The sequence below is a fragment of the Physcomitrium patens genome, chromosome 4, assembly GCF_059467195.1.
Source record: "Physcomitrium patens ecotype Gransden chromosome 4, ASM5946719v1, whole genome shotgun sequence".
Lineage (NCBI taxonomy): Eukaryota > Viridiplantae > Streptophyta > Bryopsida > Funariales > Funariaceae > Physcomitrium > Physcomitrium patens.
This window is the reverse complement of record NC_143413.1, coordinates 19457416-19528395: the sequence shown is the minus strand read 5'-3', so window position 1 is coordinate 19528395 and position 70980 is coordinate 19457416. Positions and strand designations below refer to the sequence as shown.

The 70980-nt window shown below is 35.8% G+C and overlaps 7 protein-coding genes across 26 annotated transcripts in view; 4 read left to right on the top strand and 3 right to left on the bottom strand.

Annotated features, from left to right (window-relative positions):
* The first annotated feature begins 15854 nt into the window (after positions 1 to 15854).
* Positions 15855 to 20667, top strand: LOC112281630 (uncharacterized). 15 transcript variants are annotated; one of them, XM_024518357.3, is made up of 10 exons: positions 16297 to 16437; positions 16849 to 16970; positions 17580 to 17624; positions 17765 to 17875; positions 18133 to 18606; positions 19176 to 19316; positions 19487 to 19603; positions 19754 to 19895; positions 20204 to 20335; positions 20528 to 20667. In XM_024518357.3, the coding sequence occupies exons 5-9, from the start codon at positions 18163 to 18165 to the stop codon at positions 20242 to 20244; spliced, it is 885 nt and encodes a 294-aa protein (XP_024374125.1). In that variant the 5' UTR covers positions 16297 to 16437; positions 16849 to 16970; positions 17580 to 17624; positions 17765 to 17875; positions 18133 to 18162; the 3' UTR covers positions 20245 to 20335; positions 20528 to 20667. The 15 variants fall into 15 exon arrangements, with proteins under 15 accessions (XP_024374122.1, XP_090106207.1, XP_090106204.1 ...); XM_024518354.3 differs by lacking the exon at positions 17580 to 17624 and having other exon boundaries at positions 15855 to 16437; positions 16814 to 16970; XM_024518358.3 differs by lacking the exon at positions 17580 to 17624.
* A 607-nt stretch (positions 20668 to 21274) lies between these two features.
* Positions 21275 to 24860, top strand: LOC112281629 (mediator of RNA polymerase II transcription subunit 15a-like). 2 transcript variants are annotated; one of them, XR_002969653.3, is made up of 8 exons: positions 21275 to 21416; positions 21566 to 21789; positions 22067 to 22162; positions 22379 to 22711; positions 22870 to 23202; positions 23379 to 23626; positions 23803 to 23894; positions 24151 to 24860. XR_002969653.3 is itself a non-coding variant. In XM_024518352.2 (8 exons), the coding sequence occupies exons 2-8, from the start codon at positions 21676 to 21678 to the stop codon at positions 24419 to 24421; spliced, it is 1431 nt and encodes a 476-aa protein (XP_024374120.1). In that variant the 5' UTR covers positions 21275 to 21416; positions 21566 to 21675; the 3' UTR covers positions 24422 to 24860. The 2 variants fall into 2 exon arrangements, 1 of the variants encoding a protein (XP_024374120.1); XM_024518352.2 differs by having other exon boundaries at positions 23379 to 23570.
* A 289-nt stretch (positions 24861 to 25149) lies between these two features.
* LOC112281628 (stromal 70 kDa heat shock-related protein, chloroplastic) lies at positions 25150 to 32006 on the bottom strand. Of its 3 annotated transcripts, none has more exons than XM_024518350.3 (15): positions 31878 to 32006; positions 30323 to 30702; positions 30002 to 30058; positions 29571 to 29753; positions 29220 to 29349; positions 28710 to 28832; positions 28378 to 28457; positions 28060 to 28202; positions 27614 to 27712; positions 27205 to 27394; positions 26909 to 27046; positions 26596 to 26696; positions 26091 to 26250; positions 25830 to 25910; positions 25150 to 25642 (listed from the first exon to the last, which is right to left on the bottom strand). In XM_024518350.3, the coding sequence occupies exons 2-15, from the start codon at positions 30653 to 30655 to the stop codon at positions 25337 to 25339; spliced, it is 2124 nt and encodes a 707-aa protein (XP_024374118.1). In that variant the 5' UTR covers positions 30656 to 30702; positions 31878 to 32006; the 3' UTR covers positions 25150 to 25336. The 3 variants fall into 3 exon arrangements, with proteins under 3 accessions (XP_024374118.1, XP_024374119.1, XP_073389368.1); XM_024518351.3 differs by having other exon boundaries at positions 31798 to 31959; XM_073533267.2 differs by lacking the exon at positions 31878 to 32006 and adding an exon at positions 31369 to 31619.
* Positions 32007 to 33795: 1789 nt separating this feature from the next.
* Positions 33796 to 35312, top strand: LOC149989432 (uncharacterized). The gene is made up of 2 exons (XM_090250086.1): positions 33796 to 33923; positions 34194 to 35312. The coding sequence occupies exon 2, from the start codon at positions 34292 to 34294 to the stop codon at positions 34607 to 34609; it is 318 nt and encodes a 105-aa protein (XP_090106212.1). The 5' UTR covers positions 33796 to 33923; positions 34194 to 34291; the 3' UTR covers positions 34610 to 35312.
* A 4199-nt stretch (positions 35313 to 39511) lies between these two features.
* LOC112281608 (uncharacterized) lies at positions 39512 to 43337 on the top strand. The gene is made up of 3 exons (XM_024518261.3): positions 39512 to 42334; positions 42496 to 42639; positions 42783 to 43337. Exons 1-3 carry the CDS (start codon positions 39512 to 39514, stop codon positions 42789 to 42791), a joined length of 2976 nt encoding a protein of 991 aa, XP_024374029.1. The 3' UTR covers positions 42792 to 43337.
* A 21773-nt stretch (positions 43338 to 65110) lies between these two features.
* On the bottom strand, positions 65111 to 68674 carry LOC112281757 (uncharacterized). Its single transcript, XM_024518631.3, has one exon. It carries the CDS (start codon positions 66686 to 66688, stop codon positions 65528 to 65530), a length of 1161 nt encoding a protein of 386 aa, XP_024374399.1. The 5' UTR covers positions 66689 to 68674; the 3' UTR covers positions 65111 to 65527.
* Positions 68675 to 69507: 833 nt separating this feature from the next.
* LOC112281869 (acid phosphatase 1) overlaps positions 69508 to 70980 on the bottom strand; it is a 3707-nt gene continuing 2234 nt past the window's right edge. For all 3 annotated transcript variants that reach the window (XM_090250075.1, XM_024518833.3, XM_024518835.3), the window contains 3 exons: positions 70846 to 70980; positions 70441 to 70650; positions 69508 to 70141 (listed from right to left, as the gene is read on the bottom strand). The exon at positions 70846 to 70980 is cut by the window's right edge and continues 304 nt beyond it. In XM_090250075.1, coding sequence (XP_090106201.1) covers positions 69964 to 70141; positions 70441 to 70650; positions 70846 to 70980 — 523 coding nt within the window. In that variant the 3' untranslated portion in view covers positions 69508 to 69963. The remainder of the gene's footprint in view (positions 70142 to 70440; positions 70651 to 70845) is intronic.

Sequence of the window (70980 nt, the reverse complement as noted above, 5' to 3'; positions counted from 1 at the left end):
TTCTACTAAATTCACCATCCATTTATAATGTATTGCTAAAAGATATGTTGGATGTAATCTATTTTAATACCAAATATTAAAATAAATTTAGAGGAATTTCATATAATCCTATAAATTTAGCTAAATTTTAATATACATCTTTCTATTAATATTTTTATTTAATTTTATAAAAATTCTTCTAATTTTTCTATACTTAATCCATCAATTTTCATGAAAATTTTTAATAATTTTTTATTATTATTATCCATTATAATACTTCTATCATTATTTTGATTTTTTTATAAAAATCTATTGCATAAAAAATATCTATATTGCTTTAATATAGTTAGATACTTTCCAACATCTTACTATTCACCTTCACATAAGTTTCTTAAAAATAATTCCAGTGGTGTATTTAAAGACATACATTCTATTTTTGGTATTTTATTATAATAATAATTTTCATCCATATCATCTTTCAAATCAATTATATCTCTTACATCATATTTTGTTAGTAATAATATTTTTGTAACTAAATTATCTTTCTTTATAATGTGTTCAAATTCTAAATAAATAGATTTGATATATAATAGCTACCTTTAGATAATAATATCTAAAGTATAGTAATTTGTATCTATGTCCAATAAAAGTATACAATCTATTTTTATAACTACCTATACATTAATCAAGTACCCTTTTTTATTATTCATAATAATTATTACATCCTATAATTTTTTTGATATGTGCATATGTACTTTTTTAGAATTCAAAACCTTTCTTCTAAATCTTAGTACATATATGTTCTTATATTCATAATATTATTTAACTTTCTAACTTGTTTAAATTAAACTAACATCAATTATTAGAATTACAAGCCTTTTACATTTATAATTCACTTTTTTCAAAGTCAGAGGTAAAAAAAGAAGCTTCTATAATTTTTTTCATAACTTTTCTTTGTTCTTTTTTTTTTATGGATATGTTTAGTTTTTCTCTAAAACTTATGTAATCGATCTAACACATGTGCAAAATTTATTATCCATATATGAGAAAAAATACATTCTTTTAAAAAAAAATAGCTTTTTTTATATTTTTATATTTTTATTATATTTTTAATAATATCAATCTTTTCAATACTTGGCTTAGGTCCATATGATCTATATATGTTTTTTTACAAGAAGAACCTTTTTTATTTTAAATATAGACTTTGCATTTAACAAAGTCAAATGTATCTCTTTCAATCTTTATAAAGTCTTTTCACAATCAATAGTATGATTTACAAAAAATCTATAATACCATCTTTAATCTAATGTCTTGTTTTTTTTCTTTTTCAAATAATTTAATTATAAAATTATTTAAGAATGACATAATATTTTTTATTATAAAATCTCTCAAGAATTTTTTATGCTATTTATCATGTCAACGACTAAATTAATAGTCTTTAAAAAAATATACACATTCTTATTAAATTTAATAAAATATTTATAATAATTATATTTCTACTTTATAATACCAATTGAAATTGATGATATTATAAGTAAATTTTATTTATTAAATAGATTTATTTTTTAGCACAAATCTCTAGAATTAAACTTGAATTTATATTTTTAATAGTTAATTTGTTTTTAAATTGTATGTCTTAAATAAATATTGATTTCTATTCTTTTTTTGTACTAAAAATTATCAATTAAATTAAGATATAATAGATGGTTTTAAAATCTCTATTTTAATCTTTTTATTAAATAAATCTACTAATTTAGATAGATGTGCTCTTAGCAATAGAATTAGTTACAAATTCTATGGATTATGGGCATTAAGATTTATTCAAGATATGCAATGTGCAAGCAAAATAACTATTTGGAACATGGAATCAAGTCCTATAGTAAATAAAGTAGTTGAGCAATTTATAGGTCATGCCATCTATTCTATTTGAGACTTATATTCTAGACATGACCAATTTCAATTGTCTAAAGAGAGTAGAGATTTAACTACCATGAAGGCTCCTTTGAGTTTAATGAGGATGTGTACTTTACCTCAAGGTGCAACTAACTTACTAGCTCATATGCAAAATGCTATAAATCAAATATTGAAATAATTTATACATAAGGAAATCATTCTATTTTTGGATGATATATCTTTAAAAAAAGATAAAAAAAAATAAAGATGAGATTATGGAGGTTGTAGACAATTTGTTAAGAAGCATATTAAAGATGTGGCTTGAAAATTAGAGAGATTGAAGTTAGTTAATCTTACATTATCTTTGGAAAAATCAAGCTTTGGAGTTGATGAGATTTTAGTTGTAGGACACATGTATGACAAGTATGGTCAGAAACCAAACCTTCATAAAATTGATGCTATATCTAAAATGAAGGCTTATAGAAATATTACAAAAGCTAGAAGGTTTTTAAGAGCATGTGTATTCTATCACATTTGGGTGCCTCACTTACTCCATATCTCAGAGCCACTATATAAGTTATTGAGAAAGGATAAGAGATTTTTTTGAAAAGAAGAATAAGAAGTAGCTATAGAAAATTTAAAAAAGATGTTGAATTCACGATCTATACTTAAACAAGTGGATTATCAATGTCGAAGACTAGTGGTTGTAACAGTGGATATAAGCCCCATAGCAATTGGATGGACCATTGGACAAGATGATGTAGAAGGAAGAAGATTTGCTTTAAGATTTGAGACAAAGGACTTATCCACAAGTTAAAAGGGAGCTTTGGAAGGCACTCACTATTCTAAAGGTTGAGAGGAATTATTTGATTGAAGCAAGTATGGTTTTAGAAATAGATATTTTTCCATTACTTGAAATAATAATTAACTATACTATTCCAGAGATTGCCAGGTTAAGATGGATAGCCTATATAAGAACATTGAATCCTATTTTAGTACATATTATTGATAAAAAAAACTTAGTAGTAGATATATTGTCCAAGGCTAGATATACCTTTAAAGAGGAGATGATGGCATATGAAAGAAGTAAAGATCAAGAAGAGAAGAATTAAAAAAATTCATTTGCTACTAATAGAATGGATTTTGGTAATAAGGTTCAAAATTTCTATGAAGATTTGTATGAAGGCAAATTGAAGAATATTGGAATTTATTTAAATATAAAAAGAAACAAGAAAGGTGGATAAATAAAACCTTCAAAGATATTAGATATCAATCATATAGTTATATGCTTAGGGATGGATTTCTATAGAAGAGGCCAAAAAGAGGTGACGAAATTCTATTGAAGATAGTAGAAGATCTTGAAACTAAATTTAAGGTTTTAAAAGAATATTATGATATACTTTAGAAAGGACACAAAGGAGTTTTGGCCACATATGCTAAGATTAAGGAAAAATATTAGTAGAAGGACTCATACAAGGATGTAAAAGACTTCATGAGCTCATGTACAAAGTGTCAACTACAATCTAACGTTAGATATAGAGATGGATTACATCGTACTTATCCACCTTTAATACATTTTTAGTAGGTAATTGATTTGGTAGCTATACATTAAAACTTTGAGGTATAAAATATTTGATTTTGGCGAGAGATGAGCCATCAAATTATGTTGAAGAGCAAAATTTGAGAACCAAGACCATAGAAGCAGTATGCAAATTTATGCTAGAAGACATCTTTAATAAATATAGTAGCATTGAGAAGATGAGAGCTGATATAGAAGAATTGGATGCTATTGAACCAAGAGAAATTTTTAATAGGTATGGAGTTCACTTGAAGTTGACTACTTCTTATAATCTTGAAGCTAATGGAAAGAGTAAATGGGATCATCCTCCTATAATTTATACATTGGTTAAACTATATAAAGATAAGTCAACACAATAGCCTAAACTACTTCCATTTGTTTTATAGGTTGATAGAACTACTCATAGTACTTTCACTAGTTATATGTCAATGGAATTAATATTAAGACAAAATCCTATGATGCTAGGTAAAGAAACCTATCTTACATGGATGTTTTTATTTTGAAAAGGTGATGTTAATAAAAAAAATTATTACAGCTTTGAATCCAACAATTGAAAAGGTTACTTGAAGACCTACAAATTACAGCTGAGATGTTAAAAGAAGCAAGATTAAAAAATAAAGAAAGGTTTGACAAGACTCATAGGTTGAGATCTAAGCCTATAGAAATTAGAGACTAGATTCTAGTTTATGATAGCAACCTTTAACATCAACATAGTATTATAAAGAAATTTGTAAAAAAATGGTTTGAACCATATGTAGTGGTTACAGTCTATGATAATGCCACATATACCTTATATGAGTTAGATAGAGCTATCATTAGAATTCCAATAGTAGAGAAGAAGTTGAAGGCTTTCAAAAGAAAAGATGGGCAATTTCAAATAGAAGATCTTGAAGAATTCTTATCTCAATATTTGGACCAAGAACGTGAAGAAGAAGAATCTATGAGTAATTTAAAGAAATTCCAAGAAGATGAAGAAGAATAACACATCACACATACCGGAAGATGTGCAGGTTTGGAGGAGGTGAATGTTGTACTGTACTTGCTTATAGTATGTAAAAATTAATTAAAACATATATTATGCTTGTAATTCTTGATATGAATTAGAATGGTTAATAAATAAATTTAAAGAGAATTGATATAAGAAAATTTATTTAGAGATTTATCTATTTTGAATATAATATTTATATTATGTAAGATTTAGATATTTAGTATAAAGCTTAAGGAAAGGTTGGAGTCTAAAGATGAAAGTCTAAACTATTAAAAAACTTCTTAATAAGGATAAAAGCAAGGTATGGTTGGATGAAGATAAGGTGTGAAGATCTTCATCTCTATTGGTCGAATGTCATGTCCAATGGGCTTCAAGGAGGTTGTCCAAGGTCTTATTAGGAATTAGAGTTTTTTTTGGAGGTCATTTGAGCTTTGGAGGCTAAAATCAGTAAGTTTAGGTTTTTAAATATAGATTGGATGAAAATTTTGTATCATTTGGAGTTTTTATGAAGGAGTTATAGGTACTCAAAGTTAAGGTGTCAATTTTGTTCCTACTATCACTCTCTGGAGCATAACATATGCTTACGGAGAGCAATAAAGGATTGGCGATTAGGATTAGAAAAAACACTTTTTTGCCTACTTATTTCATATATTGTTTGATGAATTCTAAGTATTGATGAAGGAGTTATAGAGCATTGAAGACAATATATGTAATTCAAAGATAATAAGTGATTCATTGTGTTGATAGTAATGATTGAAATCAAATCTTAAGTTTTTCAATGAATTTTTAGCTCAAAATTTCTATAAGTGCGTGTTATTAAGTTAAAAATCTATAAATTAAATTTTCATGGTATTTAAGTACTTATATTGTGAGATATCAAGAAAATTGCATATGGATGTATGTAAGCAAGGATTTGAGGCTATTATTATGATTTTGGCAATATCTCAAGATTCATAATGAATTTGCAGTTGATTTTTGTTTTAGTAGTTGTTGAAAGTATATCAATACTTCATGTAAAATTTTAGTTTGCTTGGATGATCAAATTGTGAGATATTAACTCTTAAAATTTGGAAAAAAAATTCAATAAGTTGTTACAAACATATATTTACTATAATTGTTACTTATATAATATGAATAGATAGAAGTAAGTAAAAGTAGATTAATTTTATAAGATCTTTTAGAGAAGCTTTCTAGATGCTTCATAGATGCTACTTTGACTTTAGATGTCTTTACACTTGATTGATAGGTTAGAAACTTGGTCGATAAGTTAACCATGTGCCACACATGTTGGTAGCTTGCAGAACAAGCTAACTATGTGGCACCCATATAGAAAACTTGCCTTGTAAGTTAAGATATGTGTTGTGTAAAGTCAACATATTTTTAGAGGTCTTAAAAAACGTTGCCACGTAGCTCCTAAGTAGATAGTATATATAGAGGCAAGAGTGAAGCCTTCTTCACTCTTGTCAACTCTTTTCTTCCTTTTAGTTTAGTTTCAAGGATATCTAGTTTTCTTGTCTTTTGGCAATATCTATTTCACTTTCTTTCTTAATATACATATTTAGTTATTTCTAATTTATCATCATTCTTTGAAAAAAGTCTCACTTATTTATTTATTTTTATCAAGTTCTTCTCCTTGACATATTGATAAGAGTGCACTTACAATATCAGAGCTTTGTCTAATCTTAATTAAGAATGGATTATCTTTTTTTCTTGATAAGAGATAAGCGTATTAGAAGTTACAAATTACCCTCTTCTACATTGATATTTTTCTTAGTATTTTTTTCTTCTCAAGTCCTCTCTTCTATTTGTCTTGAGCAATATTAGACATCTTCTCTTTTCTAAGTGTTATCATAGCAAAACTTGCTAAAATAAAGAATGCAATTACATAAATGCAAGAGTAATTGTGGAAGTTAATACTTGGGATGCATCAATTCAATTTACCACTACAAGGAGCAACAAGATTAGCAGAAAGTGAGGATGTAGAAATGATTGGAGTTGCTTCAACATATGCAGTAAATCATGTCCCTTCTCCTATGGTGGAACATCCTTCTAGAATAAGAGAACCAAGAATTGTCCTATCCAAGAAGTTTGATGGTACCAGATCAAAGTTTAGACGATTAATCAATTAAGTACAACTTATGATTGAACTTCAATCCCAAAGCTATCCAATTCCAAGATTGCAGGTTAGATTCATTACTACACTTCTTTCAAATTCAGCATTATCATAGTTTTCATCTTTTCTAAAATAATGAGATCTAATATTAGATAATTTAGAGGCTTTTTTGGCAAAGTTTCGATCCATGTATGGAAAACATGATGCAATTCGTGTTGCAACCAACAAGATCTATATTTTGTGACAAGGCAATCGATCAGTAGGATTATATGCTTCACAATTTTGACAACTTGTAACTGATATCAAGTGGGATGATGCTGTACTTGTTAGACAATTTCTCCACGGATTACAATATGAGGTAAAAAAATTAATGCTCAACTTACTTGATCCTTAAACATTGAATCAAATAATTGAATTTGCTGTAAACTACTACAATCATCTTTTTGAATTTTGATCTGAGAACCGTACAAGTAGACCTCAACATTATTATAATTCAATGGCAACACCAACATCTCTTCAACACATACATTCTGAAGTAGAAGATATGCAAATTGATGTAGTACGTTTCAAACTTCTTACTGAGTAAGAATAGTCTTATCATCGTTAAAAAAGATTCTACTTATAGTATGGAGAACCTAAGCACATTATTCAAAAGTACTCAAAGAAGCAATGTAACTATAAAATAAGGAGTACAGCTATCAAAGAAGATACTATATTGGAAAACAAATTTGTCCAATTATAATATGAACCATGCGGCTGGAACTTTGTACAATATCTAGTGAAGGTCCTATTCTCTCTTCAAAACCCTCTCTTTGTTTTACAATAAATGTTATTCTAGGACCAAAACATCACAAAGCCTCTGCCTTGTTAGATTCAAGAGCCTCAGCCTGATTCTTAGATGAAGAATTTGCTAATAGATATAGCATATTTTTTGTAAAGAAAACTAAACCTATTCATGTAGAAGTCATAGATGGTCGTCCATTCTCTTCAGGAGATGTTACTCATGAAATCCTTCCTATAGAAGTAACAACTAATGGTCATAGTAGATTTGTAATATTTAATATGATTAGATCTCTCTCTAATCTAGTCATCTTAGGTTTATCATGGCTAGAAAAATATAATCCTAAAATAGATTGGACTTCTCGTAGTCTTGATTTTTCTAAAAGTATAACTAAGAGAGCAGTTAATTAAATAGAAAGTCATAAATTTAGTATAATTAAAATTGAATTTGTAAGTATAAGAGTTTTCTTGCATGCTGCAAAAGAAGGATTACCTTGTGTCATTTATGTTGTACTTGTTTCTACTGGTGGAAAGACTTCAAGTGGCATTTCAAGCCAATATCAAGATTTTCAAGATATATTTGAGAGGAAGAATATGGATACTCTTTCGAAACATCATCTCTATGATTGCTCAATTGACTTTTAAGAAGGAGCACAATTGCCATTTGGACCAATCTATAGTTTATCACAAAATGAGTTGGCTGAACTCAAGGAGTAAATTGAAGAAAATTTGGCCAAGAACTTTATATGCCATTCCAAATTTCTAGCATGAGCTAAAATTTTATTTGTGAAGAAAAAAGATGAATCATTGCAGATGTGTGTCGATTATTGAGGATTCAATAAAATCACCATCAAAAATAGGTACTCGCTACCTTTGATATGTAGACTCTTTGATCAGTTGAATCAAATTAAGATCTATACAAAAAGAGATCTAAAAAGAGCATACAATCTGATACGCATCAAAGAAGGAGATGAATGGAAGACTGTGTTTTGAACAAGGTATGGATATTTCAAATACAATGTCATGCCTTTTGGACTTACAAATGCACTAATAGCATTCCAACATCTAATGAATGATGTATTTTGGGAGTTTTTAGATGATTTTTTTATCTATTACCTAGACGACATCTTAATCTATTCTAAGAACATAGAAGAACATGAACTTCATGTTCGTCATGTGTTACAAAAACTAAGAGATGCGAGACTCTATACTAAGATAGAAAAGTGTGTATTTCATACTATTCAAGTCGACTTTTTAGGATACATTATTTTAAATGATCGACTTATGATGGATCTTAAGAAAGTTCAAACTATTATGGATTGGAAGATCTCAAAAACGGTAAGAGATGTCCAATATTTTTGGAGATTTGCCAATTACTATCGAATCTTTATCAAAAACTTCTCTCAAATTGCAGCTCTACTTACACGTTTGACTTGTAAAGACAAACTTCAATGGAATTAAGAAGTAGAAGTAGGAGTTGAAGCTTTGAAGACAACCTTTGTTTTTACACCAATCTTGTATCACGTCAATTTTTTTAAGCCATTTTTTATAAAAATAGATGCATCAGACTTTGCTTTGAGTATTGTATTGTCACAAATGGGAACAGATGATAAACTTCACCTAATAGCTTTTCATTCCAAAAAAATTTCAGCAACTAAGATCAACTACGAGATCCACGACAAAGAACTTCTTGCAATCATAGATTTATTTTAAGAATGGCTCCATTATCTAAAAGGTGTTCGTAGTCCAATTATCATATATACGGATCATAAGAACCTTGAATATTTTATGTCAGCATGTATTTTGAATCATCGCAAAGCTCATTGGAGTATGTCTTTTTCAAGATTCAAATTCAAGCTCACTTATCAACTGAAAAAACAACAAGGTTTGTCAAATGCACTCTCTAGACGATCTTACCTTACACCAAAGGAAGGAGATTTTGCTTTTGATGAGCAACGAACAATTCTATTAAAGCCAGAGCATCTTCATCTTTGAGCAATGAAATCAATACTAACTATTAATTCAACTTTTATTAAGCAAGTTCAATCAAGTATGTCTTCTGATCCTCTTATTCATGATATTAAGGAAAATCCTTTAAAGTCTCATGTTACTTCTAAGTTTGAGTTCAAAAACAATCTACTATATTTTGAGGGACACTTCTATGTTCCAGAAGGTGAAACTCGATTAAGTGCTCTTTAAGCTCGTCATGAATTTCTAGCAGCAGGACATTTTGGGTACAATAAAACTTTGGAATTAATATCCAGGGGCTTTTGGCGGCCTCAAATGTGGAAAGCAGTCAAAGATTTTGTACAATCTTAAGATATTTGCTCAAGATCAAAAACTCCTCGTCATCAACCTTATGGACTTCGTCAGCCATCACCCGTTCTAGAACAACCATGGTCTTCTATTTCTATGGATTTCATCACGGATCTTTCAATCTCATGTTCTTATGACTCTATAATCATGATAGTAGATCGTTTTACCAAGATGGCACATTTTGTATCATGTATAAAATCTATCACAAGTGAAGAAACAGCTAAGCTCTTTCTTACCAATATCTATTACTATCATGGATTATCCAAAGATATTATATCAAATAGGGAACTCAGTTTGTATCAAGATTTTAGTGGATTCTTTTCAAGATTCTAAAAGTAGGTATAAAACTATCTTTGGCATTTCATCTACAAACTAATGGACAAATGGTGCATGATAATCAAGTTTTGGAGTAGTATTTAAGATATATCTTCAACTACCAATAAGATGATTGGACAACTTTTTTGCTATTGGCAGAGTTTGCTTATAATAACATAGTACATTCTTCTATAAAACAAACATCTTTCTTTGCCAATTATGGTTATCATCCATGACTTGATACTTTTCATTTTTTAAAAGCAAATAATTTTATGGCAAAAGATTTAGCAAATCATTTGTTAGAACTACATATAACAATAAAGGCATAATTAAAAGAAGCTCAAAAACAACAAAAGATCAATGTGGATGTCTATCAAAAGAAACAACCATCATTCAACATGGGTGAAAAGGTATGGTTACTTTGTCACAATATCAAGACTACTCGTCCTTATAACAAGTTGGACTATCAAAGGCTTGGACCATTTTCTATTTCTACACAAATCAATCCAATTGCATATCATTTACACCTATCGAAGTTAATGAAAATCCATCCAGTATTCCACATGTCTCTTCTTCAATCATATAAGACAGTGGACATATTAAGAAGAAGACAAGTTCCACCTCTTCCTGTAGAAGTAGACAATAATGAAAAGTTCGAAGTAGAAGAAGTCTTAGATTCAAGGCGACACCAAAATAAATTAGAATATCTTATCCATTGGCGTAGATATGATATTAGTGAATGGACATGGAAGCCAATAAAGATTCTTACAAATACAACAAATACGGTGGAGGCTTTTCATCGACAACATCCATTGAAATCAAGTTGAAAACCTTTCTTATAAAAAAACAAGATCTAAGCAAGATAATATTCTATTTTCAATCTTTGTTTGTAGCTTCTTTGTAGTTGTGATGTTGATGAGATGGAGATCAAACAACCAACGAATTCGACTCAAGATCCTTTGTTTGCTGACTTGCCAGATGAGACAATACAATTGTTACAACCTTCAAGATGACGTAATCGAGAATAAGATCTTCAAGAATGACATGTTCTTCTTCAAATAGATGGCAAGTTACAATGTATTTGGTATCACGACCTCGAAAGGGACTCCCAATATTTGGTGATTTTACTAGAGGTAGGAATAACTCCTAACGGTGTTCCAAATGTTTTATTTGAAAGAACTTATGAAAGCCTCAACAACAATCAAATAACTAGGTGGTCTTTCTACCCTGATATGGGACACTATTGATGATTGAGAGGCCCTATCAATCATCTTCAAAGAAAACAAAGATCAAAGTATGTAGCAAATATAATTTGCCGCATCTTAGACTTCCTCAATATATGATCACCAATCCTCGTGGAACTCATCTCTAAAAGGGGGGATAATGTCACTAACATATATTTATTATAATTATTACCTAGATGATATGAATAAGTAGAAGTAGATAAAAATAGATTAATTTTATAATATCTTTTAGAATAGCTTCTTAGAAGCTTCATAGACATTATTTTGACTTTACATGTATTTATACTTGATTGATAGATTAGAAGCTTGGTCAACAAGTTAACCACATGCCACACATGTTGGTAGCTTGCAGAACAAGCTAACTATGTGGCTCCAATATAATAAAATTATCTTGCAAGTTAAGATATGTGTTGTCCAAAATCAACATGTTTTTGGAGGTCCTATAGAACATCGCCGCATAGCTCCTAGGTAGATAGTATATATAGAGGCAAGAATGAAGCCTTCTTCACTCTTGTCAACTCTTTTCTTGTTTCTAGTTTAGTTTCAAGGGTCTCTAATTTTCTTGTCTTTTGGCAATAGCCATTTCAATTTCTTTCTTAATATATATATTTAGTTATTTCTATTTTATCATCTTTCTTTGAGAAAAGTCTCACTTATTTATTTGTTTTTATCAAATTCTTGTCTTTGAGAAGTAGCAACGAAAAACCTAACATTTTTTTGGAACAAACTCTCTCTATCCCGACATCGCTCCTTATGGAACTTATTCCTAAAAAGGAGAGACAGAGTAATGTCACAAACATACACATGTAAACCAATAATTACTTATATGATTAGATAGAAATTGATAAAGTAGGTGAAAGTAAGTTAATTTTGTAATATCTTTTATAAAAGCTTCCTAATAGCTTCATAGATGTTGCTTTGACTTTATAGGTGTCTATGATTGACTTTTTAGGTTAAAAACGTAGTCAACAAGTTAGCCATGTGCCACACACATTAGTAGCTTAAAGAACAAGCTAACTATGTGGTGTACACATAAAAAACTTATATTGTAAGCTAAAGCATGTGTCTTGCAAAGTCAACACATATTAGAGGTCCTAGAGAACATCGCCACATAGCTCCTACTTAGATAATATATATAGAAGCAAGAGTGAAGCCTTCTTCACTCTTGTCAACTCCTTTCTTGATTCTAATCTAAATTCAAGAGTCTCTACTTTCCTTGTCTTTTGACAATAGCCATTCCAATTTCTTTTTAATATACATAATTCTTTATTTTTTTATATTTTTTTATTTACTTTCATCAAGTTCTTGTCCTTGACATTGTATTAAAATAAGTTGAATACTATCTAAGATCATTGTTATTTTTTTTCTTTTAGTATCTTTCAAAGATGTCTCAACTTATATTTTTAGTAGATCTTTTTCATTCATTATATGAAACAAGCTTAAAATAATATCTTCTTTAAGTGCCAAAATAAGTTCTATTCTTATCTTTCAATAATAATTTACTCCTAGCAATTCAAGTGAGTGCTCTTTATTCTATTTTTTTTAGATTTTGAGTAACTTATGCTCAAAACATTATGATAATAGTTCAAAGGTATATTATTCATTGAAAATAAGAAATTCTTGGTATATTTTCTTCATCTATCTTTGAAATTTTAGCTTTCAATTTGATAAGAAAATATTCCCATCTTGTTCCAAAAATTGATCTCTTATCATATTATGAAGATTATTTTGTATTTTGTAAAATGTATCTACATTTGATATCCAAAGCCTCTTAAATGTATCAAATATTGAAAAAGATATCAAATCTTGTAAGTATTTACGATTAATTCAAAGTCTTGAATGTGGTCATTATCTAGATATTCTAATCAAAAAGATTAATATTATCAAATCATAGTATATACTATAAAAATATATACTTAGGTACCTACAACTATTTAAAGGCTTAAGGACAACATGTACTTACAATTATCTCCAATTTTTGCAATTCATCAATAATTATGTCTAAATTACTACAAGCCCAACAAGCCAATAGATAAAAAGATCTTGCTAGCCATCAATCCAACCTTATTCCTATTATATACCTATCAACATAGATTAGTATAATAAAAAATAAAATAATACCAAAAAACATTTAGCAATAATATCTATGATTAGATAAAGGTACCAAAGACAAAAATCAAAAATTTACATTGGATCCTCATCTCTAATGTTACCTAAGCAAAAATTAAAAAAATAGATCAAGCAATTAGTATCTGCATGCCATTGAAGATTGCATGTCAAAAGTAAACCAAATCAATAGGCATCCACCTACAATTGATGGTTAAAAATCAAAAAAAAAATTATAATAAAAAAATTATAATAATGTAAAATATAGAAAAGAAAAAAAATTAAAAATTCAATTAAAAAGTACATAATATTAAATAAATACCACTTCAATTCTCCAAATGATTTCTTTTCTACAAACAAAGAATTTTATTTGTTCTTTTGTATATCTTCAGTATAAAAATGATTAAAAAATAGTCAAGTTTGGACTGTATGTGTTTCTTAGAGTGGACTTCTGAACTTAACATTTAAAAAATTTGAAAAAATATTATTATTATCATTATTATTTAATATCAAATTAATAGAAAGTAAATCTATTATTTATATTTATTATCATAAAACTTGTGGATGTATGCTATTGTATCAAAAAAATAAAAAAAATTAAATGATTAGATTTAAAAAGTGAAAATCTTTTGTATACAAATAAGGTGTTGAAGTGATATTATTATAATTTTATCATTTTGTGCAAATTAAGGGGTTTTTGAGAGCCAAGATTTCATGGAGGTGTAAAAGATGGATGATAGAGCCATAAAAAAAAATTATAAGAAGATGAATATTTGAAAAAATATCATAGATGATTTGTAAAATTATTGAGAATCTAACTTATTAGCACTTGATGAGTTATAGATTGGCATAGAAAAGGCTATTAAACAATTTGTAAATGCCATAGAAAGATTTATATATGAATCTACTTAAATATATATAAAAAAAAGACAACTTATTTATTGGAACTCAACTAATAAGTATAAGATAAACTCTCTATAGCTAGATACGTAAAGTATTTCCAAATTAAAAATCACACCACACAACATGGTGGATCCTAATTCACATCTTAGTAGAAGCACACTTTACAAATTTATCAATAGCAAGCTAAGTTTGAAAAGAAAATAATAAACATGTATATATATATATATATATATATTGAAGATAACTATTGCTCCAATCCAAGTGGAGACAACATCAACATGTTGCAAACGAGAGTGTTATTGCTTCTTTAAGCCAAATTATATCTTGGTAGAGAGGCAAAAATACTACCTCAAAACTTTTCATAAGCAACAAGGGTATAAGGGTATGGATAAGTGTCCATGGACAATTCCATTCTTAATACACCAATTGTAAGCAAATGTTTATTACCGTACTTAAGAAGAAATTATGTACTACCAATTAGAGGCAGATTTATGGTGTACCATCTTCTACATTCTTCTCATATTTTAATATGTATGGACAAGGAATCCAGTCATCAATTCATAGAAATAAAGGCCTTAAATAACCTCAGATGGCACTGTTCAAGCAATGGGCACTATCATTGCTATCATCAAAGAGAACATGGATCCTATGCCTCATCAGATGCAGATCATGGTCCCAAGGAGAATGGATATCCTAGAATATCTTTTTGCTGGCCACAATTAGAAATAAATTCAAGCTGGTGCTTCAGAAGTATTAATATGACTTCTTTGAATTTTTTTTCATTAAATATATTTGTAAATTCACTCTCTACTTCAAAGCATTGATTTTTATGTCAATATACTACTTTCCATTTACATATATTGTTCAAAAAAATTGCTTAATGTTTAGTTTGTGCAAATTGATTTATATTTCTTCAAGTTAGTCTTTACTACCAAGGATTAGAATTGGTTGTTATTGTATAATCTATTAATAGAATTTTCATTTAGTTGTGATACTAAGTATGCATGTGTCAATGGTAGACAAATATAGCTTATGGCTTACGACTGATTTCCCAAGCTGCTGTAAGCAAGATTAATGAGTTGTTCCATTTTGCAATTTGCAATTTGTTTACTAAGTAAAAAATATGTGACTTACTTTGGCAATATATTGCAAAATCTACCAAAGGTACGGCACATGTTTTATTTGTGCAGTAGAGAACTGCACCCTTGAGCCACCAAAGCTTGTGCTGTCAAAACTATTACATTTAGAAGGGAAAAAATTTAAAAAAAGATAATACAAGAAAATTCATTTGTATCATTTATGGCAAGATGGATACCCCCAAAATTGCTATTGCACATATGCATGTGTGATATGTTACATTTTATACAATACACATACTGAACCAATATATATCATATAGAACACAAATAATATTATATAGGAAAAATAAACTTATAATAGATATATATATATATAGTTTATATTATTAAAAATTTATTAAATAAATTTTAAATATGGGTATTTCATATGTATATTATATAGGGTCAGAGGGGGTGTGTATCGAGCAAGCCCTCCTTGTGGGGAGGGTCGGTCCCGAGGGTAGTACACGTTGCGTAAAGTAAAAGTGGCCCTCCACGCAGCAGCAGTCGGTGAGAGTTCCCCCCGCCGTGAAGACCGGGCCGATGACGACGCTGTCCCTGGCAGACCAAGCGGGCTTTTCTCACTCGCTCCCTCGCTCCGATTCCGATCGATAAGCGAGGTCAAGCTGCTGGGGGGTCCGTTATGGCTGCATTTTGTGAGGCTTGTTTCTGCAAGTCGGAGTGGCGTCGGAGGTGGTCGCGGAAAGGAGTGAGAGAGAGAGATAGAGAGAGCGCTAGCGAGCAGGGGTTAGGGTTGGATAATTTATGTGAAAGAGCGTTCTTCGAGTAGCTCATTTTAAGTAGAGCATTTTGAGTGGGGGAGTGGGGCGGGCGACAGTGAATTGGGTGGATGCCTTAGATTCTTTTGCCTACCACCTGCAGGGACTGTGGATGCGTTGGAGATTGCACCCTTGGAAGAGGATGTTCTTGATGTTTTAAAATTGAACATGCTTGACAATCGCTCCTGCTACTTGGGCGTTTGCTGAGGGGAGGTCCGGTGGAAGTCGGATGATTGCTTCTCTCTGGATTTGTATTTGGTCACACCCATGGCCCTGTTGGATTGGATCTGCCAACGTCTATTGGCGCGTTGAGAAGAAAAAGTGGTACGTGCGACACTGAAGGATTGAATGGGTGTTTATAGGATGCAAAAGTGGGAGGGAGTTGGTGCAATGGAGGAAGTGCGGAGAGTTGTTCTGCACTGATAGCTCATTTCTCCAATTAGCACCCTTGACATACAGATCAGTAAAGGTTTTGGAATTCTGGGTGTCCACACCCTTACAAGGTGTGACCTTAGATTTCGTCACCTCCTGCTAGAGCTTGATAATCTCATGGCGAGGAGGTGGAAACTTTTTGTGTTGTTTTTCATGATTCGTGCAACCCGGAGGTTTTGTTTCTTTCTTTCCTTTTCTTCATTTTTGTTTTTGGTTTGTGACAATTTTAACCTGCTTGGGGACACGTATTGTTTACGGTGCTGGGTAGGTGATTGATCCCGTTGCAATAGTGCGGATTCACAGAACCTTCATTGCATCTAGAGTGTTGGCACGAATCAGACCCTGTCGAAAAAGGACAATATGGACAATTCTTCTTGGCGTTCGTCGTTGGCGCTTGATTCACGTCAAAAAATAGTAAAAAGAATGTAAGCATGTGAATTTTGAGTCTCAGCTCTGGCTTACAATTTCTCCGGCATCAGCGAAGTGAGGTAGATTTTTTGCTGAGTCGTCGGCTGCGCTCACTGGTCCGGATGCCCGTCTCTCCATGCGTTTCGATGCACGCAAAGGTGTCTACCGATGATAAGTTCCGATGCCGGGGACAATAATATAAATTTACTAGCAGTGTTACGAAATGTAATCGGTGTGGGGTGCAGTGGTTAGTGCCAGGTAGTGGTAGTGAAACTATTGGTACTAACGCATATTGAATTGTACAGTTATAACTACATGCTATAGCGTTTTGCCCGCAAGCGTATTATTATTATTATTATTATTATTATTATTTTAATTTTTTATACCAGATCATGCTACTGTCATGTGCAAATTATTGTCTCTTTATGCGCTCTCATCCGAAAAGTACAAACATGCTGCACCCGAAGGTAGGTCATGTAGGTAAAGTGCGAAAGCGTGAGAGTCAGTAAGTGTGAGGGGCAGTGAAAGAAATGAACGGCGAAGTCTGGCTCGCTCAGCACGTAAAGCAGACGCCACTAGTTGTGATGTGAGGTTCTAAATATCTTGCTAGAGTGTGTCCTGTTCAGGTGTGATTAGATTCCCGCGGAAAGCTCACGGGCACGGATTCACATGTACGTGAGTTTATGTGAACAGTTTATGTGGATGTATTCATGGATGGGTGAGGGTAAGAGGTTATTTATTTGTTTATTTGTATCTTTATAATTTCGGGTTGCATGTTTTTGACGAACCAGGGTCTTGTTTTGTGCCACAGCATGGATACCTTGCAGCGGTACAGGCCAACCGCAGGGTAAGCTGGTAAGGATGAACTTCTGAACCTTGCATCGCGATTGAGAAGAAAATCTTTCAGGCTGCAACGGATCAGGTACAGCTTCTGTTTGCATCAATCTGGATCCTGTGTTGGAGTGATGAGGATTTAGAATGTTCGGATAACTGCTATCTGATGGAGAGCGTGTCTATTGTGCGCAAGTGTTTGCTGTCCGTATGCGCGATTTACAACATGATGTCCGAGTCATTTGTGTTTCTGCCTTGCAAGTTGCATTCGGTGGTTGATAAGAGTGAGCCTAACCTATAAGGTAAGGGGGACAGGTATTGACACATCCCATGGAAATTTCTTTGCAGCAAGATTATTTTGACAAAATTTCGGGGAAGATGACGTCACTTGAGACCAAGACCAATGGAAATCCGCTTCAACGACCTGCTTCTGGATTACCAGGAGCAAGAGGTGAGGCACCGGGAGTGCCTGGAGTTCCAGGATCTGGTGCTTCACAGATGCGGAATATAGCTGGTTTGAGAAATGTAGCCCAGCTCGGAACCCAGCAGCATCTTCAGCAGCAGCAACAACAGCTTCAGCAACTCCAACAGCAGCAGCAGTTTTTAACACAATCACTCCAGGCTAATGGAGCCAGTGGTATTCAAGCCACTGTATCTGGGCTGACCTCTAATCTACCCGGAGTTGCTAGTGTGAGTCAGAATCCGATGTCTGGCATAGGTGGTCAAGTCATGAATTCCACGATTATGAGCAACCGCCTTCAGCAAATGCAACACCAGCGTCAATCTGTTCAACATCAGCAAGTCTCGCAGCATCAGCAGCAGGTATGTTCGCTTTACAGATCTTTTTCCTGCTGGAGCGGCGTGTTTGCTTTCATGGGTCTGAATTGCCTGCTGTAAGCTGCTTTGTTCCATGTCGGTATGTCCAAAGTCATTTCAGTGTATGTAAATGTTTAGTTATTTAACCAACTATTACGTTTTTTTTATTTTTTTATTTTTTTATTTGTCAGATATATTCATAGCTATCTTGCTTCAAATTACACATTTGACTGTAAAGCACTTCAATTTTTGAATGGATCTATTCACGAGTAGGTTAAGGATCGGTTTCTGTTGGTCTGTTCCTGGCTGTGAGGTTTTTGGCTTTGTTTTCGAGCTTTGATGATGTGAAGTGTGAACAACGAGGAAATGGATGACCCTTTGCAATTGTTTATTTATATTTCCATTATTCATTTCCTTGTCACCCAGTGGAAACTCGAGCTGGTAGCTTTATCTGAAAGTCTCGTGCTAATAGAAGCAACATTACAACACTTACCACTTGGTATTTGAGGTTCGAAAGCGGTGCATGATGCATGGTTTTTAAAATTTTAAGTTGCAAAATTGATTGGTTGATGCAGAGTAATCAACAGCAACAATTGCTGTATCAGCAGCAGCAGCAACATCAGGCAGCAGTTTCGAAACAGAAACTGCAAATGCAACAGCAACAGCAACAGCAGTCACTTCTCCAACACCAGCAGCATCAATCGCTGCTACATCAGGTGGGATACTTATGTGTCTTCCATCGTCGATTCTTGAATGAACAGTTCTTTGGTGAGTTGAATTCTTTATTGAAGTCTCTGGTTTGCAATTTTTCTCATTCTCTGACTATTATTTGTGAAGCTTGAGCTTTTATCGGTTACCAACTATTACAAGCAGTACATTTTACCAGCTTTCTTCATTGAATCGGCAACAGCAACCTGTAAGTCAGCTTTTGGTCCAAAGCAATGCTGCACTACAACAGCAGCAACTGCTCCAACAACAGCTTCTGCAGTCTAAACAGCAGCAAGTAAGTGATTTGCTTCTTTATGCCATAGATAAATTTTTCTGTTGGTTAGATTTATGAGGAGTGCTGTTGAAAAAATGGTATAAGTGGAGCGTATTGACATAAGTGGTGTAGTTTGCTGTTACTCTGGTTTCGAAACAACAATAACAACAGCAGCAGCAGACCACTACATCTACTCTATCACAACAGCCACAGCAATTACAACCTATTGTTCAACAGCCTGGTCAGCAGGGTCAGGTTGGACAGCAGCGGCATGGGTCAAATCAACAATCACAGCACCGTATTGGACAGTCAGGTAGGTTTGGAACTTTTTTAATTTATTCTTGTCTGGAATATGGATACTACCATGTGACTACATTCTGTAATGTTCAGTGATATTTAGACTTTTAGCAACTTTTAGGCACAGTAGCATTTTGTCGATATTGACGAAGATGACAATATATGAGGTGGAAAGGGAAGCGATGCAATGAAGTATTGGTAGTCTTACCAGGCTAATTGATATCTTTATTTTTATTTTTTAAAGTATGGTGTTTTCCTACCGTCAATTCATTTGATATTCTGCTTTTCTCTAAACAATGGGTTTCACTTTGTCAATGAATGTAGGAGGTCTGCATCAGCAACACCAACAGCAGCAGCAACAGTAGCAGGGAAACATGTCATTTCAAGCCCAACAGCAGCAGGCAAATATGCCACTTCAAGCCCAATAGCAGCATGCAATTTCTGAGCACCCTACAGGTGTAAAAGCATTCCGTTCCTGTTTCTTCGGCACCACTTAGAGAGCTGATTTTTCTCCTTCTGAAGATAATCTTCAACTTGACATCGTAATTGTCATTGTAGAAAGAATGATTCAGAGTAAGGGAGTTGTATGGAGAAGGAAGCGAGGCACGTCTGGGTGTTGAATACTTAAGGCTTGTATGTTTGTTGTAGCCTTATGCCATCCGAGCAACTGCAGAAGCTGAAGCATTATAAAGATGTTCTGCGGCGAATGATTCCCTACCTGCGTGTTCCTAAAGACAGTGCCAAAGGAGGTCAACCAGGATAAAGGGGATGCTTTCGAGAAGCAGATTTTAAGTATTGTGGAAACTTTCAAGAGGAGGCGGCAGCCGCAACCAACAGCACCTGGTGGGCCTGCTTCTCCTGCACCTCCTCCGGCTCCTCAGGCCGTAGCTCAGCCAGTGCCTGTCCAACATCCTGACCAAGTCAATGTGCCACAAGCGTCACATCCACAACCGCCTCAAGTGGTAATGTGCAGTCTAAGCGTACTGTTCGATTCATGTATTTAATCTAGATCTCTTGGTAGGCGTGTAAAACAAGCGTGAGTTTAACTTTACTTACTCAATCCACCATTTTCCTGCACTAATCATTTTCTACCATCATTGGATTTCACTGTTTCATAAATGACCTAGATGCAGTCTTGTAGAATTGGACTTCGTGTTAATTTGTAAGTCTGTCTTTTGGTTCACAACCGCAGAATAGCCAACCGGTCCTACCAATTCCAAGCAACAACCAAGGGATTCAATCAGTCCAACAGCAGCAGCAGCAACAGCAACTTCTTTCACAGATGCAACAAGAGAAGCAGATTCAGCGTCAACAGTTGACGGGGGTAGGTCCACAGGCTACAGGAAGCATGTTCCGGCCTACTAATAATGCACAATCACCACTTCAACACAACCCAGGAGTTTTACAGCAAACTCTTGCAGGGACCCTACTGCAATCAACTGTGGTACCTACATTGCAGCCTGTAGGAGCTGCAATGCCTACCAGCAGTACAGGGCTAATTGGTGAAAATGGATTGATCGGCTTGTCGGCAAATTCTGTAAGCATCTTTGATAATGTTTTTTTAACACAACCATTCTTAAGTGAAACCTAGCCATTAACATCCTTGTATAATTGGACTTGCTGTTAAGTTCAAATTTTCTCGTTTAGTTCCTCATGTTGCATGCTTTCAATGCATTTGTTATACAGAATGTACCCGGCAATGTACGCAATCCGGCATGAATCTACCGCAGCCCGATGTAGTTCACAATTTGGGATAAATACGTATCAGCAGAGCCCCAATAACACGTTACAGCAGAATGGTGGCTCTGTTACTTCATTGCCACGTCAGAATAACGCAATTCAGCAGCAGCAAGAGCAGCCAGCGGTTACAAGCTCAACACGCCCAGCAACAGCGCCTAGTTCAGCAGCAGGTTGTTTTGTTTTGTTTTATGGTGTGTATGTTTGTTTGTTTTCCCCTTTCTTCTTCTCCTTCTCCCTCTGTTGTTTGTTTTAATCATTTTCATTGTTTTGATCTTTTTTCCGGGTAGACGGGAGGATCGCCGCTTGTAGCCATCATTTTGGTTTTTAGCACTTGGAAAACTTAGGCGATTGAACGTTTGAATATGTCTGAGATTGTTGGTATAGGTCGGGCTCTTTTGTGTAGATTTAGTTTAGGCTTTTTGATGACATTATGTGATATTAGTACAGGACATGCAGCAACGGCAGCTACAGCAGCAGCAGCAACGTCAGCTAAATCACCAGAATAACCAGGCTGTTCAGCTGCAGGGGTTTGGCGTCCTGTTGGTGTGTGCCGCTATTGCACTATCTTTTTTCTGCTCAACGCAGTCACAGTAATATTTTATACTGCGTATTTGAGTATTAATGAGAAGGCTGTCTTATTTAAGAAAAAGAGTATATACATGCTGCATCCTGTCCTTTTCAGTGAAGTTTTCAAGTGGTTTAATGATTCAAAGTGAAGCTGTCATAATCGTGTGTTGTAATTTTGTGATGAACCCTCAGACGGGGACGCCGTCACAAACAATTCGGATACCATCTCCCTCGACAGTTTCGGCCACTCCTGCAACTCAGGATGAGGCAGACCATCAGGGTCCCACGCCTGCCACAAACAGCACAATACCATGCACCATGCAGGCTTTGCAAACAGCTATTCGTAGTACAGGACCAATAAATACCCCTGGTATGTCAGTGTCACCGCTTATGGAAAACACGTTGTCCCCAAGTCCTGGCCAGTTACTGACGGTACACGATGCTGTTCAAACCTTTTCTCCTGGGTTGCCACTCATAGATGGGACTATCTCAACTGAACATTCGCTTGAGCAATTGAAGAAAAAGGTTCGTCTTCCCCTTTTGAGATCGTCCTCGTTTGCCTGTGTCACGCTTGACCAATTCTTCTTCCTTATACAATGATCGAGCACAGTAGATTCATAGCCCCTCCATCGTCAATCTCAATGGTAATCGCTGAATTTAACTGCCTGTGATTCGTCTTGCAGGTTGATTCCATGCCAAAGGAAATTCTCAAGGAAGCTGTGAATGCGTTGAATGATGTGGTCAGTTGTGGAGATAAATTGGAAGGCTCTGCCCCAGGTACTGGTTCTCGCGCTGCAATCGGGGAAGATTTATCAGCCAAGACAAGGTCAACGATCCAGGCCCGAGCAATCTCACATGATACTAGAAATGCCGCAACGAAGAGACGACGTGTAGATTCAATTGCTGTAAACATGATATCTGCAGATGGAACAATTTCCAACGCTCTGCACAGGCATCGTTACAACACACATGTTGGGAATCACATGGTTTCACATATCAACAGCCCTCTTCTAAAGGTTGAAACTCCTAAATGATTTCCTGGAATGGCAGTCTTGGTTTTTTCTATTCACAAACTCCCATTATTCTCTGCTAATGTTCGTTTGCATATGTTACTGAAAATTGTGAACTTTGAATACGTGCTCGAATTTGTTAGTATACCAATTCTAAGGACTTGCTAATTACGTTGTACCAGATCACAGAAAGCTTGGAGGAGGAAATAAGGTACATCAATAGTCGCTCAATTGATACTGTTGTTGAAGTTAGCACCGAGGCTACAGAGGAGAATGCATCACAGGGCTGGAATGGCATTGTGCTTTCTTGCTGTTACAAGGGCAACGCATTGAGTCCCAATGTGTCTTATCTTCAAGCTAAAGAATATGCTCTGGTAATTTCCCCAGGCGGTGCTCAATTTTCATGGTGGATGTCATCGGTGTGCAAATGGTATTTTTTTTAATTTTTTTCATGTATGTTCTAAATTGTCTGTATCTCCTTCAATAATTTTTTTATGGATAAAAGAACGGCACATTGAATTTTCACTGTTGGTGAGGATCCCTTATCTTGTGCTCTCGATGTTGCTAATAACTAACATTAATTGGAACCGATTTTGTAAATGGCAGTTATCGAGGACATCTCTCTATTTGACAGTACTACCTACTTACCCTGCATGTTCGCCACATGTTTGGTTTGACAATTCAAATCCTCAAGCAATGTAAGGAATCAATTCACTTTTTCTATTGGTTGTATTTTGGTCTGCCTTGCAAAAGCTATCATTTTTAGCATTGTTTTCAACATTTTTTTTCTATACGATTTGAGATAATCCAGTGTCTTTTGAATGGCGCTCAGAAATGGTGCACATTGAGTAGCACAGTGTACTTTTAGTCACTTCATCACATCATGAATTCAGAATCATCCATCCTCCACATTCAAAATTGGTACTGTGCTGATGAAGTCCTGGGTTTCTGCAGTCACTATTGTTTCAGGGGTGCACAGGAGGAATTTATGAGGAGTCTTCTTCGCATGGCCTCGCCCTTGCCTCTTGCTACCATTGCAACCAGCTGGGATGAATGTGCTCGAAAATCTTTGAGTATGCTTATCAGCAAGGGGGTGGCAACTTCACCACTGCGTATGGAGCGTGGGAGACAGCCCATCAGATCGCATGTAAACCGGTTTCTTAAATGCGTATCGTTCCTCCCCAGTAATCGAGATACTGTAGTGCTGCAAGTGTGCTGGCTGTAAAAGTTTTTGGGAACGTTTGGTATATTAGTGTACAATTTTGGGAACGGTTTTCGCCAATCCTACTGGTCAAAGTACGGGGAGTCATAGTCTCTGGTAATTCATTACAGGCTAGTCTCTGAATAAGTTTAATCTAGTATTGTGTTTTTTTAGAATTAGGTGCGGCATCCTGAATTATATGTCGATGGTGAATATCAAGGGACTTCGCTGGGAATTGACAGTAGTAATCCTCTACGAGATAGCAAGTTAATGTACAAAAAGATACTGTACATAAGATACTTCATTTTTTGATCCCAAGAAGCTACATCTAGTTAAGTTCACTACGCCACTCAAGTGTCTCCGGTAGGAATGTCTGCTAGTGTGAATTTACCAGTAAGTTAGAGCTGCTGAAGTGGCAACTTTGTCGAAATTACTTTGCAATAAATATGTACTATTTACCACAGTGCACCAGTTTGTTGCACATTGAGAAAAGTATTATGGAGAATTTTATCAGCAAGTATCTAGTTTCAATTAATAGTAGTTTTTTTTACATTGGTCTTCGTCGATGATAATGATCAGTTTCTAGAATGTTATTTTGCACGAGCATTAATCATTTCATTGCATTTTCAATCCTATCGAAAGTGCAAGGCATTTTTTAGTGAGGATTACAGGAATTAGAGCAATTTTTTCTGCAACTGAACAAATGCTTATATTATTAGGATAGGAATTTTACAAACTCATTGCGCACAACATTTTCACTTGAGTGGCGGAGTAATATCTAACTACTATCCTAAGTTACTAAAGCATTTTCAGATACACATGAATTGATTGACCTGTTTATATACAACTGTTACAAATGACTGCTCATAAGCGTTCCCCAAGGTCGGCGACTTCATTTTCACACAGTAGATGAAGTTGTTGTCAATTGGCCCCTACATTTCACGTTGAATCAGTGAAGTCTGCATCAATCACCTCAGCATCATCTCCAGGAGGTGATGAAGCAGCTCCGGAACCAGGTTGTGCAGGGCCTGCGTGTGCAGCGCCGCTTCCATATATTGCTTGTCCAATTTGCATTACTTCTTGTTGTAACGCTTCTTGAGCTCTTTTCATTTTTTCCACATCCTCTGTCTTCGCGGCTTCCTTGAGATCGACCACCTTCGTTTCCACACGACTCTTCAGGTCTGCTGGAACTTTGTCACTCAGTTCCTTCAACTGCTTCTCTGCCTGATAAATCATACTATCACTCTGCATACAGAAGTACCAGAAGATGCATGTATGTCAGGTCCATTGATCGATTGCTCGATAAACATGTTTAACATCAGTGAATGCCTGAGCTGATTAACCCCATAGAAAATGAGCGTCAGGAAAATTGACTAGAAGAAATGTAATACAATCCTACAAAACGTATTCATTACAGTTACATAAGAATTACCTGATTTTTTAAATCAATAACCTCCCTGCGTTTCTTATCTTCTTCTGCATTTCTTTCTGCTTCTTGGACCATTCTCTCCACCTACAATCAAAAACAAGGACAGTAAAAATTCAAATTTGATGAAAACTAAAGTATGTCAACTATCTCAATGATCTTGCATTCGATACCGCACTCAAAAGTTCAAACATAACGCTACAGCCACCTAACAAGAAGAGAGTTTATCAAACCATGACATCTGAGATTTATCATAAAATTGCTTACATCATCTTTGTTGAGGGTGGAGGCACCAGTTATCTGGATGTCCTGCTTCTTTCCTGATCCTTTGTCCATAGCTGTGACCGATAAAATGCCATTGGCATCAATATCAAAGGTCACCTCGATTTGTGGAACTCCACGTGGTGCAGGTACAATCCCATCCAACCTGGTCATTAGCACAAAGAAAACAAGCTTTGAGGAGCTGTTACAGTGAACTCTTCTACATCCTTGGAAATTGTTTGGAAGAAAAGCGTGGGACTCTCTTTAAAGCGCAGTGAAAACGGTTCACTACAGCAGCATTGTTCTTGCATGATATTTTTGAGGTATTACCTAATGCACTGATGGGTTCACATCGCAGAAGGAAAATAGGGAGAAGATCTAACAAAGTGCATCAAAATGAATGATTTGCAAAAAAGAGTTTTCGAGATAAAAATCTGCACTACCAACGAAAGAAAAAAGATAAAAGATAAAGGAAAAAAACTGGCGACCATAATGTTCAGTTGGGACTCGCCTGAAGCTTCCGAGCGATTTATTATCCCTTACAAACTCACGTTCTCCCTGGAGCACATTAATCTCGACGCTTGTTTGACCATCAGCCGCAGTAGAGAAGACCTGGGAACATCACAGGTTAGTTAGATTGATGAATTCTCCTGATCATTCCAAAATCGAAAGGCAGAAATATCCTACAATCCAATGCTTTATACGATAAAAAGAAACTTTTTTACAGAACTTCTCACGCCGCTGGGGAGCTGTAATCTAACAGGTATTTTGTTCAACCTGTATGTATCACACAATCAAGATGATAGAAAGCTCAAGTTCAGCACCTCTTTCTTGGAAGTCGGCAGTGTCGTATTTCGAGGAATGATCTTTGTCATGACACCCCCCAAAGTTTCCAGTCCTAGCGATAGAGGCGAAACATCCAGAAGCACAATATTACCAACCTCACCAGATAGAACTCCAGCCTATCATCAAAAGTCCAAAACAATAACTTACAAAGTCAGAAAAGTGAGCAATAGTTTCTAATTCATAATGAAGCCAACAGAGTAGTTTCTCAATGCAAAAGAAACTCCTCCAATTTATGCATAATAATCGTGTGTTGGGGTGGAGAAGAGACAAGCACCTGAACTGCTGCACCAAGAGCAACAACTTCATCAGGATTAACAGTAACATTTGGATCTTTTCCTGTCATCTGCTTGACCAATTGCTGCACACTAGGAATTCGAGTCGACCCTCCCACCAAGACAACTTCCTGCAAATCCTTGAGACTCAACTTGGCATCGTCTAAAGCTCTCTTTACTGGCTCACGACATCTGGCACAGTACACGGTTCGATACATTGATTGGCAGAAATAATTTGGAGCACAATTGATTTTTACACCTGAATAGGCACTAACAATGTTGCTTGAATACCTGAAAACCTCATTTCACTAATACCCTGCGCATTGACATCTTAAATATATCCAGTTTGTGGACAATCCTCATAAGATCGACTCAGAAGGGAGGAGACGAAAGAATAAAACTGGTCCAAACCTGTCTAAGAGATCCGAACACAACTCCTCAAACTTGGCACGTGTAAGTGTTGTATCAATGTGCTTAGGTCCCTCCGCAGTCGCTGTAATAAAAGGAAGACTTCACACACTCAAAGAAAACAAAGTTTAGGCAGTACATATCCAACCTAACTAGTCTTGTGCCGCTGAATGGGTAAGATTGCCATGAAATTTTTTGATGCAATCTCATCTTTCGCGAACGGAGGAGGAATACTCAACATATTCAAATCAATAGGAGTGCTGTAACATTAACATCTTAAAGCACTCAGTTGGAGGTAAAAAGAGCAATAAGATAACCGAGATGGAAAAATATCCTACATATATTCGGCAACTACATTCACAAAGCACGTTAATATCTCAGGAAGCAAACTCCCGAAGTGGAGAACAGGCTCTAGATCAGCTTACGCTCGTGATGGACTTGGAATGTACCTGATAGTTGTCTGAGTGAGGGAGGATAATTCAATCTTAGCTTTTTCAGCACTTTCAGTCAGCCTCTGAAGTGCTTGAGCATCCTTTAAGAGGTCAATGCCTTCAGCGGCTTTGAATTCTTTCGCCAGCCAATCCACTATTCTCTGTACATTGAATCACTTCGCTCTGTCACACATTCGGACTGAAGACCTTGGCACAGTATCAACTTGAGAAAACGCAGAAAAGCTTGACTATGATTTTGTGAAACGCCACATTGGCAAGTCTTTCTTCAAGAAGAACACGTAAACAGATAGATTGTCTTCCCTCAAAAAGATATACCTTGTCAAAGTCGTCACCACCGAGATGGGTGTCTCCCGCTGTGGAAAGTACTTCAAAAACCCCATCTCCAACTTCCAAGACTGTCACCAACGGCACGTATGTTTCACAGCAACGAAGCATAAAACATTTACAGTAGAACAATAAAAATTACACGCGGTTGATCAAACGTGAAATCCACATCATAAAACAAAATGCTTCAGCGTTGGTTTGAACACTTGAACCTTTTTAGACATATCAAAAAAATAGAAGGGAAATTGTTACAGTACAAGATGGTATGTACTTCATATGAAAACCTTTGTACAGTTGAACATTCAGAACATGAGAAATAGTACCTGAAACATCAAAGGTGCCCCCGCCAAGGTCAAAGACCAAGATAGTTTCGTTTTTCTTCTTGTCGAAACCATATGCCAACGATGCCGCAGTGGGTTCGTTGATGATTCTCAGTACATCAATTCCTGGTTAATACAGCGGAGCACATGAAGCAAAATGAAATGCATCACAGGATAGAACACAAGAACATCTGATGGGGACGATACTGAATAGAATCTTCTCCAGTAGGTGTTCTTGTGTTCCTTGAACCACCAACTACAGTGTCACAGAGTACTGAGGAGGTGAGACTTGAAAATCGGAAGCTATGTATCCAGGGGAAAACTAACAGAAGGTATTATGAAATACACACCACTGCAGATTTACCAGGATTATTTCATTCGCAAAGGGCTGTGATAACTTGGACTGCAAACAAGAGTATCTTTAGACACATGGAAGATTTCAATTTTCCAGATATGATTAGCAGCAGATAATATACTATCATTTTCAACTACTGATGGAAAAGGCTCACATACCAGCAATTCGACCAGCATCTTTAGTAGCCTGGCGTTGACTGTCGTTGAAGTAAGCAGGCACTGTTATAACAGCCTTGTCAACTTTGTCGCTTAGAAACTTGCTGGCATCGTCTACCAATTTTCTTAGAACCTTCACAAATTAACAAATCGCCCCTCAGAGTTACAGAACGTCCCGAAACACGAGTTTCATGAGAATCGAATCGTCAAAGGTTCTTAAGTAGACAAAATTTTGGTGTTTTCCCGCTCTTAAACAAACAATAAGTCATAAACCCTACAAGGTTTAGATACATGATTCAAGTCCATGTATGGGACTGGAGAAGTCCAAGAAGTTTGAATGTTTTAAGCGCTGACCTGCGCGGATATTTCTTCAGCAGCAAACTGCTTGTTGATTGCTGGACAATCGAGTTTCACATTACCATTGGAGTCTCGAATGACTTGGTAAGAAACTTGCTTGGACTCATCTTCCACTTCGTTCATTTTCCGTCCAATGAATCGCTTGACTGAGTAAAATGTGTTCGCAGGGTTCACTACAGCCTGTTTCACATCAGACCAATCGAACAAGTCCCAAATTTAGGGAAATCACTTTTCCGAGTTTATTACTAAATATGGACTCAACAAGATACAATTGTCCCAACTTGTCTGGTAGCTTCCTGCTTTGGCCGCAAACTCTTATACTGAAAAAGCCAAGAAATACAAAAAATCATTGATAGCTTTAACAATGCAGAGATCGCGAGATGCCATCAATGTAGCTAGAATTGAAAATAGGTGACAGCACTACATACTTGGCGCTTAGCAATCTGCCCCACTAATCGATCACCTTTCTTCGTGTACGCAACAACCTGAGTAGACACAGACCACAACATGTTAGCGTAGACCTTTGACACGCAGATTTTTGTCGAAAATAATCCTCATGCACCATGCACAAGATATCGCCGTTACAAAAGCCATATCTAATTCCGTCCTCCCGTCCTGGAAAGGTTAACACTGCAAGAAATCTGATATATCTACAAAGAACATTAAGCTCATATAAAAATTGACTTCATTCCAGTCGTATGGAACAACCGCGAAGATTCGGAGTCACGTGATGTGGAAGAGAAGTTTACCGAAGGGGTTGTCCTCTGGCCCTCAGAATTAGTAATTATTGTAGGCTGTCCACCTTCCATAGCTGCCATTGCAGAGTTTGTTGTTCCAAGATCAATGCCGACAACTTTTTCGGCAGTTACACGAAGAGGCCTTGAGCTCCTTTCATGCTTTGAATTGCATTCCTGAGTACTTCTTGAAATAGAAAAATCCCCTCCGAAGAAGGCTCTATCCGAAGGCTTCTGACCACGCAATGTGCATTTCCGATGCTTTGAAAAGCGAACTTTGTAGACGACACTCCCCTGTCCTGCAACTGAACAGGGCAAGAATGCCACAGATCCCACCGCGGATGCCATGTGCAGTAAAAACACCGATGGTCCACCTTTAACAATAGTATGTTGCCCTGAAACATGACATCAGCTCCTGCGGTTAGCGCTATTTTGTCTGTTTCTGGCCTACTCATCCCAAGCTTTGAGCCTGTGCGCTGAGACGATTGCAAACATATGCTAAACAACTCACAGAATTCACAGTAAAGAAATTAAGACATGATGCGCAGAACTTTCGTGAGATCAATATTAGAGGTGAAGGGACAACATACAAAATAACACAAATTTGATAATGCTACTAAAGCCATAGACAATGTGAACGAAAGAGTTAATCTTCTTGGGAATGGATTCATGCATAATACCACTCGGATTTTTAAAAATCTTGCAAAGGAGATTCAGCTATCATACGTAGCAGCTCAATGACAGAAGCCACACATGCTTTGTATTCAACATCCAAATTCCAAGGGCAAAGGAGAAACAAACAAAACACACGAAGGTATGAGGAACAGACTCAGACATTACTGTTGTGATAAAGCAGTGTGAATCATTCTGCTGACGAGACAAACGACAGGCCGACAATCTAGTGAACAGCATCCAATTTATACCCAATCCACCATTCTTTCTGGACTGTCGCCTCAAAAAATCGAGACCAGCAGAATCGTCGCGCTTGACATTCAAGCACGAAAAAAGACTCTTCTCATGCATTTGCCGGGATATACGAACGGTCATTGAACTCCACTCACCAAAAACAATTCAAGAGCGAGTTCTCAGTGAAGTACCAATCAACCAAGGATTGAGTCATTTCAGAGGGCAGAGTACAAACAAAAATTGAAGAGACCAACAACTGAGCAGTGCACAACATGCACGATGACTACAATTGTAGTTCCAATCAGTAACAATCTTACGAACCAATTCACTACCAATGGCAATAGTTGTCAAAGCCCCGCACCCACGAATAATTTCTCAAACACTCATCGGCGAACGAGTACTAAAAACTGCGGACAATTCACACTCCGAATAAACAGCTCAACGTTTTCTCTTTCACCAGAGAAAGGATCCCAAATCCTTGAAGATTAGGATATTAAAATAATAATAATAATAATAATAATGTATAAAAAACGCACACACACACACAAAAATAAACAAATGCACTCTAAAGCACAGATCCTTACACTTCAATGACCAATGGATCCCATCCAGAAAAAAAGAACTCTCGAACGCAACTAATCATACAATGGCACCAAGCACGTACCGCAGTTCAATTGCAGTCCAATCTTTGCAGGAATGGCAGTAAAACCTTCGCAACAAGTGTGGTTGAAATCCACACATTAAATCTACTCAAAACTCGACTAAATTGACGACGTGTGGGGATCTATAGTGCAGTAACGAAGACACAAAGGAGTTGCATGCAATCCCGGATATGGCCAAGGCTTATTCTCGAGAAGGTTCTACTTCCATATCTTCTCGCTCTTACCATCTGACGTGGAATATCCTGCTAAAAGATGGATTTCAAGCGAAGAATTGGACGAAGAAAGCTCCAGTTCTTGCTGCTGCCAAGTGGAGGATTGTGGTGGATCCATTCCAACGTGGAAATCATTTTCTAGAATTGAACGACCTTCCAGAAATTTCCGAAATAATCGAGAATACGCAGTGTCGACGAGATTCAAGCTTCCGTATCTCCGAAGAGCAATGTCTCATTCAGGTGGCTACAGTTTGCGAGTCCATGGGTTGTGTCGCGGATGCAACTTTGTGTTGTTGGGGTTCCTATTGGTTCTGGGAAATCTCAGCTCTAAACTCCCGTAAATCTCAGTTGTGGTGGGTTAAAATGATATTTGATTCGTAAACAATAACAACAACAGAGACTAGTAATTTCTGAATGTCTTCTTGAACCCTCCCTTGCTAGGACTGCTCGTTGTTATCGATTAAACTTAGCTTTCACAACAGTTCCCATATTACGTTGGAACCGCTCTTATTTTTAGATTGTTGCGTTCGAGACAATTTCTGGAACACTTGGTGCGCAGATGGGTAGGAGAGTAGTGCAACATATCACAAAACTACGGTGTGCCGATTCTGGGATGAGCGTCAGACAGTAATTCTCGACTGGATCATCCGTGATATCTTTGTTGCATCTGTAGTCAGATTTTACAGGAAAACGAACAAGGTTGGTTTCGTTTCCAGGCCTCAGTCCGCTCGGTGCTTTCTACTGAGTTTGTTAAAACATGCCTCGTGTTAAACTGCAGAAGTTGGTAAGATCCGTCCACATGAATGGTTTCTTTTTAGTGCAGCGTCCTCGCTTATGTAGAAATTTCTCGGGTTCCGAAACAGGTTCTTAGTATTGTGGATACGGTCTGGTACTGTCTGAAGGCGTGAATGTAAGGAGGAAAAGCTAGACTTAACTTTCAAAGAGGAGACTCCAGTTGTTTGGCAGATCGAAGTGAGGGGGAATTCAGAGAGTATGCCTTCCTCATCACACACGGAAGATTCAAAAAGGTTAACGGTAACGAAAAGTACAATATAAGAGTCATGTGAGAACAACATTATGGCGGCAGACTAGAACCACACAGCTAAGCCTACAGTTAGAAGAGGAAACAACATTCCAACCAGAACATCCTGAAGCTCAATTTTCATTTACTGAAATGGTATGTTGGTACCCTTTCTCCCATCGGAAATATTCAATCTCTGGAGTGGTAGTTTTTTATTATTTTATTTATTTATTTATTTGGAGGATGAAACATCTTTAATCGAGGATATCAGAAACCACCAGAGTACAGGTAACCTGCAAATCATACTTAAACGGCAGTCCTGGATGAGAGTGACCTTAAATGAGGAGGATTGAGGGAGGAGGGAGTTAGTGTCCCGCATTTCTATGGTGCCCGCCAGACGTGGGTGACAACACGTGAGGGTGAAACAGCATTTTCTTTGTAGTTAACCTACTCCAGAGCATTTAAGCATTGTATTGGTTAGAGCAGAAGCCAAGAATAAAAGCTGGAGGGCCGGAAATTTTCAGCTTCACAGCCAGCTGTACCCTCGTCGATCGTACCCGGCAGAGCGTTTCTGACATAGCAGTAATCTGCGAATAAGCGAATCTCTTACTGTTTTTCTTATTCTTATGATTTTTATTTTGATTCCAGAGGCACTTACTTCTGTTGCTTCAGATTTGTAAACCGTAATTCTATGGAGAATACCCAAGAGCTAATGATATCGAGGCAACCAGTGCAGAAGATCTGATTGAAATTGCTTCAAATGTATTATTGTCTAATCAGGTCATTGGCATCAAGAAAAACGCTCTTTTATGAAGGTGATGGAAGCATTCATGACATATATAAAGTTTGTCTTGTTCAGATGAAGCGGTGCGGCATTGAATTAAAAAAAATCTCGCCATGTGTGCGTAAATATACCCTTCGTCGTGATCAATTCCTAAATGTACACGTGGCTATTAGCAATTAACTTTCAGTCATCAGCCCAGTCTTCAATACACATCCATTTACGATGAAATTTCTGTCAACATGACACTAGGTCGGTATTTTTCTAACTCCATAAGACAGTTATTTTCATAACGTTTTGGCAGGAAATGAACCCCCAAATTCGCATCGAGTGCACAAGAACGGATTATGAAGCTTCCGCAGTCCTGGCAGTCTTGAGCAACGGCCTGGGTCATGGAAGGCGATGCCACAAGAAAACTTGAATCGCCCATTTCGATTAATCCACATTGGGGTGAAAGCCCACCAAGTGCATGAGCTGGGTGAGTACCACAGCCAGGTACAAATCCCTCCATCCAGATCCTTCAACGAAGCCGGCGCCGCCCTGCGAATCTGCCAATCGCATGCCAGCAGGCGATCGATGTGCGAGGAAGAGGAGGAGGAGGAGAGCCTGGCTGTCGCCATGCATCCAAATGCTTCCTCATCCATCGAAACCAACGCCGCCCCCAACGAAACAGCGCGTCCATCATCCACAAGTCCAGGGCGGACCTCGCAGCACCTGTGACGATTCCGAGCACTGCAAACCTGCAAAAAAAAAAAAAAAAAAAAAAAAACCCAGTTCCCAAAGGCGGAGTTGTGCCCCATGGCTGCATGAACGACCTCACGAGATCTGCAGCCCTTCCTTGATCCGTATGTATGAGATGGTGGACACGGGGACCTGGAACGCGAAGGTGGTGGACTGGCACAGTGGGTGCGTGGCAAAGGCACATTCACTGCACCAGCTGCATTCATCCTGCATCTCCCAACAGTCAATCAGTCAGTAACTCACTCACTCGGCCTCCATAAAGTGCCCCACTAATCCCATCTAATTCAGCCCCCACTTCCACAGTTATGCACTTCATCACTAATTGAGCTCATCAACGCCCCACCCCTATTCTGCTGCTGCGTCTGCAACTGCAGTTGCTGGATATGCGACGAACACCACGACGCTATTTGGAGCTCATTTCTAACTTGGCTATTTCCCAGGCAGTGCTTAGTCACACTAGTCCATGAAACTACCTCTCTTGCATTATATATTTTACTTACAGATCTATATTTACTGATGTCGAACTTCACTAACATGCTGCATGTCAGCCAGAGAGTTTGAAGAATCAGGGCTTTTTGCGAGACGTATTAAATGCTTGTTGAATGTGCAAGAAAAGCACGTGTGTGTGCATACATGATCGAATGAATGTTGCGCCAATTGCTTTGAGGATTTTCACTTTTTAGGAGTGTTTTGTATTTGGGGACAAGGTGAGAGGTCACAACTTTTAAATGTTTGGATTGGTTGAAATTGAAAGCTTCTTTGAGTTGGTTTTATATATTGAAAATTAGGTCCAAAATTTTTAAGAGGAAAAGGTGAGATATAATGCATTTTTTTCCCTGTTCGGTATGAACAATGTTGTCCCTCAATTTTTTTGTTGGGCCCATTCAAGAGGTGGTGAATGGAAAGAAAAAATAAATCAATTTCATGCTAAAAAATGCTTCAAGCAATCATTAAAAAAAAGGGAACTAAAATTTAAATATTTTTTGTATAATTATTAGAATAAAGACATGAGCTGACATGTTTAGACTTGTAATTAAAAAATAATTTAATTTATTTCATGCCCTCTTCTCACTTTATAATATATCCACAAACAAGGGTTTCCAAAGGAGGTTTTTGTTTCACCAAGTGAGGAACCTCAGAAAGACCTTTGAACTGTACTCTTTCAAAGTAGGCTTGTAGGTATAAAATCCGCAATTACTTATAATGTTTTGGATGATTAATACAAGAGTATATTGTACATTACTCTAAAAGTCTATGTGAGTAGAATGTATTTTAAAAGTATGTTGTAATGAGACAAGTTTTGGTAGCATTGTTTGTATTATGATGAAATATCTTTTAAAAGTTTTTAATCTGTGAAACCAAATAACTTCAATAATAGTATTTGGAGTAAAATTAGAAAATAATAATATCACCATATTTAAATTTAAAAGATGCCATGAAGTTGGATGCAAATTCATACATACATATGTCTATATATAACTCTGTCAAAGTATCACCAGGACAGTAAATGTGGTGTAAGTGAGTGTTCTACTATATTATATAATCTAAAGAACAACGTGATAATAGACTTAAGCCACAATCACGACACCTCAACTTGATAAAAAAAATCCACTAAATTAAAAATATAGATAAGTGTAAAGAAACCGTCCTCCCCCTTTTCAGTTGTAATATAAATCAAGTTTTATTTATACCATCAATATGATGTGACAATATGAGGTATTTTACTAACATTTTCCAGTGGATATTAAGATGTGTGAATTAACATCTATTTACAACTGAAATACAACAGTATTTAATTGTAATTTAACAGTATTTAATTCATATATTTAACAATATTTAACAGTATTTAATTGTAATTTTAATTTAACAGTATTTAATTCAATTTAAATGAACCATCCAATTTAATTTAAACTCTAGACTCAAAACGGGAGCCCAGAGTTCATGGATGGATGAAATAAAGGACGAAAAGAAACATTCGTTAATGCGTGGATGAACAAAAGAATAGATACATGGATGGATGAGCGGACAGTGGATAGATGAACGGATTGATGATGGGTGGATGGATGAGAAATACCGTATTCAGCAGCTGAGTGCCCGATTCCCGAAATGCTTCGATAATTTCTAGGGCATGTGTGTGTCGATGATCGGTGGCCGAAGCTTTGCGAATCTCGCACCGTAATCTAGAGTATCTATTTCGTCGATTCGTGTGCATTGCTTTTTGGAAGTGGAGTTATGGTGGATTTCCACTTTGGTCCTTGTGTGGCTTTCTCGTGAGCTTTCCTGTGTTGGCATTCTCGGAGAATGGGGGACATGCCATCCTGCTTGGAGAATTTCGCCCTAGCTCCAGTCCGTGAGCAAGATTCACGTCCATCTCCGCGTCTGTGCCTTTCCGGAAAGCCGCGTATGTGACATGCGCCTAAGAACCTGGAGCTGCGTTATCCAGAGCAGATACAGATTAGAGGGGAAAAAGAAGCGGTGTCGATCCTGCTGCGGAGAGTGCGCTCAATCCACAGCAGATCGACTCCCCCCTAAATTTGAATTGGTTTTGCTGGTGGAACTGCAGTCTGGGCTTCCCCTCCGTCCATGAGCGCTGCCAACTGTAGTCCTGTGTCGTGTTTTTTCCCACACGATTGGAGGGGCTTTTTTGCCGCGGCTGTTGGAGAGAGCGCGGGCGGGCCATGTGCCAGATGCGGCGTATTGCACTGCGGAATGCGTCCTGCGGGTGCGAACGGAAAGAGCCGGCCTCATGATCCAGCAGGGGAGGCTTTTCCACGGAAGCACGCATGCGCGGCACACATGGAAAAATCCTCTGGCACACCCTCGATCATCACAAAGCGTTACCCCCCCCCCTCCCCACCTAATTAGGGCTTCCGACATACGCTTGCGCATCATGCTGCTTTGGACTACGGATGTATTGTGCATTCATACTCTCAATAGTACTGTATTCCAGTTTCATCAATATTTTCTTGTTTTTCTCAACACACTTTTCGAATCTCTTGCAAAGACTATGAAAGAAGTCATGCAGTTGATACCACTGCTATTGGATCTATACTGCAAGAACTCTTAATCTGTTTTTGCATGCTCACTGTTTTGTCTTAATAAACTTTTAAAAGTTATTTACAACTTGTGACCTTTTCAACTGAAACATATACAGACGTTAAGCAACATGTGAAAAAACAGTAAGAACGTCTTACCAACATAATTCAGGACTACTTGTTTGCAGAGCATGGTCGTGTATTTTTGTAATTTATGGATACCACCTCTTCAAATTGAGTGAAGAAATAATTCGTTTCGACTTAATTTTTGTATCGTATTAGAAATGAACTTCACCTGAACATGAACTTAAATCAGAAGGTTCCAGAACAGCACGCGGCAGATGACAAAATTACAACTTGCTGGGGTCCAAAATAAAACATTCATGAAGAATAAAGACTCTAAAATCAAAGATTAAAAACCCGTCCGCTTATAACATTTTTCACAACGAAGATTAAGCATATGGACTGGACGAAGCAGCGGTTCGTCGAGGTCTGAAGGCATCGATCTATCCTCCGCGGCATCAAGCTCAACTCAGCCAGGGCCCATCAATTCAACGAAGAGGCGCAGTGGATCTTCAAATTTTGGGTACTCAACCGGACTGAAATTCATCACGCTTAGGGGTGGAACCACACAATGGAGGTGCAAATGGATGTAGAGGCTTGATTATGAGCACGCATGAAAAGCTACCCAAGACTGCAAAGAGTCCAGCGCTGGATGTGGGACTTTCGGGCCCACGACTGCTGTGCATTCTGCGGCGACTGAGCCTCGAGGTGCGTGGATGTGAAGACGAATGGTAGCCGACACGGCGCAGTGGGACTGACGACGCAGGAAGACCAGAAAAAGGGAGTGGAGTGAAGTGGAGTCGAGCTGAGAGTAGGCTAGAGTAGGGTTGTAGTAGGGGATACTATACTGAGTAACGGATGACAAGGACATGCCGGAGTGGTTGAGGAGGTGCGTAATGAAGACCGTCAACAGCTCTCTAACCTGGTGCTAATTACGCCGCAATGACTCCTCTCCGGTGAGACCGCGCCCAATGCAGCGTCCAAACAAATCTCCCACCAAGTTCCGGAGCTCAGATTGCCTCTTTTGCTGGTCCCCATGAACGTGAGCCATGTGCCTCGGCGTCTGTGGGTGTGGACTCTTCTCTGATGATGTGGATAGCCCTGTGCTGCGAGATCAGTAGCGCTCTCACCAGGGACCCTCTCAGGTCAGCAGCTGGGAGTGTTTGTGTGGCGACTCGGATTTTGGGAATTGAAAGGTTTGGGAGTTTGGGCACTGCGGCACCTCCGCGTTTGGTACTTGCATGTCTCGTTGGGATTCTACGCCTGTGGTGAGTGCTTGAGTCGTGGGTGATAGAACTGGATGTCCATTGAGGTGCTAACGACGAGTTACTCAGTCGATACGGCGTGCGGCTCAATTGCGAGACGTCAAGTGTTTTCCTATTTCTTTTTCGGAGGAGTTCGCTGCCAGTGCGAAGAGTTCGATGGTTAGTTACGCTCAGGCTGGGGAAAAGCACTCAGCATCTTCCAGCTCGTGGTTGTTTGTATGCGATTGTACATCGTCGGGACACTCCTCACGCTCGCATCCACTTAGCATTAGATTGTTTGCAGATCGTAAAGTCTAAGCTTGTTATGAGATTGTATACTTCTGCTCTTTCGGCGCATCAAAAGTGAACCATTGGTATCTCATGAAGGGGATTGATTGCCAGGGAGTGTGAAGCATTTAGTGGACGCTGTATTCAGGTTTGTAGTTACTCTATCTTTCTACCTCCAGGGAAATATCATTGTAGCGTAAATGAGTGAATGTTTTGGAAAAATGAGCGAATAGTGTAGCAGCTGGGTGACGATGAAAGATCGGTACAGCCATCTTATTCAAGAGGATGTCAGTTCAACATCAAGGAGCAGTGGCAGGGCTTCCCAGGATTCCTCCTTATCAAGTTCTTGCGATGTCTCTATCGAGTATGCGTTATTGGAAGCCACTAAGCTACCTCAACTAATGTCGAGTTCTAATATCGAGGATGAGCAAGCTTTGAATTTCGCTCGGCAAGGCAGACCCTCTTGTTCTGACACTGAGCGGCGAGAGCTTGAAAATGCATCGTGGACCAGCAGCTTGCAGAGGGAAAAGGACAATGTGACGGACGATTTCAGGATCCTTGGTAGCAGCTGGAGGTCTGAGGACAGCGAGGTTCTCGCGCTTTGGGAAGAGAAGTTGGAGCACACTGGGAAGGCGATTCCGACTACCTTGGAGTGTCGGAAGTCCCCTGTGTTCCAACCCTCACGACGGGAATCTGTGAAGAGTGTTGTGAAGAGAATAGAAAGCTTGTCCCATGCGATGGCGAACAGCAAAGAGAAGCTGCGTACTTCATGGGCGCGAAGCTCACCTGTTCACTCTAAGGCTGGTGCTTCTCCAGACAGCCCACGCCATTCGGTGGACAAGAAAGTGGGCGGTCAATCGCCTTGGCAAGACTTCACGATAGACACCTCCCCACCTGGGAAGACAAGCGAGTCTATATTGCACAATTCGCCGAAAGCACGCTACCGGTACGGTTCACCGTGTCGGAGGATGGACTCAAGCGTAGAATCCTCTCCAAATCCCAGCTCAGCTCCGAAGCAGTTCCACCATGCCGTTAGTTGTGAGATTCGATTGGGTTCTTCAACAGCTGCGGCGCCAGCGGATTCCAGTCTACGCAGGTTGGCTGAGGAGAGACAAGGAGTCTCACCCTGGAAGCGTAGCAATCTGGAGAATGGATTGCACGATACTGGAAACGGGTTTGAATCGCCTCTAGTGCGACCAATGATCTTGCCAGGGTCCAGGCCTAACCGCGAAACATATAGCAAGCGTGCAGGTATCACTGGTGCCTCTGTGTCTGCACCTTATGCTTCTCAATTAAATTCAATGCGATTTGCGTCATCAAATCCACCGAAGTTGGATGACTCGGACGACCCACCGCGGACCATTGCCGCAGCAGCTGAACGAGCACTGTCGCGACAATGTACGAAGCTTAGCTTGGAAGCGTCTGATAGAGCGTTGTCCCGACAAACTACGAAAATGAGTGCCGATGCGACTGAGAGAGCTTTATCGCGCCAGTCTACAATTATTCGTCTGGAAGCAGTGTCCTTGTCTATGGAGAGATCCTTGGAAAGAACTTTGGAGAGGTGCTCTTCACAGTTGACGGATGAAGGTATGGTTAATGAGTATGCGACTGAATCAGGTGGGCAGCACGCTCGAGCGGGAACTCCGATTTCCCAAGAACCGGGTGAGCGGAAGGCTAGCCACAGATACTACCAAAGGGTTACGTCGAGGGAGAGAAGCTCTCGATGGAGCTCGTTTGATGGAAATCAATTGCATGAAATTGACTTCATTGCACCATCCGCTGCGAGGTTTCTGGAAGATGAAGGATGCGTGTCTCCTGCCACATCTCCTATTAAGAGGCAGGGAACAGTGCCCTTCAAGTGGGAGGAGGAGCCTGGGAAACCGAAGGGATTCTCAGAATCTGCATCAACTAAATTTCACAGTGCCCTTCAACTTCCTCCTCGCCTTGCATCATTGCATCTAAAGCAATATTCGCAATCATCGCCAGTTCCATTGCGGGACCGGTACATGAATATTTCGATGAGTGCCCCGCTAGCTGAGCTCTACGCCAACCCTATTCCTGAATCTTCGTCCTCGGAAGTCCAGCACATGGCTGTTAACCTCCCCAAGCCTCAAATATCCCGTGTAGTTACCACCTTGAATTCGTGTTCGACTTTATCAGAGAGGGGATCTGGCTTGGGTGCTGCTGTGGAATCGGTTATGACTAAATCAAGATCTGTCGGCGAGGTCAGAAGCGCTCTTCAAAATTTGTCTCGCTTTTCAGTAGGCACTGGGGATGGAGATCGAGGAGTGGCTCTAAAATCTCGCGCTGCGAATGCTCCTCCAGCTCCCCAACAGACGCCTGCTAGCAAAGCGAGGCCAACGTCTCCTAGAAGTATCTTATGCGGCCCGGATGATGAAAGTCGGCCATCGTCAAATCTTTCTTTAAGCTCTGAACCTGATATTCCTCGGATTTCCCCGCCAGTGGTGATATGTTTATCTCAGTGTAGTTCACCCTCCCCTGCCTCGTTCGACTCTCTTGAGCCCTCAATTGAGCATGACTCTCAGATATCGACTTTAGAATCTAGCCTGACTTCATCACTCCGCGCAAATACTCGCTGCAATAGTATGACATTTCAGGTTTTCGACCTTTCGCTTATGTCTGGTCCAGAGCGCCAAGATGGATCTGCGCAGAATGTGAATGCATTCGTCAAATTCTGCAAGAGTGGGAAGCGATGGGTGAAGAACAAAACCCGTCCCAACCGCCACAGAACAACTCGTGATGAGCAACGAGCATCACCTATTTCCGATTTCTCTGCACGTTTGGGAGGAGAATCTCAGCATGGACTTGAAGTCTCCACGACAGGTCGCAATGACACAGTAACAGAGTGCCGCTTTGCACCAACCAGTTCAACCCTCCCAGTAGATTATTTGGGAAATCGGTCTCCAGCATACACCGCCACTCTAGAGCTGCTGTCGCCAGTTCATGGAATTCCTTCTAGAAAGTCGACTCTCCGAAGGAAACGTGCAGCTCGAACGACCCAGAAGCCAACCCGTCGAACGCGACTGAGAGTCCCAATACAAGCCCGATTCACGGTGAGAGCAATCTTTCCCCATTACTCTTGTTGACAAGCACCGAGTTTGAGATATGGTTCACATTGAAGAATCTCTCTTTAATTGTGTTGCGAGTTTCCATGGCTCTGTTTCGAACATACTATGAATGTCATCAATTCTAATCCCAATTCCATTGTTACCAGGTTCCAATTCGCAGGGCCCTCAGGAGATTTTTCTCCAGGTTCACTTTCCGGCGTCAAACCGTGAAACTGAAAACGGCTGCAGAATCAAAACTACTCCACCATGTAGACTACACTATGTCTCCAGCGGACTTTCGGTTCTGCAAGGTACTTTGTCTTGGACTCTGCAGTTGCACTCCGTGATCGCTTGATTACCAAAATCTTCTCAATTTCTAGCGGAGACTTTACAAGAGTTGTGGACAGAATTTACCTGCTTATTAAATTTCCTGTCTTAAACTCATGATTTGCAGCCAAATTGAGAATCAAGAGAATGATATACGCGGAATTCACCAGATTCAGAAGGCCTCTGTAACTCGGTTTGTTGACACCACTTTCCTCCTTCAAGCACAGCTTGTGTCGTGTAGCAGAAACTGACCGCTCACTCTTCAAGTGCTGGTCCCGCTGTCTAACGCGGTTAATAGTACGTGTGCTCGAGACATCAAACCTCAACTCTGTCTTGCGTTGAGATAGGTTTAATACAACTATCTCTCTTTGCCTTGCACATAGATTCATCCTCCTAGCGAATACACGTTAGCCTCGGCATTCTGAATTGTAGCCAGAAGCACAAGACTTAAGTCGGCCCCCTGAGAGTGAGAACCGCCAAGCACAAAATCTTCCTGGCAAGGGGAAGATTACAATGGTCATGTAAAATAGCGGGGGTTTAAATTTCTAACTACAGTACAGAGATTTTGAGCAATGCTGCGGATGAGATTAAGACCGTATATTAGGTTCTCAGTCTTGCTTTCTACTAAGTTGCCGTAGCGGCGAATTGAAGAAACTCCACACTCTGGATTAGTTTGACTTCATATGGCAATTTTTTTCGCATTTGATGTATTTTGAATGTCCTAGTGCTGGTAGATTCCATGCGGTTCATGTTTCTCAACCACATCGAACTATGTTTCTGTAAAGTCATAATGGGAGTCATGAAATCCACTGGGCTCTCAGGAACATTTGCCCAGGTGCTCTTTGGGGTCTAGTGTCGAGGCCAGAGTGATCTCGCAAGGGATACCGCCCTCGTTAACACATGAACATACTGAACTGTCTCATTTTCTTCAAGTTGAAACTGTGCTCAAGCTAAAATTTTAGTAACTCAAACACAATAAGAAACCATGGAACTTATGTTCCACAATAATGGTGCCTCATCCGTGCGTTGCGTTTTGTTGTGAGGTGGAGTAGGGCTCTCAAACCGCTGATTCCACTCTAAGCTCGTAAGCTAAAATTGTGAAGCGACGGGCAAATGCCTCCACCAACGGGCATCATGGAAACCATCTTTACATTCTTTGGCTCGTATTGTATGTTAAGACTTCGTCTTGCAATGATGAAACATATAATGTCGCCATGCCCGAAGTATGTGAACAGTCTCGTTCTTGCTTGTTGTCAATGCGTCATTCAATACACGAATGAGGCTCTGTCGAAAGACGGAACTGGCTACGCTGCTCTTGTGGTACTGACTTGAAATAGCCCACCTCATTTATAATCAATGTATTACCAAGGTAGCCCGAAATGAAAGAGAGGGGTCCTAAGGAATTGCCACCACCTTGTACTCTTTTTCCTTCGGCTCCATCACCATTCCTGACCATTCACAGCTGCTCGAGTCAAATTCACAAATGCTTCGACGCCGAAATGGACATTCGTATGAGTTCCACGCAACCGCCTCAAAGTAAAATTACCTCCTCTCGAGAATTGGAGGGGTTCCTATGACCGACGAGATTTGATTCTGAAATTTGAGCCATTTGGTAAGATACTCCATAGTGTCGAACCTAGTGCGAGGAACCGCATTCAGACGATCTGGTAAGATTTTATGACAGCACTCTTGACGTACGAATGAAGACACTGTTCCATTTCAAGCGATCGATGTAGAGCAAAGCTCTTGCTTGTTGCTTCGGGTGAGAGAAACATACCAACGATTGAAAATTTCCAAGTGTTCCGTTTGGGAGGAAGCTCCACCCACGTTTTGCTGAGAGGGTTGCACACGATCATCTTCTCACCTTGTCGCACGCAGAGCAAGCCTCCAGCAGCAGCCACAACTCGTCCTTTGGAACTTGGAAGAAACCCGAGTGGGAACTTGCACCAGCTGCCAGCCTCCCGATTGAAGGCCTCCGAACAGATACCATGCTGGCACACTCGGAATGAGTCTCGAGGTTTCCTACAGACACGGGGAGTAGAGAACGTTGTAGAACCTCTTGCAGACGCACCGGAGCCAAGCTAGGACAGATTCGAGCAAGTGGAATGGGAGGTTACTCCAGATCTGGGGATCCATAGGCGCTGCAGGCTGCGAGGAGCCTCATCGTTTCAGGGACAAACTCTTCTGAGAGCTGCCTATTATTCCCACTACCTCTTGTTTCCGAGTTATCAATGTCCCTGTCAACACCATTGTTCTCCATTAAGAGATGGTTTTCGTCGTTACGGCCCCGGTCACTGTAACCTACAGCTTGATCAGCTGAAACTTTCCACGACGACGAAGGTGAACGGCTTGGATCCATGGCATGTTCCACCTCAAAGTCGACCAACCACGCTTGTGCAATTAGGATGGGGTTCGAAGCACACACAGTATGCGGCACCCGCATAATTTGTTTGTTTTCTTTTTAAACCTCTGCGCAAAGCGGTGCACCAATTGATAAGCATGGAATGAAGACAGTTGCACAAATGATTTATCAACGAAGTTTTGGCCTGTGCCATCGAGACGTGTAAGCATCCATGGTGCCAGAGTTGACGTCGCACGGAGCCGGATTGATCTAGAGCAGAGCTTCCCACCTCAGTCCCTGAATTTTCATGCTTTGGATACCCTTGAATCCTGGACACGTTGATCGGTAACCTGAGCGCGAATTCGGTGACGTGGGTGCACCCCGAAAGTTTCTGTTGTCAGGCCAACACCAAAGTAGTGGGGGCGCCTACGGAGGATTGAAGAGACGGTGTCTATGCTGGCAAAATGGAATTGCGAAGGATAATCATGGAGTGTTTGAACAAATGAATCAAAACAACTGGGACATGGAGCAGCTTGAAGGTTCTCTCCCCATGTATCGAATGCCAGAGTCTGCTGTCTACAGACTCAAAACGAACCGGCATGACTAAATCAGTAGAACGTGAGAACTTCTTGCAAATCAAGTGTCTACAGAATTAGGAGGTTCAGCAGCACCTAAAACATGCAGGCACCCAAATCTTCATGGTGTGCCCCTTCCTTGATGCGTCGATCTTGGCAACGGAGACTCCATGGTGCACTGGCTAGTCCATTCCACAGTATGTTGGAAGTCTGGGCACCCTGAGCAGACGGAGCAGAATGTGGACTCGCTCCCGCAGCATAGTAGTAAGCGGTATCGGAGGAAGTCATCATTTTAGCCCATCTCTTGAGGCTACAGTTTCCAGATGATAGGGTGTTTTAACGTGGCGTTATGGAAGATTATAAAATGGAGAAATTGGCTAGTTTTTGTTGGGTAGTTTTATCCTCCAAGCCTTGCTGCTACGGCGTCTGTGCTTTGGAACAAACCCGCCATCTGAATCATTTTGTGGCCTCCCCGACGTGGCAAGTGAGGACAATTTGTTGACTCGCCTGAAGCAAGGACAATGTTTCATTGTCAACAAGTTGTTTCTGATGATTTTACAGTTACCCCTTTCCAGCACGTCAAAAAAGCGGAAAATTGCATCATAAGCAGGGAGGACAGCGGAGGGCAGGGCAGGACATCCCTCCAATCTAGAAGTGTTTCTTCTTCAGCCCCCACCTCGCTTGGGGTCAAGATATGCATCCGAAGTGAAGCTAAAATTCATGCGTGGTCAATGCCAAGATGATGCAATCGACCGTTTGGTGGCGAGTCTGTATGGCAATGCTGCTGACTGAGCAACAAGCCTTGTTGACTTCAAACGTAGCTGGTAAAACTACGAGAGGTTGCAGTGTGCTATGAGTGTGCTTTGGTTAATCGTCACGCAGGCTAATGCTGAGTGTTGCTTGCACAGGTGGTTGCTTAGCTTGCTCTCCCAGACTCTTTCCAATTCCTCGATTAACTTCACTGTCGGTATAAGATAGATCATTTCCAGTGCACTGTTTCATCTCCACGTGGGTATCAAGGTCTCATGCGAGCAGAAGTTTAGCGTCTTGTCTGCAGCTGCCACTACATGAATCTTTTTTCTACATGCGAAAGGATATAACTAATGAAGTTATGAAGCCGTGCTTTGTCCATTGTGTCGCTTGAATGTGCCCCCTCCTTACTGGAGTATACTTAGTGAATCAGAGTATAAAATGGTAGGTTTTTTTTGAATATAGCCAAGATCTATTAGCATTTGTCGACACCAAATAATTTCTTTGGCTGCCATGTAGCAGGCAATATATTCAGAATAGGTTGTGCTGTCAAATAAATATTCTTGTTCCTTCAATCTCCAACTAATTGCTCCACCATTTAAAAATAAAACATAACCACTTTGGGATTTTCAATCATCCAAATTAGCCACACAATCAGCAAATGCAATAAGCAAATTTGATGACTTTGTGCCACCATAAAAAAGTTTAAAATCCAAAGTGGCTTAAATATGTCGAAATATTTGTTTTACAACATTACAATGTGCTTGAGTAAATTTTCTTTTGAAATGTGAGCTGTTACTTACAGAGTAAGTAATATCAAGTCAAGTGCTTGTGGAGGCAAACTGAAGACTACCAACAACATTTATAAAAGGAAAATTTTCAACCAAGTCATTGTCAAGAGAATTAATACTTCAAAGAGTAGAATTACAATCCATTGGAGTAGTAATTGGAGATGATTTTGAAAATCTATAGATTCTCAAAGACCTATTCATCCATTGTTAAATATGATTCTATCAGACTTGTTCTTGCTATTGTTGCAAGTCATAATATGCACATTTGATAGTTTAATATAAAAACGGCTTTCTTACATGGCCACCTTGATTTAGAGACTTATATAAAGCAAGCTCCAGGTTTTGAAAATTCTCAATTTTTAACCAAAGTATATTGTTTGTATTAGGCTTTATATAATTTGAAGCAAGCTAGTTGTGTATGGAAGAAATGTTTTGATCAATTTCTTATTACTCATAAGCTTAAACAAAGTTTTGTGGATCCATGTAACTTGAATAAATGGCTTTGATAATTGATGCTCCAAAGAAATTGAACTTAAAGTAATAGTAGGTTCTATATTTTTTGATATTTTTTTCAATGGATGCAGAAGATAATGTCATCATAGAATTTGCAGATGTATATTGTCACTCATTTATAGAATATTTGTAACAATCAAGGGAACAAAAAGATTGTAGTGCAAGTTAAATCGGAGATGATGAAATTTGTGAGTTTGATTCAATAAGAACATCACGAGAATTTTGATTGAAAGATAAAACAGTGAGAATTTCATCAAAATTCTACTGAGAAAGATTAACTATAATAGACAATGCATTGTATTATAAATTTCTATTAATATCCAAATTATTACCACAAATTAAGTTATTGCTATTGTACATACTGCCATGAAGAGCTTGATTGTCATTACTCCTACTGATTATATAACCATGATTTTTTTGAACAGCAGTTTCGTTGCTCCTACTAATAACATGATTTGAATATCATGAATATTATTTTTGTTGTTGCTTCTAATAAGATGATTTTGATTGTCATGAAAATGATTTTTGTTGCTCATATTGATATCACACCCATAATTGATATAATGAGTACTTTCATTGTTTAGATGAAAAATATCATTTTTTGTAGAATTGTTCACATTACCTTCATGTAATTGAAAATTGTGAGAATCCAAATCTGTGGTAATAAAATTTCGAAGTGTACTTGTAGATGGAATATTTAATTCTAGTAAAGAAAATTGTGTAGATTTCTATAAAATTCAAGAAGATTCCTAAAAAAGAACTTCAAATGAAGCTGTACTCTGAATAATATTTTCTTTGGATAATATTTGTATGTAATTGTGTTCATCAAAAATAATATTTCAACTGATTGATACTTGTTCATGTTTTAAATCTTAGATTTAATAAGCTTTTGATTCATCTAAGTATCCAAGAAATAATCCAATATGACATTTAGCATCAAGGTGGATCAAGATGAGCATGATAAATCATACTTCTAACAGCCTCCATAATTGTACAATTGTCTCTTTCTAAAATCCCATTTTTCTCTGGAATATATAGAACCATTAATTCATATTTTATGCCTTTTGTATATAATAATTCATTAAAATGTTGATTGCAAAATTCTCTTCCATTGTCCATTTATAAAGTAAGAACCTCATAACGAGTGTCTCTGAATATAGTTTTGCAAACCTTTTGAAAACATATAAAAGCCTCTAATTTTTGAGAAATACAAAAAATAAATTGATATCGTATAGAATTATCTTGAAATAAAATGTAGTATAATGATCCCCCGTGAAATAGCACACTTATGGCATCACAAATATCAATATGAATAAGCAGGCCAGGTGATGAAGCTCGAATACAACTTAAATTTTTAGAAAATATTTTCCTATGTGACTTGCCAAAAATAAGCTTGATAAGCTTGTGCATAATAAGCTTAAGTAATTTTAATTAAAATCATTGTAATCTGATTCATAATACTGCTTTTAATGTAAATCATTTGAATGATAATTTTCTAATATTGAATAAGGAGCTTCTAAAATCTGAGAAGTGCTAGAATCTAAAGATTTTGCAAATGAAGCTTGTGTATTTTGTCTTGATTGTAATCCATATAGTTTGGATATATTTCTTTTAGAACTTTGAGAACAAGCTTGCAACCAAAGGCCAAGAATTCCATAATTATTACATGAAGATTTTTTTTTTTTATTTCACTGATATTTGAATTTTTGAACTCTATGTTTTAATAAGACTAAGGTCGATAATGATTTTGTAAGAAATCAGGTCAATAATTGTTCCTTGATAAATCCGGTCAATAATAAGACTGCCTTGACAAAGTTTGTGGCCATTAAGGAGAACCTGAATATTGTGGCATTGGTCTTGGATATTGCATAGGTCCTGGTCTTGAAATATTTTGTAAATAATTTTAGAAAGGCTGGTTAGGACACGTAACTAAAATTAATCAACGAGGATTGTACCTCCCACTAGTGGACTACCCTCAATAACTTCCCGCATTGAAAGATTGTCCACATCCAACATAAAATACCCTTCATTCCATAGTTAAATCATTCTGGCTTCACAATAAAATCTTGTGTTCTTTAGTTTGCAGAGGCAATTTCAGATTGAATAAATTTTGATCAATCACTCTGTCAAAATTTCAGATTGAATAAATTTTGATCAATCGCTCTTTAAAAAAAATCAATCACTCTGATATTATTTCTGAGGCAGTCAATTGCTCTAACACAAAACAACTAAATCGGTTGTACACCGCTGAATTAATCAACACCTAGCACTCTGATCTAGCACTCTAACAAAACAAATTTACAGAACGACGAAGTGTGGGCCCATAACCTATTGCTTTCACAGAATACCACACCAAGAATATCGGGAAAACAACAACACTCTATTACAAGTAAAATCTTATATATCAATGAGAAGTTCTTATTCCTTACTAGTAACACACTAGTTACTAAACTCCTCAGGTGACCGATGCAGACTGTCGCTGTAGCAGAGAAAACCAAATTCAATGAACGGCTAATAGGTTCCACTCGAAAGATACATGGCGATGTGTTGCGAAGCGCAGACCTCGCTTTATTAGTGTGTGGACAGGCTCTCTTGCATGCAAATGATGCAACATTACCACTTAAGCTGTTGATGGTTGTGTCCCCGGGCGAGGGAAGCAGGACGAGAGGAAGGACAGTTCCACAAGCCTTCGATCACCAGCTAGTCATCGTTTTCTTCGTAGACATGGAGCTCACTACTATCCGCCGTCCCAAAGCCCTGCCTCGGTGTACACAACTTGATGATACCAGGTGCATCGTTGCTGCTCCATTAAGTTTTATGACTAGCCTTTTTCAGATTCAAATTTCACACAAACTAGATCGACGGGTTCACTGGTCGGGTTTTTGACTAGGGTGCATTCTGGTTACAGTATCATACTTAAACCTCGTCTGCTTATCAACAAATACACCTTGCACGCTGACCAACATTTTTGCACATCCAATGCTTCACAATAATAACAACAATCAAGACAACAACAACAACAACAACAATCATAATAAAAATGTCCTTGGTAGTTGCTAGTAACGCTCGAGCACCCTGAGCCAGGAAGCAACTAGGCTGAGACGTCGACTCGTGAAAGGGACATTGTCGCAGTCACCATTTAGCTCCACGGGTGTCGAGTCCTCATCCTGCGGTCCATTTTGCAAGCACGGCAATTAACGCTTGGGTAGACGTGGAACTGATAAGAGCTGTTTAACTCTCCCGAAGTCGGATCAGCGGTGAGGTGAGGGAGCCAGTTTGTGGGGGCCTGAGGAAGAAAGACTCATAAGGAGCCGAAGCGGCATGAGCATACACATTCATTCACACGGCGTTTATTGCTACGATGCATGATGGGAAAGCACAGATGCGATGTCCTGGAACTACTCCAATTAGAGCGGTTTCAAACATTTCACCAGCGATATTTGATCAGAGTATCCAGTGGTATTTTGAAATATCAGCTGATATTTCACCAAATCACCCTTATGAGCTAATGAGGTGGGTGATTTTCAACTCAAAATATCAAAATAGGGGTAGGTCAAATATCAAAAACTAGGTGGCCTATCTCAGCTCTCTTTCTTATTTGACTCCATACTAAGGGGTAATAAAGTCTAAATTAGGGGTAATATCAAAAGATAATAAAGTTTGAATGGTGATATTTTGGATTTGGTACTTTGAGTGATCTTGGAAATATTAGGTATTAATCCTAGTTATTTGGTTTTGCAAAAGTGTCATGTTTGAAATCCCTTAGTGCAGCAAGAAAAGGATTCTTTTGCTTGTTGCTCCTCTTAGAACTATTGCATGTATAAAAGGCTAAAAAATAAAAAGCCTTTTAATATATAACTTTGGGTTGATTGATTGTATATAGAAAAAAGAAAATCTTTAAAATAGTTTAAAAAGCACATACTTTTATCTATACAAGTAACATTATGATTAAAAAATTTGAGTCGCAATGGCAATCTTTTATAAAAGAGTTATAATTATTTATGGAGAAACAAAGAATAGATAGGAGTTCTTTACTTTAACATTTGAGGTCTTCTAAAACCACATGGCTTATATCTAATTTATTTATAAAATATAGATCTTAAGTTTTTTTTAAAATGGCTTCAATGAGGCTTTTAAAAATAAGTACTAGAAATGTAAAATCCTATTTCAAAACATAGATAATGATTTGAATATTATTTCATAAGTTCAAAGTAGAAGAAATTAATAAACAAAAAATTCTATTTAATATATGCATTTGTTTTTTGCAAATTAAATTCATAGCAATAAAATTTCTTAATACAATAATCTAAAAATTTATATTCAACATTAAAAACAATTATAATTTATTTTGTGATGTTTAGTGTTCTTAACTAATTGAATATAGTAAAGCTTTGTTTTAAATAAATTTATAGAAAGCATATAATCTAATATGCATCAAATAAAGAAAGAGATAGAAGACTACATTTTAAATTAGACATTAATATTTTGAATAAATTATCATATATTTTGATCTTGTTGATATTCTTTTTAAAAATTAAAAATTGATACATTTAATAAATTTTAAATATAAATATATATATATATATATATATAAACTATATATAAAAACTACGTCAAGCTCAAATATTTAATTTCTTCATATATATATATATATATATATATATATATATAATATTTAATTTATAAAACTTATTAGTTATAAGTCATTAAAAAGAATAAAAAAAACTAAGATATTTTTAAAATATATATAATTAGTAAAGTATGAATTATAATAATGAAACATATAATAGAAAATTGTGTTGTTTATCAAACAAACGAACAAACAAGAACTTAAACCAAGTTAGATTGGATAGGATACAACTTCTTTTAATACTTATATATTCTTTTGATGTATTTGAATTTATTTTATAATAATATTGCATAAATATAGAAAGTACAATGCAATCATAATATTAATAATAAAACATTTTAGTAAGATGGCTAAGTTTGTTTCTACTATATTATAAATTATAAAAAATGTAAAAATAATTTTTTACCTTTAATAAATAGATGCCATTATATAGGTTACTACACAACACAGCAAGTGATTAAAATATGTAATTTTCTATGATATTTTATAAAATACTATACAAAAATTAGAAACTAAGGTTATAATGATTACAACTTGGCACTTAAAAAATGATTAAAAAACCAAAAAAAAAAAGTGGGCTTTTAGTATGTACTTTTAGCATTATAAAATAATAATCCATAAAAATTAGATTAAGTAATTAATAGAAAACTTTGAAAATTAAATTTTAATAAAAATATGATTAGATTTTTAATTTTAATTTTTTTTACAAATTAAAATTTGCTATTAAATTATAAGATTATTAAATTATTGTTAAATTTTAAAAATAATAAATTTAGAAAAAAATTATAAGATTTATTTCATTAATAGTTTACAAAATCAAATATATATAAAGAATTATTAAAAAAATTAAATAAAAAAGATTCAATTTAAGTATAAGAATTAAGTACATATGCAATAAAATATCTTGTTTTAATTTCTTAAAAAAATACTCATTATTACCTATTATATCATTGTATCAATAAAAAAATTAAGAAAGTAGATCCAAAATATGAAAATATTCTAAAAATTAAAATATATTTTTAATGATAATACATATCTATTAAAAATATCCAAAAATTAATTTGGTACTGATTTTTAATATTTTTAAATATTTTAAGAAATTTATAAAAGACAAAAAAATTATATATAAAAAAAAACCTCTATAGAAAGTGTATAATTTATTTATTTTTAAATAGAAGATCATCATTCCATTAAAGATATTTTTTAAGAAAATTTTTATAAGATATTTTTAAGATAGAAATAAATATTATAATTCTTTAAAGTAAAATTTAATTTCTTAAATCATATTTATTAATGTGTGATTAGGTAAATATAATAAGAAGATAGAAGAAAGTACCATTGTTGCTGACATTAATTAATGATGGAAAGGTTGGCATATTTAGACTTCCTTCATATATACCAAATACATGTATGCAAGCCATTGCAAATCCTAGGATTTTTTTCAAGTTCAAGGAATCTAAAAATAAAGTCTATTTTGTTTGAAATCTCATGTACAATGTCCTTAGTGCATCCAAGACTTGGTTGGTGTCTCATGCCAAAAGAATCTAAGAATACTCAAGCTCCATAAAATTCTTATTTATCAATTACTTACATGTCGGTAGTTAGTATTTTATCTATAAAGATTTCTTGAAAAAAATAAAAAAATAAAAAAAATTCAACAATTAATTCTTGCTCTTGAATATTAAAACAAAGAAATGGCCTTGTGATGTGGCCGCAAACCAAAAAATCTATAGATGCACTTCCACAACTTTATTAAAATATGCAACTTTGATTTCATTATAATTTTCTACTACTCTTAAATATTCAAAACAAAAAAAAATTAAACACAAAAGTGATCTCATTTATAAAGCAAAAAACAACAAATTTTGATACAAAGTAATAGTAGTTATAAAACTTTTTATGTCTAGTATTGTTAAAGAAAGTAAAAATTTTAAAAATAAGAGTATATTATTTAAGGTTTTTTTATTAAATAAATATTTTAAATAATTTATTTATAAAATAGATCTTTAATATAAATATTAATAAAAGATAAATATAAATATTAAAATTTTAAAATATAAAAAAACATAATAATTTTTGTTAAAAGATTTTTATATTTTTAGGTTATTTTATTTTTTGAGATATATCAAATAAAAAGTACCTAACTTGTTAAAATAATTGTATAGAAATCTAACTTGAATAACAACATAAAATCTCTAAATAATTTTTTTTAAATTCTAAAGTTAAGTTATGGATTTAAATTTTAAATTTCTTTGTATAAACAAAGATCATTAATGTCAAGGATATGAATTTCAAAGAAAGAAATCCTCAATGTACTCTTGTGTCACTCAAAAAGACTACAAAATCACCTAAAGATGGTAATATATTAAACTACAATGGCTATTGCTAAAGATAAGAAGACTAAAAAGTCTTGAAACAAGACTAAAGATTATGAAGTCATTGACAAGAGTGAAGAAGGCTTCACTCTTACCTCCATATATACTCTCTAACTAGGAGCTACGTAGCGATATGCTATAAAACCTCGAATATATGTTGACTTTGCTAGACACATGTCTTAACTTGTAAGGCAAGTTATCTATATGTGAACCACATAGTAAGCTTATTCCACAAGCTATTAACACATGTGATATGTGGTTAATTTATTGACTAAGTTTCTAGCCTATCAATTAACTACAAACACATGTAAAATCAAAGTAGCATCTATAAAGCTTTTTTAGAAGATATTATGGAATTAATCTACTTTTATTTGTTTCTACTTAATTATATAGGTAATTATTACAATAAATATGTATATTTGTGACATTACACATCTTTTTAGAAAAAAGTTTTATAATGAGTGATCACCATTTTTCATGGATCTTACTTTTTTTGATCTTAATTTTCATAAATGTCTTTCATAAAAAAATTAATCTTCTTTATTGTATTTGCAAGATTTTTTGTTGGCTCTCATGTGCATTTACTATTATCATATCCATGCCAATGAACAAGATATTTCTATCTATTTTGGTACCACCTTAAATCTAAGACTTCTTCTACTTTGAATTCTTAATTATTATCCATTTCTGTAAAAAGAAAAGTGGTACTTATCTTCTATTCGAGACATTCACTATTTTATATGGTTCAAGAAGAGACATGTGGAATATACAATGGATCTTTATAGACTCCAAAAGGTGTAATTGATAAGCAACATGATTGATTTGTTCACAAATAGAAAAAGGTCTAAGCCTATGATAGTCCAATTTGTCAAAAAGATGAATAGTCTTAATATTATAACAAAATAAACACACTTTATCATCCATATTGAATTATAGTTGTTCTTTGCAATAGACATCTATATTGATCTTTTGTAATTCTTAAGCTTTCTTTAATTACACCTTCATTATTGCACATAGCTCTAACAAATAATTTGTCAAATCTTTTGCTATAAGATTATTAATTTTTGAAAAGTTAAAAATATTAAGTCATACATGATAATTATAATTGATAAAAAAGAGTTTTTTGAGTAGAAAAATGTACCAAATTATTGTATTCAAACTCTGCCAATGATAAAAGAATTATCCAGTCATTTTAACGATAGTTGATGGTATACCTCAAATATTGCTCTAGAACTTGATTCACTTGTTTTGTTTGTCCATCAATGTGAGGATGAAAAGCCAAAGAAAGATTTATATCTACTTTTAAAATGTTGAAAAGGGTTCTTCAAAACCTTGATATAAATTGAGTCTCCATATTTGGTATTATATCCTTAGACAATCCATGATAACAATAGATATTGTCAAGAAAAAATTTAGATGTTTCTTTATTTATAATAAATTTTGTATATAGTACAAAATGTGTCATCTTGATAAAACAATCTACTATCACAAATATAGAATCATATGAACTTGAGATTAAAAAATCTGCAATAAAATCCATAGAAATAAAAGACCATGGTTGGTGTAAAATATGTACTGGCTGAAAAAGTCCACAAGGTCAATAACAAGGAATTTTGAATCTTGAACAAATATCACATGATTATACAAAGTCTTTCACTACCTTCCATATTTGAGGCTACCAAAAATCTTTAGATATTAGCTCTAAAGTCTTATTGTATCCAAAATATTTAATTGCCAAAAAATCATGACAAGCTTAAAGAACATGTAATTGTGTTTTTTCTTTTGAAATGTATAATCATTTCTTGAAATAAAATAGATTATTTTAAAATTCAAACTTAAAAGTATCATAAGACTTTAAAGAATTATTTTTTTATATTATAAATAAGAAGATAAAAGAACATATTCAATTAAACTTGTTTGAAAAAGTTGATCAAGAATCAATGTTGATTTTATTATTGAAAGGTAAAAATACTATAGCTTCAAGAGAATTTTTCTTTGTTGATCAAAAGATGCATCTTCTTCTTTTGGTATAAAATAAGAACATTTAGAAAGGGCATTTAACAAACCTTGTGTTTTTTTTTATCAATAAGTAATTTTGAAATCAAATCTTGATAAAGATATACTCTAATAGACTCAACAATGATTCAAAATAAGTATTGACATGAAGTAATTGAATTTCTAGTGATTTTTATACATAGTGATTAGATTCAAGGTTTTTTTAAATAATGATGTCGTTTTTAAAATAAATCCATGATTGCAAGAAACTCTTTATCATGGATTTTATAGTTCATCTTAACTGCTCAAAATTTCTTGGAATGAAAAGCTATCAAATAGAGTTTTTCATCTACTCCCATTTGTGACAAAAAAACACCTAAAACAAAGTTTGATGTATCTATTTGTATGAAGAATGTTTTAAAAAAATCAAAGTGATATAAAATTGATACATAAAAAAATGTTATTTTTAAGGCTTCAAAAGTTATTTTTACTTCTTTGCTCTACTCAAGTTTGTCTTTACATATCAAACATATAAGAGGAGTTACAACTTAAGAAAAGTTTTTGATGGAGATCTTGTAATAATTGACAAATCTTAAAAAATATTGCACATTTCTTATTATTTTTGATATCTTCTAATTTATGATAGTCTAAATTTTTTTTAGATTGATTATTAGTCCTTCATTGGAAATAATATATATTAAGAAGTCAACTTGAATAGTATAGAATATATACTTTTTTATCTTAGCATATAATCTTATATTTCTAAATTTTTATAATATATAAAAAAAATAAAATTCATGTTCTTTTATATTCTTAGAATAGATTAAAATGTCATCTAAATAATAGATAGCAAAATCATCAAGAAATTTTTTAAAAAATGATATTTATGAAATATTGAAAAGCAATTGATGTATTTGTCACTCTAAAAGGTATGACATTATATTCAAAATGTCCATATGTAGTTTGAAAAGCAATCTTCTATTCATCTCTTAGTTTGATGTGGACCAAGTTATATACTTCTTGTAGATCTATTTTTGTATAGATCTTGGTTTCATTGAATTAGTCAAGAAGTCTTGAAATTAGAGGGAGGAAATACCTATTCTTGATATTGATCTTGTTAAATCTTCAATAGTCTATGCATATCAACAAAGATTATTATTATTATTATTATTTTTAAATAAGATAAGAGTTCTTATTGGAGATTTTAAATAGCATATGAAGTTATTATCAATATATTCTTAATACATCTAACTCATTTTGTGATAAGCTATAGATTGGTTCAAATGGTAGTTGAATTCCTCTTTGTAAATCAATTGAATAATCATAGGATCGATATTTTAAAAGAATATTTATATTTTTTTTTAAAATATCTTGAAAATCTTGATATTGACTAAGGGTACTACTTAACATCTTTTCACTATCAAAAATAGGCATGGCATATATAAAAAAAAGATGACTCTTTTTTTGTCGCATGCATGAAAGTTTTTGCACCTACTAATAAGGATTGGATATATTAGACTTATGAATTTTTGCTTGACTAATGAAATTTTAGATTAAACTATAAGAAAATTTTAGGTTATAAAAAATCCATTCTATTTGAAGGTTATATTTTTCTAACCACAATAATCTTAAAATAATTAGATTAGAGAGAGATCTTATGACATTAAATATTATTACACTATTATGATCTTTAATTACTACATCTAAAGAAATAGTCTCATGAATAATACTTCCAAAAGACAACAAATGACCATCTATGACTTATATATATAGAAGTTTAATTTTCATGACTAAGAATATTTCTTATTTTTTTACAAAGTCATTGTCTATAAAACAAGTTGAAGCTCTTAAATCTAACAAGGCTAAGACTTTGTGATCTTTTGATCATAAATAAACTTCTATTGTAAAATAAGGTGAAGGATCTAAGAAGAGAATATAATCTTTACTAGGTTTTATATAAGATTCTAGTTACATAATTCCTATTGTAGCTAGAGAAACTCATTTTTTAATACATCATTATCTTTGGTAACCATGCTCCTTATTTTGTAATTGTGTTATTTCTTTGGATAATATTGAGCAATATACTTAGATTCTCTATAATATAAGCATAAATCTTTTTGATAATAATAAGTCTTTTTTTACTTAGTAAGAGGTTTAAAATGTACCATGTTAATTTATATAGGCTTTGATTTAGATGAGTAAGCTTCCAAAAACTTAGAAAGTATTGCTATAGCTTGATTTATACTTCTTCAATCAAATCTTTGTTCTTTTTATCTTTCAAAGAATCAATTGTTGTATGCAATGGCTTTAATAAATTTCTCTAATAAACATACTCTTCATATTTTCAATAATAAAACTTTGACATTATCTTTTAATACATATCAAAATTAATTGATAAGGACTTTATCATTCCAATTCATATTACAAACAAGATTTTGAAATTCAACAATATATGTGGTGGCTGAATGTGATCCTTATTATAGTGATATAAGCTCGATCTTTGGTATCCTTTCTTCATCATTTTTTCTAAATATAGCCATAAATACTTCTAAGAATGAATTCAAGTCATATAGAAGCCATGAATTTTTTTCTATCAAAGGTACAAACTAAGAGATGAGACACTTTTTAATAGAAGTGTGCCTATAAATCCAACTTGAGTAAATCTATCAAGGTATTAGAAAGGATGCAACCTCAAATAGAGTTTATACCAATTATAACTAAATAAACCTCAAAATCTAGCATAATATACAAAGATATAGCATAAGTAGTATTCCTACTAGTATAGCTAATAACAAGCATATTGTTATTCTTAACTAATTTTAGAATTTTTGGATGTAAAATTTGATATTTTTAAAGAAGTCTAATTACAACATTAGATAAAATTACTAAATTTTTAGTCTATAGCACCTCACTTGAAGGATTTATATTTATTGCCTTAAAATGACCATTAAGAAATATGGCAATAGCTTCAGTTGCAAGCTTTGCTTGTAACTTAGTTAAATCTTCTTCTGTTGAAGACTTTGTGATTGCTTGAGTTCCTTATAATGATGGCATAGACACTTTATCTTTCAATATTTTACTAGCTTATTGAAAGATCCATATTGGTTTAAATTCGAAAGCCAATAAGTCAACACCAAAAAATATAAGGATATTCAATACTTTATAAGCCAAAGTATATACCATGTTCTCAATACTAATATCTTTATCTTGTATTGAAGTTAAAATAGAAGGCTTGGTTATAGAATTAACATCTACAAAGCCAAATCATAATGGCAATTGCACATGAGTATTAAGATCTCTATAATTACTTAGATGGCTAAAAAACATTTTTAATACCTCATTTATTATAGGTGCCATATTTTTAGCTATTGTTTAAGCACATATGGTAGATGTAACCACCATTTGTCTCAATATATCAAATATATAATTTTCTAAAAAAAAAATTGTTCTACTTCTAGAAGTCATATGAAATCTAAAGCTTTTTCTTTATCTAAAGCATGCTATTTATATGGATGTAATATGAAGCAATTGTAGTTAAGTTTATCACAATAAATATACTTCAATTACTTCTTCTTAGATTTATCTTTTATTTTGACTATCTTAGCATTTAGCTTAGACTTCTCTATATGTAAGACTTTCTTCTTTTTGTGAGACTTCTCCATAAGTAAGACTTTCTTCTTTTTGTTAGACTTCTCCATGTATAAGACTTTCTTTTTGGAACAATTGAAATCATTCTTTGTGTGACCAAATTTATTACACTTCCAACAATACATAGTCCTTTTAGGTTGAATTTTTGCTAAACTACTTGTCACAGTTGCAACCTTCTTGTGCTTAGATACATCTATCATGCAAGCTACTGTGTCAATACTATCATGTTAATAAAGTACCTGATTATATTTTTTTAACTTTAGCAAATATTTGTACAAACGTTGTCTTGCCATTATAGTTCAAAATAATTCTGAGTGTGGCTATTTCAATAATCTCTTATTAATCTCAAATAAAAAAATCTTAACAATTTGGTTCTCAACAAATAAAATTCTTGACTCTATTGCAAATTAAGCCAAATGAGTATATGTAGAACATGAAGTATATTATTTTTTATGACAAAATTCTTGAATGTATTGCATTTAATTATGACTAAAATCTCCATGAGTTAAATCTTCTTCCTTCACCATAGGCATTAAGCTTGAGATAGCACCTTCCTAAAGAATTGAAATAAGTTCTATGCATGCCTCTCAATAATGTTCTACTTCTTGCAACTCAAATGAGTGTTCTTTATTCCATTTTTTTATAGGTTAGGAATGTCTTATGTTCTAAGTATTAGCATAAGATCTCAAAGGCATACCACTCATTACAAGTGGGAGATCTTTAATACTTTTTTTCTTATCTAAGTTTAATACTTGAGTCTCTAATTTAATAAAGAAATACCCTTAACTCTTCTTAAAAATTTATCTCTCACCATATTACAAAGATCATCTCCTATCTCTTAAAATATATCCATTACTAAGATCCAAAGCCTTCAAGTGATATCCAATATTGAAACACACTAAAAAACCTTATTAGTATCCATTCCTAGCCCGAAGTCCTCAATGTGGTCACTATCCAAGTAATTTGGTGAAAGAGATTGATATTACTGACTCCTAGTATGCACCATATGTGAGTCATCAAATTGTCTCACTAGTTGTTTTAAGATAAAAAAATACATTTAAAGTACCAAAATTATAATAAATTAAGAATTAAAATATTAATTATAAAAATAGAGTCTTAATAAGTCTTCGAGATAATTATTTTAGTTGATTTAGTATTTTTACTTATTATTGAATATTAAAGATTAATTATCAAGATTAATTTTATCTATATTTATTACTTAAAAAAACTATAAATATTGGTTAATAGTTAAAAGAAGCATAAAAAAGAGCCTCATATCTTTTTAATTATTGATATAAAAAATAGAATTTATAATTGATTTATACTAATTTTATTACTGTAAAAAAGAAATAAGATAAAAAATTATAAAATTAAATTTATATTAAAATTATAAAAATATTATAAAATTTTTTAGAATTTATTTAGAATTTATTTAGAATATTTTAGGAATTTTTAGAGAAAATTTCAAGACTTTGGTAAAAATGAATTCTATCAATTGGAGAGCTATTATGAAGAAATGGAGTAAGATTTGAAGGCCATACAAGGTTTCTAGGCTAATTGGATGTTTTTAAATACCATAATGAAGTCAAAAATGTAAAAATATTAGTTCTACTAGTAAAAAATAGGAGGACTAGTAGCTAATATAGTCCTTGTAAAAAAAGAGGTGCATAAGTTCCATATAGGTTGTAGCACCTTGAGTGTAATTAGAAGGATAAGATTAAGAATTATCGGCCACTTTTAGATACTCTTATATACTACATGTGAGCCTTTGTGAGGCTTAAATCCTTGATCTATAAGCAAGTTATCCTTGAGATAAAATATTTTCACTTAATTTTTTATTTATTTACTTATTATTTTAAAACCTTCATAACTTATTCATAGTAACTTGGATTTAAAAGTTTCTTATACCATTGAAAAGACAATTCATATATATATATATATATATATATATATATATTTTACTTTTAATTTTTAATTTTTATTAGATAAAAATTCAGTAAATAGACTATGTCTAAGTTTTGAATTGTGTAAAATTTCTCAATTTCATTTATTTCATTTTTTTGTATTTATTCTTCTTTTTTCTTGCTATTTGCTTCTTTTACTTCTTACCACCAATTACAAGCAACTCTTAATTGAAGCCATCTTGTAATTTAGGTTGAAAGGTGAAATTTACCTTCACACCATAACAAAGACTATTTGGATACATGTAACTATCTAAAGGCCAAAAGATCAATTTAGATCTGCAAAGATTATTAAGCTTTGCAGTTCATTGGCAATTACTTCCAGATCACTATAAGTCTAATGTATCCACAAACAAAAGGATCTTACAATTACTTTAATCTTATAACTACACAACCATATCACTATTCTTTTGTGATAATGTGATGCAAATTGCCTTTGCTTATTACCACAAGTCACTAACTACTGCCATAAGCCACCGCAGATCTTTGTTGTTTTTCACATGATTTTTGTACCAAACCACTATGTTGTACCATTTTCTCACCAAACACCAAATAGTAGTACCTTTCAAAATCAAAAATATCTCTTCAAGATTTAGCTGAATAAACCAACTCTACTTATCAATTGCAAACATTCAAAGTTTCAAATCAAAGACCGCAAAAAGTAAGCTATAAGGCACCAAAACAAAAACAAGATGTAAAGAGCATATTGAAGCAATTTTAAGAAACTTGTCTATTGCAACAACAAACTACTATGCTTCTACCTCATACAATCTAATGTTGTAACTATGCATAGGCTTCTACCTTGTACAATCCGCTGCCACTATAGTCATATCTTCTTACAACCCTCATGTGCACTGCAATCTATTGTTCATACTACAACTCGTTTCGATGTATTCATGTGCAACCTTATGCCTTATATGCAACCATATACCTTGTACCTTGTTATTGCATAGTATATCAGACTTGATAATACTTAATATTGTAACAATGATTCCTTACTATATTGTATTCTAATACAATGGCCTATTTGGGTTCCAGCACCCAACACAATAGTGTCTAAAATCTAGTAGCAAAAACAATCATAATTTATTTTTTTATAATTTTTTTTTAAGGTCTACTTCATTTTAACTTGCTATACTACAAATTAAAGAAAAGAAGAGATTTATTTCAAGTGAAAGATTAGAAATCTATACCAAACTAAATCAAACTATTTCTTATACAACAAAAGAGGAATCTAAGAGTGTAAGTGTAAAAATAGAAAAAATCCTAAACTTTATTAAAATAGCTAAATCACCATAGTCAAGCAAAAACTTATTACAAATTCTCTTTGTCAAAAATCTCTCATAAGATTTCACTTGACAAGAATGTCAAGCCAAGAGATATTTTCTACCTAAGTATTTAAACTCTAGTTGATATTAATAAAATTAATTAATAAAAAAATTATTAATGGATGAAAAATCAAAAAAAAAACTAAACTATATATATATATGATGGGATTTAGCATGTGATGCCATATCATGTGATATATTGATAGTAAATTTTAATAAATTTTAAACTTATTTTTTTTTTGATATAATCAAAAATAAAGAAAGTTAAATAGATCCAAGTTTTTACTACATATCTACCCATCTTAACCATCATGAAAAAAATAATAACTTCTAAAATTCATTTTTCCACTATTAGATCTACAACCAATACAAACCAACCACATTCATCATGATTATCATATTTTTCATTAAAAGTAGGTCTATTTAGTAAAATCATGGATCTATTTAAAATTCTCCTCAATTTAATCTATTAATAATATTATAATATTTATATTATTAATATATTAAATAAAAAATCAATTTTTTAAAACCAATTATTAAAAAAATATTATAATAGAATATTCTTATTATATAATAGATTTTTAAAATAAAAATAAGTAGTAGAGATCAATAAGTATTTTTATAACATTGAATATTTTATAAAAATTGACCAAAATCAACTAAATGAGCATTAAAAAAATTGGATGTTTAAAAATTAATATCAAAATAATGAAGAAGATTTAATTGAAAATAAATACTTTTATTTTGAATAGAATATATATATATATATATATATATATACATACATATATGATTTTGCCTCTAATCTAGTTCTAAAAAAAATTAAGAATTATTTGTAAAAAATATGTATTTAAATAAGGTGGCATAGATTTCTAGCTTGTATCTGTTTTGAGATATATAACATATTTTAGTAATTACAAATAGAATAAAAATTTCTTATATATATATATAAAAAAACTATTATGTATTTTGAATATTTAAATCCATTCTCTGCATTAAAATTCTCTTGTTTCAAAGATGCAATAGTTGATGAAAGAGAAAGACCTAACTGTATTGTGGAGTATCAGTAACAAAAAGGCTATCGATGGCACTCGTAACATCTACAACCATTTTCATTTTAGAAATAAATAGAGTGAAAAATAAAAAAATAAATATTCAAACATAATTCACGTAAAAATGACGTAGTTCTTCAAATAGAAAAAAATCATTGGCAAATAGTGAAGTACGTTCATTGCGATTTCTTACAGTAAACCAAACATACTAAACCATCAGCGCAGTTCTACACTGCATTGGAACCGAATCCACTAGAAGTCATGGCTACTGCCCACAAGTTGCATTCAGGGATGTAAAAGGCAAGCAACATTCTACACCAAAGCTGGTAATGTGATCAAATCTTCATGAGGAACTGTTGTCAGTGAACAAACATAATCTAGGTTACTGCGGCCCTCCGAATATGTATATGTCTATATATATATATATAACCACATATTTATGCGCGCACATATATATATATATATATATATATATAGATAACCATATATAACTATATATAACCATATATAACCATATATTTATGGAAGCACATGATATACAGCCATCTTCCACAAGCCAACCGACAGTGCGTGAGAGTATGTTCAAAACTGCAAAGGAACTGCGCCGCGAAGAGAAAGTCTACTGCAACCTGCCTCTTCACATGAATATTAAGTTCATGTCCCATTTGATCAGATGTGTATCGATGAAGTTGGTGCCTGATGTTAACGGCCTAACTGCCAGTGTCCCTTGGCACGACATCGTTGTAAACTGCAGCGATGACCTGCACCGCATATTAATGCCTGATCTTAACTGTAATCAAGGAGCCTGAGAGTGTTCAGTAGGCTGAATCTAGAAGCTAACGATGGAGCTCGACGACCGCGAACTCAGTGGTTTGATGGCCGCAGATAATGAAGGCATGAAAGACATCGGAGTCTAGGTCCACGTGCTTGGTGTAGAAACAGTACCGTGTCGAGGTGAATCTTCAGCAACATCTGGAGTTGCAATGGCGCGAAGATGTTTGCTCACGTCAAAGAGATCTGATTCCAGTTGTGGGATTTCCTTAGACCTCTTTCGTCTTTCGACTTTTTTGGGGTAGTCGGTCTGGTTTTGGTTTTGTGCTTCCACCTGATCGGCCGCTACAGCCTTGCGTGATACTTTTGATCTGCTTGTTGTCAGCAGCTGCACGTTGAGCCCACTTGCTGCTCTGAGGGGAAAATTCAAGAGTGCACGTGATCCACGGAGTCTCAGAGCCGCATCGTCGTATGCGAGTGCCGCTTCTTCTGCCGTGTCGAAAGTCCCCAGCCATAAGTGCGATCCAGGTCGGCTGGAATCGCGAATCTCGGCTGCGTACCTACCCCAAGTCCGCCGCCTCACGCCCCTGTAATGCTGCAGATTAGCCTGCCTCGGCCTACCTGTCTTCCGACACCTGGAGGCACTGTTGGGGTTCTTTCTCGTCTTCAGTGCAGGGACAGTGCAGGTCATACGGCGGGTCTCCATGGTCGAGGATGCGACAGATTCCGATACGTATACTGGCTCTTCTGTCGCTGCGATGGACTGTGAGTTCGACGTCAGCTCTTTCTCAGGATTTTTTGCGGGGAAAGCCACATCACCTGCACTGCGGTTTGGTGAGAGACGCGCCCAACCATTCTCGATGGATTTCACAAGGATCATGTCGTCGACGTCGCTTTTGTTGTAGGAGGAATCGCTATCATAGTGGCCGCGAGGCAGTGGATTGCACATGTTTGGTCCACTCAGGTTGTTGCAAAGCACACGCTTGTTACTCCAAGGGCTGGAAGGACGCGAGAACATACTTTCAAGGTCGCCGAATATCAAAGATTTGGTGTCTTTGTCCAAGTGACCAGGGAGTGCAATTGTGAGAGGACGGGTGGACCGGCATTTTGGTGACTCAGACTTGCTCGCGCTCCCGTGGGACGATAATGAGCCAAAACGATGAAATTTCCTTGGCAGCGCGGAATTCTCCTCGTCATTGCTGTCCCCAAAAAAGTTTTTGAAGGACAATCCCCATTCATAATCCTGCACGTTGTTGTTGCATGCTTCGGCGAAACTGGTTAACATCTGCATGGTTTCTTCCATTTCGGATGCCGAAGGGCTTCTAAGCAACAAGTTGAGAAAATCCACCAAGCTGCCCTCGGTCTCTCCCCTCCACGCCAGTGCTCGGTTAACTAGTGCACGTAAAGCTCAAAATCCAACTTCGTATAAATATATGTGTGCCCCAATTATAACAAATTCAGGTTAGCCGAAGCTCCTCCAAAACTTGTTTCCGGGAGTAAAGTCTCCGCAACCACATGTTTAAACCTCCTGGACAATGTGTTAATCTGTCTACCTGGTGCATGTAAAAATCAATCAGCCTTAAAACTTGGCACAAGTTTTCACAACCTCTAGCAAGATATTCTAACGCTCAACATTGCTCCTCGCCTCTACCACACAGGTTACCAATGTGAGTTGACGTACAGAAATGGCAAGATCCAACCTGAGTGCTCAGCGTATGAGGCAAGAAGCTGCGGAATTGCAAAAAGGTTACAAAGAAGTTCGTATCCAGGTTTGTTACTTATACGAAATTTATTGTGGTCTCAGGTAGTCTCAGGTGGTTGATGCGGACCAAGGGCATCATCTGCTGACAGATTATGGACTTCCGAAGCTTTTGGTCTTAAAGCAAATCTCCACGAACCATAGCAATTAAACTCGCACTCTTTTCGCACACACAACGTCAACCATATCTGCATACGTCAGCAAATGGCTTCAATGTCATTTGTTCGCAGCATTGTTCGCTTATCTGGCGTCATCTCAGGCCAAAAGGTGTGGAGAACATATTATTCTTCTCCTGACCTGTTGGCCCAAGTCGAGTATTTCACGTACACGTAGGACGATAACTTTGACTTCGCGCTTCTAGTTGATCGAGAACTAGATCAATGAACGGCTTTCTTGACTCACCGGGTGATTCGCCATGGATGCCTCTGCCTTTCAAGGCGTTAACAAACCAGAGCACGTGACCTACATGATCAGAGGAACAGACTAACACAAACATCACCAACGACCCACTCTTTAATTAGTTGAAGAACCTTCACAACAACACATAACAGTGATTCGTACCACTACTTTAGAAACAGTAAAAGAATTTACAAGGTCGAAAAGTCTTCCTTCGCGCCGAGAGCTTACTGTGTTGTCCCTTGGTTCAGTTTAGGAGCGCTGGCCGAGTTCGTTTTTTTCCACCTGAATTTTCTGGCATATTCAAGTGTTCATTCTGTGAGCTGCAAGATACTCATACACACAGTGCCCGACGAATCATCCCAACTAGTATTAAATCCTGTTTTGCGCTGCAGGGGAACATTATTTCTCCCCAGCGCGAATGTCAACACTAGCATCAGACTGAAGAAAAGAGAATATCATGCCACGAACTCATTCGAAGCAACACGAAGTCAACACGAAGTCAATGATTCTAAGAGCTTCGAAGGCGGCCCAGCATCAGGGTTAAAATACTCCAACTGTGACGTGCATTCGGTGCCAAATCTCGGACTCATCGATGAACCCTTCCATTTAGTCAGATGGTCACATTCCTCGATTGCTAAAAAATATCCTAAAAGATGTCCAAGGATGATTTCTAAATTTTGTTTACTTTGCGTAGTTAATTCGTTTTTCTGTTTTTTCCTGTTTTTTAAGGAAAAATAAGGTTGTAGATAATAAATGCTTTACAGGGTCCTTATTTAGAGAATTAATATTTCTGATAGCTACTTTTTATTTTTGGCCTTGAGTGTTTATCTTCTACGATTACTTTGTACCTCTTATCACAGTACATTAATGAAGAATTCTGTTATAATATGATACACGAAGTTAAAAGTACATTTAAAATGTGTTTTTACTACACTTTAATGTGTAATATTAAAATCATGACAAGAATAATAAAAAAAGAATCATTAAGGCGCAAGGCAACATCTTATTTTGTCGTCTATTGGTTGAAGTATTCAAATAAAATATAAAAATCCATGAATACTAAATGATACACAATAAATGGACCATTTTCAATCAAAAAAGAGGAAAAAACAGAAACTACTGAAAGTGGCATATTCTCGATAGGTGTAGAGAACTGTACAATGTGAACACAAAACTGTTTAAACAATTAAATAATACTGTTTACAAGATGCTGTTGAGGGCCTTTCAAACTGAGGACTACAAGAAGTCAATTTCTCCAAAGGAGTATCATTTTACATTTGATAGCATTCCTCAGTAATGGATAGCCTTTATTCTTTTGACATTTCATCAAATCAGGATACTGATTTCATGAATGGAGTCATGAAAAGCGTACAAACAAAAAGAGAGAGAAAAAAAAAAAAAAAAAAAAAAAAAAAAAAGGGTATTCTACAAGTGCAACATCAACTCATGATCCACGTAAGCCTCTCAAACACACGTGTCACAAAGTTCCTCCTTCAACTTAATTTCTGAGAAATCTATAATCTATTACCTTCCAAAAGAGTGTTTGGGAAGGATTCTCAAGAAGGTTGTAAGCATAACTGGTCGATGTTTATAACGCCTAGACAAAGAAGAGGCTTAATTAGAATACGAATGATGTAACATAATTCGGAACTTAGAATTCTGGACTCTGCAGAATCGACTGATTGCTGCATCAGGTTTTTCTTTCAATACAAAAAAGATGAGTCACACACTCTCCACGTCACGTACAATAACAGATTAATTCATGGAATACGGCACATTGGTTTTTGGCCAGATATATCAATCGATTGCCACTTTCATTCCATACAAAAGTTCAACACTGGTGTAGCTAGCATTCGGAGATTCCAGGAGCAATCACTAATTGGAATAGCAATAGCACAAGACGCCAAGATCACGTAACTGATGCTGAACAAGTTCAATAAAAATGAAAGACTGCAACAAAAAAATAAAAACAAAGGAATCACAAATTTCTGTTCTAGAAAAGGAGCACATTATTCACCTCAAGACAGAATGCTTTCCAGTCAAACGTGGAAGCCTCTCATGGCTGGAGGTTTGATCATTATCATAACGTCTTACCCGGTCAAACTCTTTACATGCTAACACAATGGAATCTAAACTCTACTGGTGCTAACTTACAAGAAGCTGGCACACTTGCAGCAAGCAGCAGTGTCTAGTCATGAAAGGACATGTACTGTAGACTGCTCACATGTCACCAGAAAGAGCTGGCAAAAGTTATCAAATCCTCGTACCTCTAATGCACTTATAAAAGACTCGAGAACAAATCCACAAGGAACTCGATTTAAATGGGTGTGCAAAATAATAAGGGCATGCAAAAAATGAGATATTAACCGATCAATACCTGTAGTGACATTTGTCTCCTGCCTAGAGTAATAATCAGGCCACTAATAGATGTAATACATGGGGTTAGGCAACTTGAAGGTACGCTTGCCAGCGCTCTCCCCTGAGCAGTCGCTCCACTGGTCACCCAAACAGCTCTTGATGCGGTAGCCCTCCTCTTCCAACCTTTTCCGGTGCTTGGACTTGTACTCATCCGCAGTTAAGTTCTCCTCGTCTGGTAATCTGCATTCAAAAGAGTAGTGAGCAAAACTTGGTACCAAAAGGCTGATTAGGATGCAAAAGTAAGCATGAAACCACGTATCTACACAACAATCTGAAAAGTGACAATCGTTTGGAAGCAGAGGTAGAGATGGCATCACATCTAACACAACGTAAGCATGAACCACGCAATTAACGTTCACGATTTGAAGAAATCAAAACCCTCTCTTGCTAAGAGTTATACTTGCAGAAGGTTTGCAAACCTGCTGGACCAAAACCGTGATCTCAAGCACACAATAAGCCAAAACTTAGACATTACTGACCTTAAGACGAGGGTTTTCCAGCCTGTATACCCAGTATCATACAGGTTCTGGGCAGTCTTGTTGTACTGTGACTTTGATCTTCCTGTGATAAAGGCAAAACTCCAATTCTGAGCCCGAAAGTCTGTGTACAGGGACAACATTGCATCTAATGCTGGGGCGCTCGCATTGTTCACCCATGCGTTCCAGGTTTCTCCATTAAATGTTTCGACTCTGAACAATCAAATATGAAAGCTTCAGCAAGGAGCAGCAATATGAAGTCTTGCCCTAAGTTTGATATTTGGTAAACCTTCCGGTAAAAAGGAGGAAATAGAAAAATTTCGGACCAACGTAATTAATAATGGTAATAATAATAACTGATAATAAAGTGTTAGACTATTCTAGTACATAAAGTATAAGAAGGCTAACCCATAATGGTGATCGACGTAGTAGGGCATATTCGACAAGGCTGTTTCATCAATGTCCAACACGATGAGGTCCTTCCCATCTTGATCTGCCTCGATTGTGTTTAAATACGTTCTAGCAGCTTCGATCGCCACCGCA

Bases quoted from the DNA above. Each gene is read 5' to 3' on its own strand.
- LOC112281630 (XM_024518354.3), top strand. From the start codon at position 18,163: ATGACGTCACTTGAGACCAAGACCAATGGAAATCCGCTTCAACGACCT. The intron at 19,604-19,753 runs GTAAGTGATTTG...CAATAACAACAG, and splicing joins TGCAGTCTAAACAGCAGCAA to CAGCAGCAGACCACTACATC. The intron at 19,896-20,203 runs GTAGGTTTGGAA...CAATGAATGTAG, and splicing joins GCACCGTATTGGACAGTCAG to GAGGTCTGCATCAGCAACAC.
- LOC112281629 (XM_024518352.2), top strand. From the start codon at position 21,676: ATGGTGGCTCTGTTACTTCATTGCCACGTCAGAATAACGCAATTCAGC. The intron at 22,163-22,378 runs GTGTGTGCCGCT...ATGAACCCTCAG, and splicing joins AGGGGTTTGGCGTCCTGTTG to ACGGGGACGCCGTCACAAAC. The intron at 23,895-24,150 runs GTAAGGAATCAA...GGGTTTCTGCAG, and splicing joins AATTCAAATCCTCAAGCAAT to TCACTATTGTTTCAGGGGTG.
- LOC112281628 (XM_024518350.3), bottom strand. From the start codon at position 30,655: ATGGCATCCGCGGTGGGATCTGTGGCATTCTTGCCCTGTTCAGTTGCA. The intron at 28,203-28,377 runs GTATATCTTTTT...TTCAATGTACAG, and splicing joins GTGGTGACGACTTTGACAAG to AGAATAGTGGATTGGCTGGC. The intron at 27,395-27,613 runs GTTTGGACCAGT...GTACTGTGCCAG, and splicing joins TGTTCGGATCTCTTAGACAG to ATGTCGTGAGCCAGTAAAGA.
- LOC149989432 (XM_090250086.1), top strand. From the start codon at position 34,292: ATGCCACAAGAAAACTTGAATCGCCCATTTCGATTAATCCACATTGGG.
- LOC112281608 (XM_024518261.3), top strand. From the start codon at position 39,512: ATGAAAGATCGGTACAGCCATCTTATTCAAGAGGATGTCAGTTCAACA. The intron at 42,335-42,495 runs GTGAGAGCAATC...CATTGTTACCAG, and splicing joins CAATACAAGCCCGATTCACG to GTTCCAATTCGCAGGGCCCT.
- LOC112281757 (XM_024518631.3), bottom strand. From the start codon at position 66,688: ATGGAAGAAACCATGCAGATGTTAACCAGTTTCGCCGAAGCATGCAAC.